The sequence below is a fragment of the Neltuma alba genome, unplaced genomic scaffold (assembly GCF_004799145.2).
Source record: "Neltuma alba isolate B1F8T4 unplaced genomic scaffold, ASM479914v2 tig00006350_pilon, whole genome shotgun sequence".
NCBI classification, from domain to species: Eukaryota; Viridiplantae; Streptophyta; class Magnoliopsida; order Fabales; family Fabaceae; genus Neltuma; species Neltuma alba.
The window spans coordinates 597-72085 of NW_021634439.1; the positions used below are offsets into that span (position 1 = coordinate 597).

Here is a 71489-nt window from a genome sequence, read left to right on the forward strand (position 1 = left end):
TATCTGGATGGATCAGATCAAAGTCAGCATAGTTCTAGCACATCAGACAATATTCTCCAACTCTTCATTTAATTTCTTTTAATTTTCTATTTTTGTAATTATTTAAAGAAGAACAAACTGAGAACATGAGCATGTGAGCAATTGAATAATTGTTGGGATTTCATTTTCTGAATTATCGGAGCGAATCATTTAATTTATCAGAATAATCTCTCTTTTTTTCCCCCTGAGATCAAATCCCTCATGATATTATAATCATAATAGAATCAATTTCGATAAGTACAGATTAATTTCACTTAAAGTATAAAACACAATTTTTTTTGTCAAAGAAAAAAAGCTTTCTGATAATAGAACATATAAAATCATTTCTGATATCCACAGTTGGCATCATTTAAAGTAGAATAAAAATGTACAGAATCGATCATTTTTTTTTTTTAAAAAAAAAAGATTTATCTGACTAAAAAATCATATTACCTCATAAAGCTGCCAAAAGCCATTAGGATCGCAGGATGATTATTAAAATGATAATTGGTTTTACATTAATTATTTATATTTTATCCACTAAATCATATCCATGTAACGACTTTGTTCGAAGTACAACTAGGAGAATATTAATTAGAGTTAGAGGCATCACAGTATGATTAGCTCAATATATAAAAACTAGTCGGCAAAATATATTTTAGTTTTCTAATTTTATACAAAATTTCAGTTTAATTTCTTAATTCGTAATTTTATAAACTATATTTTCATTCTTTAATAGTAACAAGTGATATTTTTTGCATTAATTATTATCATTTTAAAATATTAAAATTAATATATTACTATTTGTTAATATTTTGTCCATATTCAAAATTTCACTGTGGTATTTTTTTTAAAAAGGCTAACCGGCTTAGAATTTAAGAATTAAAAATAAATTAAAAACTAGGGGACTAAAATAAAATTTTGTGTAAAATTAAAGAAACAAATCTATATGTACTTTCACCAAATCAGTCATATAAATGTAATTCAGGATTATTGCTCTGTTAATTCTATTAATTTTTTTTTTATCAAAGTAATGTCAGAGTTCAACCATTGTGTTTAATTTTATCTGAAATAAAATAAAGATATATTTTAAATATAAAAATTAATTCATAAAGTCTTAGTTTAACACAAGACGTTATTAAGACTGCTGTAATAAAGGAAAAACATTATAAATTATGATAAAAATAAAAAAATACTACTCATAGTATATTAGACTCCTCCAATCTTTAGTATAGGAGTTAATTAGAGAGTTGATATTAGTTCTATATATAAGACTTATTTCATATGTTTATCAATTTTTTTCCAAATAAACCATTTTGATATTCCTCCAACAATAATCAAGTAAGAGAAGGAGCAAAATAATTAATAAAAATTTTAAGAGTATATTATTTATCTACTCAAATTAGTTAATTAGGTCTTATATTTAAAGACAAAAAGAATATCATTCATCAACCACATTTATGCAAGGCCTTGGATGAACATGATGAGATGCTTTTTTTTTTTTTGTTGAGAAAATAATGAATAAGGCACAATTTAAAAAAACTTATGTATAAGTAAAAACTCTGAATTTGTGAAAATATTTTCAACAAAAAATTTACAAAGTAAATCTTCAAGATTTTTTAAATCAAACTTCTTTTTTGGCCCACATATAAATCAAACCTCTTATAGTTACCCACAAGGTTGCTCAAGACCAGCCCGTCTCGGTCGACCCGTTTCGGTCCAGGCTTTATTGGGATAGGACAAATCCGTCTCGAAAATTTTTCGGGACGGGACAAAAAAAAGAACCAGGACGGGGTTGTCCCGTCCTAGTCCTGTCCTGGTTCCCTTTTTTAAAAAATTTGTTATCCTATTTATATAATATTATTTTTTTATATTTTTTTAAATATTTGAGACTATTATATGGAACTATAGATATATTTATTTAGAGTTTTTATATTTGTTGATGATTTGAGATTATTGATGATTAGAATTTTTAGCAAGTTTTTATTGTGTTAAGAGTTTTTGTTTAGAGTTTTTAATGGCTATTATATATAATATTTTGGGCTTTTATTGAAGAGTGTCCAAACAAATAAAAAATAAAATAAAAATATGTTTTTATAAGGCCTAAGCCCAAAAAGCTATAATTAAAAAAAATCATATTTTATTAAAAAAATTTAAAAAAATAACAAATATATATCAGGATGTCCCGGTTCCATCCCGGATCCGTCCTGTCCTAATCGAGACCAGGATAGAACGGATTGGGACACGTGACAGATTTTTTGTCCCATTACTGTTCATAGGAACAGAACCAGGACGGGCCTGTCCCAATTCCGATCTGTCCCGTGAACAGCCCTAGTTACCCAACAACATTTTACCATGAATAACTTTTTATAATATTGATGCTTTAATATTTATAAGTCAAGCTTGACAAATTGACAAATAAAAACAGTTTTGAGAATTACATGCCAAACTTATTAATTTTACAAGTAAAAATTTTTTAAAAAAATTATTATTTTACTATTCATAAATTAAGTTTTTATTTACAAGTTAATTTACATAATTTTTTTTATTGATTCTTCAAATTTTACAGATTAATTTCCAAGTCAACTTCCACCGTTTACAAATTATCTCTCAAGTTTCAAGGCAGACCTAAATGTTTTTTTAGCTTCTTGAATTATAAATTTGAAATCTTGATTTATAAATTTAAGAATTTGGCTCACAAATTAATTGTAAAATTCAAATAATGAATAAAAAAATTATAGAAACTCACTCGTAAATATACAAGGTTGACCATAAAATCTAAGAGATCGATTTGTAAATATTAAAGTACTAATTTTTAAAAATATTGACTTGTAAATTTAGAAAGTTTTACTTGTGAATCTTAAAAATGTACTTGTGAAAATATGTGAAGATTGACTCGTAAGTATTAGTACTGGAACAGGTTGATTGTAGGTTTAAGAAGTTTGACTTGTAAATCTGCTTATGTCTGATTTATTAATATTAAAGTATTAATATTTTTTGCCCTACTAAAAATATTAATATCACTAAAATATTAATATTTTAGTAGAAATGTTTTTGAAAAATTGTTTTTATTAATCACCGCTGATTGGTAATCTATTGGTGTTCACAGTCAATCCGCTAACGATAGATCAATATTAGTTAAAGGCAAGGGACGCATGTGATATTTTATAAGTTAAATTAATTGCACCAAACGGTACTTTAGCAAATTCATAGGACTTACTTGTAAGTAAATTCCTTATTTGGAACTTACATATAATTCTGCTTTTTATTTTTCTTCAAGATTATTTGATAAGGAAAAAGGTTTTTATGAAAATTGAAACATGTAATAAATATTATATTATCATTTAATACTCCTCCTTGTTTAAAATATAAGTATCAAATCTTTGAAATGGTCTGTTTTCTCATAAGCATTAATCGAATCATTTAATGCATTTTTTTCATTTTTACCCATAATTAATTATATATATTTTTCATATATTTTTTCACTCATTCTCTTTTATCTCCTTTTTCCTTTTTTTTTTGCTTGACTTTAATCTATCTTTTTTTTTTCCCTCATTCATCCTCTCTCTCACTCATTTTCTCCATAAATAAGAATGTTTTAAGAAAATAAATTATATTTTTTACATATTTATTATGTTTAATCAATTTTACTAACTGTTCAAATTGGGTAAATGAGTACTTTGATGCTTATATTTTAAACTGAAGGAGTACTAAATGATGCATTTGTATTGATTTTTAATTTAATTAAAAATATTTTACCTACAAACTTACTTTTATATTTAATCTGATCAATTTCTGAAATGTTTGTGCGTGTGTTTTTTTGGGGAAAAAAACAAAAAACAAAAAAAAGAAGTTGCCTGCACATGCTTCCAAGGTCGTTTATGATGTCTTCTTCAAAAGTCAAAAACCAACGTTTGTTTTTTGGTATCTTTTGAATTTGAACGATGCATCATGAAAGCCAACCACCCATCCATCACAATAGTCTTCAACAGTCATAATTTCCCATCATTTTTAATGATGTTAAATGTTTGTTGAAATTTCAATGTTGTCTTTGGACACCGGCCTTTTCACGGTTTAATTTAAATAAATTAAAAAAATTAGTTGAGTTAGTTATTTGTGTAAATATATGTTGGTTTTCTTAAACTACTCTCTTTAATAATGTAAATTGAAACTATCTCTTGATAGAAACTTCTTACATCAACAAAAAATTTTTCAAAATTTTTTAAATGAAGTAAATTGAAGTCTTATATTTAGAATCAAATATAATTCTACTATCAGTTCGTATATTAAAGACAAGATAGTAATAGTTTTTATTATAACAAAGAGAGGGCCTAATGATTTTTGTTGTTGAAATTTGAAGGGGTGTTTGGGATATTTTTCATAAATCGAGACAAATTCTTCTATATATTTACTTCATATACTATAAAAGCACTTTTAAAACCATTGTTTTGCTCCTACCCAAACACCTCCTGGATATTGTTTTTGGACAACTGCCTTTCCATGTTTTAATTTAAATAAATTAAAAAAATAGTTAAGTTAGTTATTTGTGTAAAACTGTCTTATTTAATCATGTGAATTGAAATTACTTCTTCATAAAAAATTCTTACATCAATATAAATATTTTAGGAAAAAATTTGAAACATAATATATCGAGATCTTATATTTAAAACCAAATATAATCCTATAACTAACTCTTATATTAAAGATGGTAGGTAGTAATAGTTTTTATTACTACCTCTGGTCCTTAATATAGAAATTTTTTTACTTTTATTTTGATTTTAAATATAAGATTTCAATATATTTTGTCTTTTCTATTTATTTATTTAAGATAATCTTTGTGATAATAATAATTTTAGTTAATACATCTGATTAGTAAAGATATTTTTAAAAAGACAATACCTACTTATTACAAATAACCAACTTAACTAATTTTTTTAATCTATTTAAATTAATCAACTAGTTTTTATTTTAAAAGTAGAGGTAGTATAATAAAAAGTGGGCCTGAGTCCGCCTTGCATTAACATCCGTAACCATCCATACTCTAGTCTTCTCTTCAGAACTCAAAGACCAAGGTTTGTTTTTTTGTTATCCTTCGAATGATGCATCATGAAAGCCAACCACCCTTACATTACTATAGTCTTCAACAGTCATAATTTCCCATCATTTTTAATGATTTTAGTTGTTGAAATTTGAATATTGTCTTTGCATGACTGGCTTTCCACGTTTTAATTTAAATAAATTAAAAAACTTTGTTAATTAGTTATCTGTGCCAATATATATTGGTTTTTCTAAACTATTATTTTTAATCATATGAATTGAAACTACCTCTTTGTAGAAACTTATTACATCAATAGAGATATTTTGAGAAAAAATTTAAAACGAAGTATATTGAGATTTTATACTTAAAATCAAACAAGTCCTACAACTAGTTCTTATATTAAAAATCAGATGTAGTAACAGTTTTTATTATAACAAAAAGAGGGCCTAATGATTTTAGTTGTTGAAATTTGAATATTGTCTTTGCACAACTGCCTCGCCACGTTTTAATTCAAATAAATTAAAACAGTTAGTTAAATTAGTTATTGGTGCAAATGTATGTTACTTTTTCTAAATTACATTCTTTAATCATATGAATTAAAACCACCTCTTGGTCGAAACTTTTTACATCAATAGAGATATTTTGAGAAAAAATTTAAAACAAAGTATATTAAGATCTTATATTTAAAATCAAATCTAGTCCTACAACTAGTTGTTACATTAGAGACAAGCTGTAGTAATAGTATTTATTATAACAAAGAGAGGGCCTAAGTCCTACAAAGACTGTGCTCTGCACTAATATCAGTAACCATACGCACTTGATGTTCTAGAAGTATACTGAGCATGAACAAACCAGTCATGTGGCATCATCTCTTTCATACAAACTCAAACTGAGGAAAACACAAACTCGGATACCGTGTCGTTATTAAGTTAATCAGCGAGCAATTTCGAATCAAATTCAGAAATAATAGCAGTACTCTTTAAGCCAAGATCTCAAGCAGTAAAGCCCATTCTCTAGTTTCTTTAGCGTCCAATCCATTCTCCACCTGCGATCCTAGGCATGTCTCCACACACACTGCAATATTTTGTCCTTCCATAACAAATCCGTCTACATTACATTTAATCCATTTATCTAGTCGTCTAAATTAAGAGGTGTTTATTTTGTCTCGTTCTGATGTTGAAACAGGATAGGACAATTTTTGCCTTGGGACCAGACGAAGTATGACATGAAATAGGGTGTCTTGATCTTGTCTCTTCTTGAGATATTATAATTTTTAACTTTATTACTTCCCCCCCTTAAATCCCTAATCCTCCTCCTAAAGATGTTTTTCTAATATAAAAAAGACAAAATGATAGGATTAAATAATAAAGGTCTTACAATGAGCAAATAATAATAGGAAACGGGGAAAGTCTAAAACTGGGGAAAAAAACTACAATCAGAGCAAATTAAAGGGGTGTTTGGATGAGGCAAAACCATGGTTTGGAGATTAGTTTCTGGAGACTAGGGGGTGTTTGGATAACCTCAAACCATGGTTTGAAGAATAGCTTCTGGAGAATAGATTCTGGAGAGAATAGATTTTGAAAGAATAGCTTTTCTGAAAAAGTGATTCTGATAAAGTAAGAGTGTTTGGATAGTTATTGTCAGAAGTGCTTTTTTATATGTAAAAATTACTAAAAAGGACATAAGCTTAAATGATAATTACATATAAGATATATTGCATAATATATGTTAATTTGAAATAAATAAAAAATATTAATAAAAAAATAATACGTATATATATTAATAAAATAAATAAATATTTTTTTGCAAAATAATTTAATAAAATAATTAAATATGTATATATATTAATAAATAATATATATTAATAAAATAATTAAAATTAAAACGTATATATATTAATAAAATAATTAAATATGTTTTTCGTAAAATAATTTATTTTGCCAACAAAAAAATATGATTATTTCTTAAAGATTTTAAAGATGAAGAAATCCCATAATTTTTTTTTGACAGAATTAAAGAACCACACACAAAAATTTCATATCAATTGTCTTCATAATAGAGGTTGCAACGAAATATATTTGTCCAAGTACTCTTTTTTTCTAACAACACATTATATTATCTGAAAAGAAAAAAGGAAATAAAAAGGACATGACTATTCTCGTATATAGTGAACAATTTGATCTCTAATTGAGTCACGAAGTCGAGCCATGTGAGATGAAGATTCTATTGATGAAGGTATATGTGAAGATCCAACTCCATCATCATCATTATTTTCTTCTGCATAAGAACCTTCTTGTTCAAATTGAGTGAAACCAGGATCAGAAATGGATGTTGATCTAATGAAGTTATGTATGGCCATCGTTGCACAAACAATTTGAACCTGTGTTGGAAAGTCATAGCTTGGCATGTTTTCTAAAATTGCAAACTTACTCTTCCAAACTCCAAAAGTTCTTTCAATAGTGCTCCGTAGACTTGAGTGCAAATAATTGAACGCCTCATTGTCATTTTCAAATGCAGATGACCTTCGAAAATCAGGGAGATGGTAGCGTTCACGTCTGTAGGGACCAAGATATCCCATGGGTGTCGGATAGCCAGCATCGACCAAATAATATTTGCCTACATGAAATATATGATTGGTGTTAATAAACTTTGTTTTCTAATAGTTAAGCATAAATAAATTAAATTGTAGCAATTTAAAATATACCTTGAGGCGGATGGGGAAAGTTCATGGAAGGAGTTGTGAGGGCGTGGTCAAATATACGAGCATCATGTGCACTACCTTCCCATCCGGCCAATACAAAAGTGAAGCACATGTCCCAATCACAAACCGCCATTACATTTTGCGTCACTCTTCCTTTTCGATTAATAAATTTTGTTTGCTCAGTTACATCAACAATGCATGAAATATGTGTTCCATCAATTGCTCCAATAGCATGTTTGAAAAAGGGCCAGTATCGACCACCGGGTCGTATTTTTGTATGCAAATGCTGAAATGTTGGATCTTTTGGTTTGATATTGGACATAGCAAGTCTACAGCATGTCAATAAGACATTATGAAAATGTCTACTAATTGTCTCCCCTGAATGTTGGAATCTCTCTTGCTGCATCCTACTACTAAGCGCATGGCCAACAGTATTTAAAAACATTGCAACCATTTCATGTATCCCAACATTTCTAGTTTCCCTTAGACCGTGTTGTTGCAATTCGGTGCAAAGACTGAAAAACACTTCCCTTTCCATCCTAAACATATTATAACAACGGGTGGAATGGCCTTGTAAAACATCCCTTACCCATGCCTTACCTGTATAAATACTTGTATGCTGGGGCTCTTTACACAAATGAAGAGAAGCATATCCACCAACCGCTACTGCAACTTGATTAACCCGTTTGTTCCGTCGTTTACGATACTTTTCCGCAATTTTAATTTCATCAGCCATTTTTTGTCTTGTCCTGTGCACATAGACATAAAATTTAGAAACCTTGATATGAAACTACTAAACATTTAACAAGAAAATAAGTTCTTTAATTCCTACAGAATTTGAAAGTCACATAATACAATAGTGCTGGTTACATAATTCCTAAAAATATACACAAATTATCACAGTCATCTTCTAAGCAACATAAAAAGTAGTCAAATACTATGATAAGCAACACAAATGAAGTCTCAATCCTTGGTTGCATGCTTCAAGAAGATCAGGAGTTTTTCCCTCTTGTTCTTCAGAGCCACATACATCTCCCTTGCAGCTGGCTTGTCCATGAGGAGTGTTGTGCACCGGCCAAACAGATCAGGATCATCAGTAACTTCATCAACTTCATTAAGGTGCTCCATGACTCCGGCAATTGACGTCTCATAAGCACGTGCTTCTTCTTCTGCCTTCCTAGCACGTGCTTCTGAAATCTCTTCATGTTCACGCTGAGAGTCATTTTCATTTGCTTGAGCTATCCTGCTTAGTGCATCTGCTATTTTCATAGTGGTAGTGGGTTTCTTCTTCATGGATTCACCTTTTTTCTAACCCCTAATGAGCTACTAGGTCGACTGCCACCTGTGCTTCTACCCCCACGAATGGTTTCCTGTCTCATCCCAGTGTTGCCTCCACTTCCTCCACTATTGTCATTGAATGTGACCGAATTAAACTCCCCGCTTATGCCAGTTGGTGCTCCTAAAAGTTCATCACTATCTCCAGACCCTTCTTCCATATCATCTTTAGGAACTCCTTCGCTTGGAAGTGTCATGGAAGAAGGTGCCCATGACTGTGGTCCAGTTGCAGCTACAGACCCAAAGAGTTGAGTCAATTCAGCCTGAAACTGAAGCCCTCTTTCTCTAAATTTCTCGTAGCCAGGAACTTCCTGCGCATTCAACACCAAAAATATAATACATTATACAAAAAATGTTAACATGTGAGAAAATATAAACTCAAATAAAGTTAAACCATTACCACTATTTTCTTCTCCCACCATTCATCAGGGGCACTAACAGTATTCCTTTCGGCATCCCATCCTAAACCGGTCTCACGGAGCAGCCTATCCCATAACTGCCACTCCTTTCGCAGGGTATCATATTTGTTTTTCAATTGGATTCTCGTATAGACTCTCCCAGTCTTTGCAGTGAAGCTGTCCACAAGACTTGTCCAAGCAGGTTTTGTCAAGCTAGTTCCTTTTCTTCCCCCTTTTCCAACTTCTTCAATGCACAGGTCAATAAAAACCTTTGTGGTTCTTATATCCCATGAAGCTTTGCCAGTTTGTTTACTCATTATACTATAGACCAATTACAACACTTTAGTCATCACAAGTTCAACCCAAAAAGCATGCCATTCAGTCCAAGAGATATGATATAACAAGTATAGTATTTAACAAGTTTGAGTATGAGGGGCATCATCAAGGCCCGTTTGACTTCAACCAAAGGATCTTACTCAACCAAAAGTGTTATACTGTTATGTAAACCATAGAAGCAGGAATCCATATGCTACAATGAAAGCAAGACCGAAAATATGACTTCATTTAGCATGTTTGCTTTTTGAGACATTGTGGGTCATTTAACATCATCAAGAAATAAACACAGTTGAAAACCAAACACTGCCACAGGATAACCATCCTAGATATTTCATTTCTTGTAGTACCAGCTTTTATTTCAGAATCAGTGAAAATAAAAAGTCCTGCTAAGTAACGAAATAGAGATAAAAATCTCAAATAATCAGGAAAATCCTAAACATATTTATAATACTAATAAGCCGCCCCCAACACCAACGCAAATGCATGAAGGAGACGGCGCGTTCATTTATCTGATCCATTCCTCGGTGGAGTCCGATTACCCATTACCGCCGGTGTCCTGTTTTATATTTTTCCGTTCGACTGTCTCCCCTGTTTTATTTTTTCCGGTGTCCAGCTCAAAGGCGTGAAGAAGATGCCTCCTCATGGAAAACACGAACAAGAAAAAGGGGACCGGACTCGCTTGGACACACTTTTATTTTATGAAGCCAAAATTGATACTTCATTGCATCAGATCACAAATGAAGGGGAGAAATTACCTGACTGGACGAAACGCACACTGCAGCTATCAGAAATGGAAGAATGGATCAGCCAACCCAGCACGAGATCTTCTGTTGCCAAACTGCTAAACACCTCACCAAGGCCGAAATTCACGAGCTCACAACCATCTCACCTGTGGCCAGAAGTTCGGTCGAAATTTCAGACACGTCGACGGCAAACGAATGGGATCCGATAGATATGCTTTTTTCTTGGGATAAAATATATTTTTCTTACCGGTAAGGATGCCTCGCTCATGGAAAACATGCCGACTGGACGAACTGAAAAACGCAGCTATCAGAATGGATGAATCGATCGGGGAACTCAGCACGGGATCTTGTGTTGCGAAGCTGGTAAACACCTCACCAGGGCCGAAAATCACGAGCTCAACACGATCTCACCTGGGGCTAGAAGTTCGGTCGAAGACAACGGGTGGAATAGGAGAAGAGGCAGAGTATTTCGGTCGGTCGGCGACGGGTGGAATGGGAGAAGAGGCAGAGTATTTCGGTGAAATGGGAGAAGAGGCAGAGTGGTCAAGGTCGCCGTTGGAGCTTCTGACTGCTCCAATTATTAGCTCCATCGATCAGTTCGCATGAGAAGCGACAATTTTTTGCTTCATCGAAAACCTTGGTTTTGCTGGCCAAAACCAAGGTTTTGGCAGAAACCAAGGTTTTAAAAAAAAAAGGGGTGTTTGGCAATCTTATTTTCTAAACCAAGGTTTGGAGCCCAGAATCACTTTTGGCCCATTTGCCAAACACCCCCTAGATTTTGAAGAGAATAGATTTTAAAAAAATAGATTTTCTAAAAAAGTGATTCTGATAAAGTGAGAGTGTTTGGATAATTGTTGTCAAAAGTGCTTTTTGATATGTAGAAATTACTAAAAAGAACATAAGTTTAAATGATAATTACATATAAGATATATTTCATAATATATGTTTATTTGAAGTAATAAATTTGTTAATAATATATATTTTGACAACATAATAAATAAGGCATATATAATATAAATAATAAAAAATTAATGTGTATATATTTTAATAAAATAATTAAATATGTTTTTAGGAAAATGATTTATTTTGTAAAAAAAATATTATTATTTCTTAAAAATTTTAAAAATGAAATCCCATAATTTTTTTTCACAAAATTAAATAACCACAAAAAAAATTTTCATATTAATTGTCTTAATAATAGAGGTTGCAACGAAATATATTTGTCCAAGTAGTTTTTTTAACAACACATTACATTATCTGAAAAGAAAAAAGAAAATAAAAAGGACATGACTATTCTTGTATATAGTAAACAATTTGATCTCTTATGGAGTCACGAAACCGAGCCATGTGAGATGAAGATTCTATTGATGAAGGTATTAAGACCTTGTCTACATATTAACTCTCCAATTAGGTTTTACATTAATGATCGGAATAATAATCTTACATTTAAGACCAATATTAACTCTCCAATTAGGTTCTACATTAAAGATTGGAATAATAAATTTATTAATTTTTTTTGCCAACATAATAAACAATGTATAAAAACATATATTAATTACTATATCCAGTTCTAAATGTAAGAGTTAGTTGACTAATTTGAGTAGATTAAAAAAATAAGTTAAGTTAGTTATTTGTAATAAACAGGTGTTGCTTTTCCTACAATATCCCTATTAATCAAGTTTATTGGTTATAACTTGAAAAAAGATAGACAAATATGAGAAATAAAGTAGATTGAGGTTTTATATTTAGGACCAAATAAAAGTCAAATGATGTCTTATATTAAAGACATGATGTAGTAATTGTTAATATGTGTATATATAATTATAAAATATAAGATTATGTTTTTAGAAAAATAAATAATTGTTTTCAACCAAAAAAAAATACTGTAGGGGGTAGGGGGAGAACTGTTCAAAAAGCAAATTTTTTTTGCTTATTACAAAACCTTGGTTTTGATAAGTAAACCATGGTTTCAAAAAATTGATGGGTGTTTGGGTAATTTTTTCCCAAACCATGATTTGGGCAATCACCCAAACACCCCCAAAACAGAAACACTGGGGAAAATACCTGGAATTCCTTGATCTCATTACCTAACGCGCTTTCTGCACTCCCTTGAATTCATCTTAGATCCACAAACCACTCATCTGGTCTTAAATGTACTTACACTACAAAATAAATCTTACATTTAAGATATTAGAAGTACATCTTACAGCAGCAAATCAATTGTAAGTGAGGTGTAGCTTCTTGTACCTATTTGCTATTGCTCACAATCCAGATGAGAACATTCCTTACGCATTACGGCCCGTTGAAGCTCTGCGGATCAGCAAATTTTCATTTACAATTGAACTCCTGGACTGGCTTTCCCTGATGTAAGACAGTGACAAGCATTGTCACCTCCTTCTTAATTTTCTTCTTTTGCAATAAAACAGACCAACCTTTCACAGCAATAGAAATATCATTACCAAGATTATAATTCTCTTCAGAAGAAAATCAAAGTTATCTTGTGATAACTGCATTAATGTAGATTTTAACCTGACTAGGATGCAAAGTTCTGAGTAGAGGTAAGTTCCAACGGTAAGGATTCTAATTGAAAGAATTATGCATTATGAAATCTTTGACCTTTAGTAAATTAAATACTAAAGTGGAACTTGAATGCATAGGCCACCAAAGGTAATGATTTAAAGGAATATGAGGCTAGAGTTTTCCAGAAGCCCATTCCAGATCCAAGATGCATTTTAAGGTTTCAATGGCAAATTCTTTTGATAAAAATCAACATATTTGACCTCCAAAGTTGGAGCAAACCAATTTGGTGGCTCAAGAGTAAGTATTTGCAACACATTTTTAGCTAAAAGAGACTGGTTAATGCGTTTGTTTGGTCTTAACCCGAAGCCACCATGGTCAACTGGTTGAAAGAGAGAGTTTTTATTCTTTAGGTGAATATGATTCTTGTTCCCATTGGATCCCTAGAAAAAATCAAGACATAGGCTATCCGCTTTATCATGGACTTTTTGTGGTAGCTTGATACATGATAAGACAGGAAGGTTAGCTGCTGAAAGCATGGATTTGATCAGTGTGAGCCTTGAAGCTTGAGAGAGGAGTTTGATTTTCCTTTCTGTTCAAGTCAATCCAATTCAGTGCAATCCATAGGTCTTGGTCACACACACACTCACGCGCGCGCGCACACACACAGATATATATGCTTGTTACGGATTCTGAATTCATTTTCATTCCTTTCTCTTTCATTAATCTATGATTTGAAGATTTCTTACTGATCATGTATGAATTATCGTGATGATTATTACATCTTGTGATTTAAATATATTTAGGTCCGCTTTGATATTGATATTTTTGTTCATCAGTTCATGTAATTCATAAGTTGAATTAGTGTTGCTTGTTAATTGCACTTAAATTTTTGCCGTGAGCATTTAATCAGTGTTTAGTTTATGGATAATGCTATTTCTTGGGACCTCATGAATAATGGTAAAATCGAATTTATATGTTACTGACTAATTGGATGCGTTCTGTTGCTGGGGTATAACCTTTTTATCTTTGAGTTCAGACCCAAAAAAGAAAAAACCTGTCTTTGATTAAAGGGAGAATCGCAATGACATTTTAAAGTAGAAATATATTTACAAAAAAGTCCCATATAACTGGCAGCTTATATTGACAAGTTCCTAAATAGGGAATAAGAACTTACCTGCTAGAAAGACTAATCCAATCCATAATGATGTATCAGAAAATACAAACATTTTTGTTACTAAACCAACCATTAAAATTTATTGGTGCAAATATATGTTACTTTTTTTCAAACTACATTCGTTAATCATGTGAATTAAAACCACTTCTTGGTCGAAACTTTTTATATCAATAGAGATATTTTGAGAAAAAAATTTAAAACAAAAGTCTTATATTTAGGTCCGCTTTGATATTGATATTTTTGTTCATCAGTTCATGTAATTCATAAGTTGAATTAGTGTTGCTTGTTAATTGCACTTAAATTTTTGCCGTGAGCATTTAATCAGTGTTTAGTTTATGGATAATGCTATTTCTTAGGACCTCATGAATAATGGTAAAATCGAATTTATATGTTACTGACTAATTGGATGCGTTCTGTTGCTGGGGTATAACCTTTTTATCTTTGAGTTCAGACCCAAAAAAAAAAAAAAACCTGTCTTTGATTAAAGGGAGAATCGCAATGACATTTTAAAGAAGAAATATATTTACAAAAAAGTCCCATATAACTGGCAGCTTATATTGACAAGTTCCTAAATAGGAAATAAGAACTTACCTGCTAGAAAGCCTAACCCAATCCATAATGATGTATCAGAAAATATAAACATTTTTGTTACTAAACCAACCATTAAGAAAGGCAAATACAACAAGTACACCAATCAGTAAAATTGATAAAACAACAATTAATGCAAAAATAGCCAATTGAAAAGCACTCCTCTAGTCTTATTTATAGGATAAAGAGAGAAGATTTTTTTTGTCCTATTTATAAGTTACTTCATTAAATTTTTACGATGAATGTACCATATTGCCCTTCATTTATTATAATGTAGATAATTATTTTTTTTTGAAAGGTGTATATATTAAATAGAGGTAAAGTTGAAAAGTTGCTATATTTTAATGAAGAATTAATACAGTTTAAGGTTTTTCTTAGTCTGTGTAAAACATGTTAAAAATACCTTATAAATAGGATTAGAAGAGTAATAGTCATGTGTCTATTCCTCCAATTTATTAACAAAAGAACTATACCATTTGATGCCTTATCAAACCATTTGATCCCTTTGTTGACAGCAAATTTGTAATAAAAAAATGTATCACAGGGGGTTTTACCATGAATGTCCAATTACCACCCCTTTTTGGGCATGGATCAAGGGTATTTTTCTTTTTCACTTGATAAAAGGGCATGCTGAATCCTGCACACACGCATATGTAGATAAAAAATAGCCTCATAGGGAATATCTTTCCCATCTATACGAAGGATATCAACTCATATGGTCATGTTCTATTCGGTGGAATATGATAAAATAGAAATAATCTTTCAGAGAGATGACTGAGGAGTTGATAGCTTTGGTCTTAAAAACCAGTATAATTCAAAACAAAGAACTATCAAGAATTCAAATCCTTCTTTCTCTTTTTGCTCGGTGAATGGATTTTTTTTTTGTTTTATTAGTTTTGATTGGCTCAGTTGATTTTCTAAAAGGAATGGCTTAACTATGTAGTGGTATAGTCGAGCCCAAAAACAAAAAGATTACACATAAATGAGTTGAAAAGAGAAGAAAATGGAGTACTTTTTTAATATGACATGCTCCACTCAACTCAACATATATGGTGAAATAAAAATTATTCCTATTTCAAACATTAGATCTCATGTCTCAATTAAGAGGAGTCATGGAAAGAACATGTTCAAAATCCCTATCAATGCCTTTTTCAAATCATGTTGCAGCTGCGCGAGCTCTTCCTATGTGCTGTAAATGACCTACAAAAAAGAAAAATCCTAGAATAAAATAGGAGGCAGCTAACCAACTTCTAAAAGATACATAAGTAGCAGCATTGATTTCTATAGCTACGTCATATACAAAATTTAAAGAACCTAAAGTACCATATTTGCCAAGACTGTATCTCCTTTTTCAATCTACTCAAATCCAACTGCTCACTTGTTATTAAGATTTTTTAATAATTATCTTCGTTTTTTTAGATCTCACGTTAATTCTCCCTTGACTAAACCTCAATTGTAATTAAGTAAATTTTATTATTTTATTTTTGTTTCTTTGAAAATATATGGTTTGCCGGCCGTCTGAGCCCGTGAGCTTAAGCTCGCGCGCCTTAATTGGTCTTGTCTCCCGAAGTCGGAAGAGTCTCATTAGTTTCATATGGGCATAGCAAGCACCTTTTCTTGCTCTTAAGGCGGCTTCTAACAGAACCTGCGCCATTAGGCTGAAACAGAAAAACGGAACTTGTATTTTCAAGTAACATTATTGGGCTTTACTGGGTCCCGGCTATTCGTCTTCGGTATTGGGCTTTCGGCTACGGCGGGGAATAGTGGAGAGAAAGTGTTGAAGCGGCGGCCGAAAAACACCAATCAATGGATGGTGGAGACGCTTCTTCATTCTTGTAGCTTTGTGTTGCACTGGGAACTACTTTGCTTCCGGTTCAGAGAACACAATTGTCCCTCCTCCTCATCTCAATAAGACTAACGCTGTAACAGGTTAACTTGAATCTCTAGCAAAACTATATTGCTGGTTCGTTTCACGTATCTAAATATTCTTTTTGGGAAGTGATGCTGGCTGTATAGTTGATTGCTTCCCAATCAGCTTTTGTGTTTCTGTCTCTTGCTGATCAATTTTAACTTCAGCAATTGATAATGCTCAAAACCCGAGCTCACTCGCACTTGTTTTCCCGCCATCTCAGTTTGGAAATCACCCCTGTACTACCAGGTCACTCAGAATTCCTTCCTGAAAAGCTGCTATCTCTTTTGAAAAAATGTTCATTCACTAAACCCTTTCGACAAATTCATGCCCAAATGATTGTGAATTCAATTCACAAACCCAACCATTTACTTTCGAAAAGCATTGACCTCAAAGACTTCACCTACGCCTCTATTCTTTTCTCTCAAATCTCTGAACCCAATGACTACGCCTTTAATGTCATGATTCGTGGGTTAGCCACCACATGGCATGAGTACCCTCTTGTTCTGCACTTCTATTACCAGATGAGGTTCTTGGGCATAAAGCCCAACAATTTCACGTTCCCGTTTTTTTTCATTGCTTGTGCTAACCTTTTGGAGATTAATCATGGCCGTGCCGCCCAATCATCTGTGATTAAATTTGGGTTAAACATTGATAGTTACATAAGTCATTCATTGATAACCATGTATGCCAGGTGTAATGAACTGGGTTATGCACGAAAGGTGTTTGATGAAATTAGTGAGAAAGATTTGGTTTCATGGAACTCCTTGATTTCAGGATACTCAAAACTGGGTTATGCAAAGGAAGCAGTGGAGTTATTTGGGGAATTGAGGGATGCTGGGTTTGAACCTGATGAAATGACTCTAGTCTCCGTTCTTGGCGCCTGTGGAGAGCTAGGAAATTTAGATTTGGGGAGGTTGGTAGAAGAGTTTGTCGTGAGACACAAAATGACTGTGAACTCTTATATAGGTTCTGCTTTAGTTAGTATGTATGCAAAGTGTGGTGATTTGGCATCTGCTAGAAGGACATTTGACAGTATGGCTAAGAAAGATATCATCACATGGAATGCCATGATAACAGGGTAAGTATTGTCATTAAACTTGTTCATTAATTAGTTCTATCATTTGGTTGGGTTTGATTATTCTCTACTTCTATCTTATTTCTAACAAACAATTTGGTCATTCACATTTTCATATCAGACTTCATGTGATTTATTCTCATCAAATGACTTGCTAGTACTTTGGCAACATTGTCTGAACAAGTAAACCAAAATCATTGCATGAGCATCAGCTTACACAGTGGTGTATGGATATGCATCTTGGACTAAATGGAGATAACATTTTATTCTTATTAATATCGTGAATTTTTATCTCAATTTTTCTATCTAATTTTTCTGCTAATTGATTGTGACAGATATGCTCAAAGTGGAATGGCAGATGAAGCGATTATGCTATTTCATGGCATGAGAGAGGAACATATTGATCCAAATAAAATCACACTATCAGCGGTGCTGTCAGCGTGTGCCTCCATTGGGGCTTTGGATTTGGGGAAAAATATTGATGAATATGCTTCACAAAAGGGATGGCAATATGATATTTTTGTAGCCACTGCATTGATTGATATGTATGCTAAGTGTGGGAGTTTAGAGGATGCACTGAAAGTTTTTAATGAAATGCCCAGAAAAAATGAGGCTTCTTGGAATGCAATGATATCTGCTCTTGCGTCTCATGGTAAAGCCAAGGAAGCCCTGTCGATGTTTGAACTCATGGCAGGAGAAGGTGGCTCTGTGCAGCCTAATGATATAACATTTGTTGGGTTGCTTTCTGCATGTGTGCATGCAGGCCTTGTCCACGAAGGCTATAGACTGTTTGATATGATGAGCACATTGTTTGGATTGATTCCAAAAATTGAGCACTACTCTTGCATGGTGGATCTTCTGGCACGTGCTGGCCATCTATATGAAGCCTGGGATCTCATCGAGAAAATGCCTGAAAAGCCAGACAAGGTTGTGTTGGGTTCTGTACTTAGTGCCTGCAGAAAGCTCAAAAATGTAGAAATAGGCGAACAGGTTATGCAGCTGCTTCTGAAGTTGGATCCTCAGAATTCTGGGAACTATATTATTTCATCAAAAATATATGAAAATTCGAATAGGCGGGATGATTCTGCAAGGATGAGAATGTTGATGAGACAGAAGGGCATCTTTAAAACTCCTGGTTGTAGCTGGATTGAGATCAAGAATCAACTTCATGAGTTTCTCGCAGGTGATGGTTTGCATCAAGATTCTAATGATATTTATGAAATTCTTTATTTGCTCTATGATGATCTGAAACAAGAAGGATATGTTCCAAAGATTAGTGAATAGCTGCATGAGGAGCTAGGAATGTGGCTTTTGTTTATCTTGAAGACCAAGAGGTTAGATAATATGATTTACAGGGGTGTTTAAATTAGCTTTTTAGAAGTGATTTTACGATATATAAGGTAAGTATGACGGCTTGCATAAAAACACTTTTTGTAAGTGATTGTAGAGGGTTTTCAAACTTGTTTTATCCATGGTGCTCTCGACCAAAAAATTACGGTGGACTTGTTTTATCCAGTTAGTGTGATCTGAAAACGCATGCTACAATTAATGGTAAGCCACATATTGGATTTTGTTATGATTTTCAATTTCCTTTGACCTCAACCTGGGCTTAAAATGAGATATTTAAAGATCTAAATATCCGCCTCAGACGCCTGTTTCTCTCCCATCTTATTCAGGATCAAATGAATGTGATGGCAACAACGCGCTTTGTGAAACTGCACTAGAATCAACAATTCTATGCGAAGCTGGATTGAACAACCTCGAGATATCAGGCCCAGCTGAGGAACTTGAGGTATAAGAGCAGTAACCATTGTCATGGATATTGATTTTACTTCTGGAACAGAAGACGAAAAGCAGGGCAAGTAGCGGTTGCAAACCAAAATTGTATCTTTTGAAGAGTGAAGATTTGGTAACCTGCTTTGCCGCTTTGTTCCATTACGAAAGAGAGAAAAAGGTTGAGAGGTTGGAAGGGGAAGATCATTTACAAAACAGCAATATTTTCATCTTGATGTATTTGAACGACATCGTTTATGCATGTGAAAAGGGCAAGATTTCTTGGGGAATCCTTGAAGATGCTAATGGAATTCACAGAGCTAGGCAAAAGCAAGACTGAAAGGAGATTATATTACTCGCAGCGGTACATCAGCTGATATGAACAAACAATAATGGAGTAACGTTGGTTATATTTATGCTTCAAGTGGGCAGGTATGCAATGCAGCTGTGGAGCCTAGGTTAACCCGGCATTTCAGCTTCATAAAAGCCAATTAGATGATGCTATATGTGATCATTTGTAAAGAGTTTTGCTAGGAAAGGGACGTGGTTCAATAAACAATAGTTTAGCATGTAATGTCTTCATGTACAAGACCAGGCCAGACCACATGATATCGTCAAGCTGAAACTGGATTGAATGCTAGTACTAAGGGGAACATGTGGCAGTACGTTCTTCTCATATTAATCTGCATTATCACCATCGTTTTCTTGTGCGGCCCTGTATATATGGTAATAACATCATTTTTTTTTCCTTCCTGCATCCTGAGCTTTAGTGGATTGTCAGGACTGAGAACCGGTTGTATGCTATTTTATACCATGATAATGGTCAAGGTTTTGTGCTGTCGAAAATGTGTACCTTACAATAACATTTGTAGTTACCGACTCTAGAGAAAAAGACATGTTCCATGACATCCCTTTGATGTATTCATTCCAGTCATTGATATGAAGTTTTCATTACTTTCTGATCACAATTTGTCTCCTCGTTGAATTATGCTATAGGGTAACCAAAGAGGGTAGCTATTTTCTCAGCATAAATCGGCCAAGCTCTAGGGTGAATTATGCTGTAATCTTCTTGCGTTGGCAATTAGCAAGATTTTATTTCTCTTATCTCTTGCTTCCACGCACATCTGATGGCTGTTCGGTTAGTTATATCATTATTGGTCATCCAATTCTCCTTTTAAACTTAGAAAAGGTAGCGATGGAAGACCCTTGTAATAATGATATTCCCAACTATATTAACACCATTGACGACATTCTATACTTAATATGCATTTATTTAATTAAATTAAAATATGTATTAAATTAATAATATTAATTTAAAACTCTGCCATATAATGTGATTAATGATGTTAATAAAGTTGTGAATATTTTTATAAAAGTTGGCAATCATATTACAAGTGTTGAAAAAATCTCCATTTAGGAACTTAAAAAATATGTGATAAATGTGGTTAATGGAGTTGTAAGTACCTTTAAAAAAATTGTCATTCACGCCACGAATATTGAAAAAATCCCAAAAGGTTATATGCTTACTAATATTTGTTAATGACTTTACTGGAATTATAGATATCATTATAAAAAGTTGTAAATTATTACCTCCAGACTTTAATATAAAAACTCATTTGATTTTTATTTTGATTTTAAATATAAAATTCTGATCTATTTTGTCTTTCATATTTATCTCGACGTGAAGGATTGATTCGAAACCGAGATGGAGAATTTCTTCAGGGCTTCATTTATAGACTTGATGAAGGGGACGCACTGACAGCAGAGCTGTGGGCCGATGGCCACCGTCAAGTAATTCTGGAATCTGATGCGACAAACGCCATTGAGTTACTTAACTTGGAATTGGATGAGAGCCATGCTGACTTCAATGTTCTTAAAGAAGTTAGAGTTCTTCTTAACAGGGGCTGGAGTGTTAGAATTGAGTACGTGAATCGAGAGGCCAACAAAGCTGCGGATTATTTAGCAAAAGCAGGACTGGATGCTCTGCGTGGTTTTCATTTTATTTCTATAGCTCCCCTTGGGTTGGTTCCCATCCTGGATTCGGATCGTAATATTACCATAAGCGGTCATGCAGAATGTTGATGAGGAGTCTTTTATTATATATATATATAAAAAAAATATTTCTAGCCAATACACTTAATTAATAAGGATATTTTAGGAAAGATAACACCTATTTATTACAAATAATTAAGTTACCAAATTTCCTTAATTTACTCAAATTAGTCAACTAACTTTTATATTAAAGACATGAGATAGTATATTACAAATATTTAAATAGAAAGGATGAATTACATAAAATGAGAAAATTATATTAGTATAATAGAACCTAGAGGAATGAAGAATTAATAAAACATTAGTTTTATAGAGAGAATCACTGGGTAAAAAATTGAAACAATGAATAAATATCCTTTTGCAGGGTACCACTAATTAGAATTGAACGAGAATACCCTTCAACAAATTTGTGTATGATAACATTGATGTGTTTTAAAGATGCAAAATTGTTGAGGTAAATTTCATTGATGTGTTTTAAAGATGCAAAAATGCTGAGGTAACTTTCATTTGCAAAAGAGACAAGGATAAGAAGATTTCAATTTCACCTACATGAAAATTTGGATTTTATCACGGAAAAAAATAATAACAACTTTTACAAAAAAAGGTTATATGTCTTCGAGTATTAACCTTTCTCACATTTATTAGGGGAATATAAGCACTTTTTTTTAAAATAAAAAGTAAAAAGGCCAAATAACACTAAAACCCAAAGATAAAGTACATCGTAAAGAAAATGTCAAAAGAAACAAGGAAAATAAATTAGCAGCTTCAATGAGGAGGAAATAACCACTACTGTATCGAAACTAGTAAATAAAGGGAGAAAGGCCAAAGTATCTTCCAAGACAGCATTTCCTATGCCTATCCTTTGATTAGCCACTTGAGCAAATTGCTCAAGTGACACCAAGAGTTGTAGTGATAGGGATTCACTAGAAAATAAGAGGGGTTTAATGATTCATGAAAGAGTGGAACGAAAATACTTACAATTGAATAGATTATCATTTTTTCTGTCTTCAGGTCCATAAAAAATATTAGAGAGATTGATCTTGAAAACACACCCAAGAATAACAAAGAAGAACACACTTCTTGCTTTTGGCTATATGTAGCAGTATGATCCAATCATTAGTATCAATGACTAGGTTCGGATGCAGTACATAGTAGGGGTGTTCAAGGCCGGTCCATCCCGGTCGGCCTGTTCCGGTCCCAGTCTTATTGGGACGGGACGACCCGTCCCAAAATTTTTTGGGACAGGACGAAAAAGAGACGAGACGAGACAGGACATGGGATGGGGTCATCCCGTCCTGGTTCTTTTTTTTAAAATTTTTTTAAATTTTTTATTCTATTTATATAATATCATTTTTCATATTTTTTTAAGATTTGAGACTATTATATGGAACTATGGTAGTGTGGATTTGATAACTGACACTTGAGAAGGCCGGGGGAGCCGTAAATAAATTTAATTATGTACATACAGGATAAGGAATTTAAAATAAAACAGGTTATCGCCTAGATTTTAATTTGATTTGCATGAATGATAGATTTAGAGTAAAAATAATTATTATTCGTATTTTCATCATGTACAGAAGTTAAAAAATTCAAGATTCAAACTCATGTTCATTTTTGTGTCAGGAATGAGACGGCTTGCCATCTGAATCAATAACTTTTTGATAATGTTGTTTATATATTTAATGACAGGAGTATTGCAGTTTTTCTAATAAAATTAACAGCAGCATTATATATATATACATGCTCTTTCGATTTTTAATATAAAACCTAATTGTTAAATTAATTTTGGTCTTAAATATATGACTTATTTTTTATATTTATTAATTTTTTCTAAATTACTGTTATAGATGTCTCTTGAACTGTAATTAAATAGAAGAGGAAGAAAGGATATTAGGAAAAATAGTTATGATGTTTTAAAAAAAATATGTCATATTTCTTATAATTAATTAACTTACCAATTTTCTTAATCCAATCAAATTAGTTAAATAAGTTTTATATTAAAAAAATTAGTTAAATAAATTTTATATTAAAAACAGAATTTTTTTTTTTTGGAGCTGAAAAACATTATATTTACTTGTTATCTAGTAAATAGTTTAATTAGAGTTTTTATATTTGTTGATGATTAGAATTTTTAGCAAGTTTTTATTGTGTTAAAAGCTTTTGTTTAGAGTTTTTAATGACTATTATATGTAATATCTTGGGCTTTTGTTTAAGAGTGCCCAAACAAATAAAAAAAAATAAAAAGATGTTTTTATAAGGTCTAAGCCCAAAAAAAATAATTAAAAAAAATCAGATTTTATTAAAAAAAATTAACAAAAAAAAACTTCTGGACGTCCCGGTCCCATCCCGACCGGGACCGAGACAATACCGGGACGGGCCGGGACACGGAACAGATTTTCTGTCTCATTACTGTTCATCAGGACAGAACCGAGATAGGTCTGTCCCGGTCCCGATCTATCCCGTGAACAGTCCTAGCACATAGTTACTAGAAGCCAGATGTGAATTAATCTAATCATGACTAAAAGCTAAATCAGAGAAGGATAATAAATTCTTTATCTCTTGTGCAGCATTGAGAGGATTTGAGACACTTCTAGTGTAAGGCAATATTTTTCTTCCTCCATGTAAGATTAATGAGAAGAATGGTACCCTTCCATAGAGATAAGTGATTATTGTGATACAGGGTAACAAAAAGAAAAAATGACAATGGAGTTCGTCCCACTTGCTTTGATAAAAAATAATAAAATTATTTTGAGGACCCAATAGGTTGATGTTTACAGAGATGCATTAAGAAGGAAAAAAAATTAACTAATAAAATTTAACTATAAGAGTCCCTTCCAAGCCGAATTGCTCTCTATTATTACTTTTCAGCTAAGCTCTAAAGATCTGCCCGGGAAAAAAAAAAACTCAATAGCCGTGTATGCAAAAATGACATTAAATATATCTAATTAATTGTTTGTTAGTATTTAACAATTTTCCAATAGTACATGAACTCTTTTCATTTTATAATTGGAATTTTAATATTTTTAAAAGCTATCAAATTACAATTATAATATATATATATAGACACCCCAAGATAAATTCAGTCAAATACTACATCCGGCCCTATTTATAAGATCCCATTTGTAGATGACAAATAAGGTCTAATAATTAGGACTAAAAGTAGTATTAAATATATTTATATATTTTTTTGAGCAAAAATATATTTATATATTGTATTTAATAAACTCATATTTTTTAATCATTTTGTATATAAGTTTACTTTTAATTTTTATCATCCAAAGAAAGTTTGAAGTCGCAATGTTGACCTCGGGCTGCCTCATGGACCGTGCAATTCATAACCCAAAGCCAACGCTATCATCTTATGGCCTCCTTGGCACATGGTAGTGTGGATTTGATAACTGACACTTGAGAAGGCCGGGGGAGCCGTAAATAAATTTAATTATGTACATACAGGATAAGGAATTTAAAATAAAACAGGTTATCGCCTAGATTTTAATTTGATTTGCATGAATGATAGATTTAGAGTAAAAATAATTATTATTCGTATTTTCATCATGTACAGAAGTTAAAAAATTCAAGATTCAAACTCATGTTCATTTTTGTGTCAGGAATGAGACGGCTTGCCATCTGAATCAATAACTTTTTGATAATGTTGTTTATATATTTAATGACAGGAGTATTGCAGTTTTTCTAATAAAATTAACAGCAGCATTATATATATATACATGCTCTTTCGATTTTTAATATAAAACCTAATTGTTAAATTAATTTTAGTCTTAAATATATGACTTATTTTTTATATTTATTAATTTTTTCTAAATTACTGTTATAGATGTCTCTTGAACTGTAATTAAATAGAAGAGGAAGAAAGGATATTAGGAAAAATAGTTATGATGTTTTAAAAAAATATGTCATATTTCTTATAATTAATTAACTTACCAATTTTCTTAATCCAATCAAATTAGTTAAATAAGTTTTATATTAAAAAATTAGTTAAATAAATTTATATTAAAAACAGAATTTTTTTTTTGGAGCTGAAAAACATTATATTTACTTGTTATCTAGTAAATAGTTTAAGGGAAAAACATCTTTAATCTCCAGAAAATAATCACAAATTACAGTAACGGGGTAGTCTTTATTTCATCATTTGCACCAGCCTTCTTCCTCCTTGCAACCGCAAATCACTGCAGTGAGACTCAGACTGGGACTCCCAAGGTTGTGAACAATTTTCCTGCTCGCCTGTTTGAAAGTCCACTTCATCCTGTCATTACATCGCTTCCGTATTATCTTAATCTCCCATTCCCTTCAAGCTCTCGCCTTTCTTTCTTCTTTTTCTCCAATTTGGTTGCTTTCGCCTCTAGAGCTCCGAAACACCACTTCTGATTTTCGTTGGCAAAGAGAAACCCTATTTTATCGTTGTATGCTTGGTTTGGTTTGCTGAGAAAACTTAGATGCTTTTTCTTATTTTTGGGCCTGGGTTTTTAGCATATTTGATTTGCTTGTGATAGCTCCCGCCCTCTCTCTGAATTAGAATTTGGGAGCTCTGCTCCTGGGAAGTGAGAAGCTTTTGAGCATATCGTTGGTTCTTCTCTGCTGAAGAGAATTGACTTTGAATCTCTAGTATGGTAAGTTTTTCTTTCTTTTTCTTCTATTTCTCTCGGTAGAAAATAATGCCTGTGTATTCGATTTCGCCTATTGAGTGATACATTGTGGTCAAATTAAATATATGCACTTCGCAGGGCCAAATTTGTGTGGAACCTTCCTATCATTTATTCTGTTTTCAATATAGTGCAATTATGCCTTCTCATTTTGTTACTTTCAGGACGTCTTTAAAAGGGCCATACTGCAGCCTGGCCCACCTGAAAGTTTTGCTTTGCAGACTGTTCAGGAAGTGATTAAGCCTCAGGTATTTCTTCTCATCCAATCTTTCGAGTTTCCAGTTCCTCTTCTGTTAATGGAAAATAGGATTATTTTACTAACTAGACTATAGATGCCCGCCCGATGTACTTGTGATTTCAACCGGCTTTTTTATGAAAGATGCTGTTTTGTAGTTTCTATAATTAGTTATGGATTTCTTCTGGTAACTTGAATCTTTGAGGTGTGTAGCCATGCGTTGTGTTTAAAAAGATTAAATCACATCATTTAATATGCCATAAGTAAGATATTTTTTTTTTGGGGGGGGGGTGTGAGTTTGTGGAACAAACGATAATCTTGAGAGAAAAATATCTTCATTAGTTTATGAAATAGTGATTATTTATTTGCTGTTTACAGCACAAGTTTAAAACTCCTTTTGTTTGACAGAGGCAAACAAAATTGGCTCAAGATGAGAATCAATTCCTGGAAAATATTCTACGGATGCTGCTCCAAGAACTAGTGGTATGCCTTTCTACTGCCTTTGTTCATATATTAGTCTTTTTAGTTTCTTGTACTGATTGAATTGATAATATCCATTTGTTTTATCATTAAAAAAAAAATCAAATCAGCATTATACCTATTGTTTATTTTTGAGCGATATCCTAATTTTAGTATGTCATGTCAAATATATATAATAACTACCATTGCCAGCGTTGTGGAAATTCCCTCTTTTTTTCATGTATGCTTCCAATGAATTGAAGTCTGAAGAAACTGTAGAGGTTTTCCTGTGAGAGATTCGATCATTATTTCAGTAGGGAATGAATCAAAATGGGAGTTAGTCAAATTTGAAGGACCTTGTAAACATCATTCCTTCTATGAAGTCCATTCAACTATATGTTGTTTGCCCTTGATCTAATTCTTCTTTATTTTTATTTTTTTTGGGGGGGGGTATATTGACCTTCAATTTATATTTCCTTTTTCAGTAATATCATACGTAGTCACTTATAATCCTTCGCTTTGCTGAGACTTATCTAGTGATGACAGATTCTTTTATCAACCTGATATTAGTCACTTAGACTTGCCTCCTAGGAATTGTCTTTATTTTCTCTATTCAAGTATTAAAGTAGTCTTAGATTGTTAAATGGTTCTTTATAGCGTGCCAATGCAGAATATTTTATGCCATTGCGACACTTTGTCTACTTTAAAGTGAAGCATAAACAAAAAAAGGTTATCTTCTGCCCAAAAAAAAAAAATTCATGGACCTCAAGTTGTGTTGCAGATATCATTCTTCCATTTATTTGTTTACTTTTTCTTCTGCCAATATTCTTTATCATCTGATTTATGTCTATGATCTGCATTGTTCATTTGCTCTTTTTTACAGTCGTCTGCAGTGCAGTCAGGAGAGGAAATAATGCAGTATGGACAATCCATGGATGAAAGGGAGACACCTCAGGGTCACATTCCTCGTCTTCTTGGTTAGAACATGATTCAACTTTCCAAACTATTCTGTCTTATGTTTGACAACCCCCCTGTTTGTGGGCAATTTTTTTTTTTAAATTTTGAATGGTGTAGTGTATATTTCTAAGAATTGTTTTAATTAGAACTCTAATGAGTGAATTGTAATTGAACTATGTAGTTTATCCCAAAAATGTAAATAAATAATAGAAATATGAGAAAACTGGCAAATAAACTGGAGAAATTTGAAATAAATAGATGCTAAATCCCAAAAAAAACTAAAAAGCCAAGGGCTAAGCATCCTAGATTGTTTTACATATACTACATGCATGTTGAAGGATATATGATGGATTCTGCTAGTAACTAGTGTTGACAGAAAATTAAAATACTGTTGAGGACTCTAGTTAAAGTCAAAAGTTTAAATTTTTTTGTGAAGGCCCATGACTTGCTTTGTCAAATGCTAGCTTGCTCACATGAAAGCCTTTTGGGCATGTAGTGTGTGGGAAAGCCCTGGCTTATCAAAATTTATGCTGATTGAGGGAGTCAAGGATCAAAATTCTTGACCCTGTGGTTATGAAGGCTGTGATATCGTGGCAAGGACTGATTCAATGCAAAAGCTTAAGCTATCAAGTGAAGGCCTCAAAATAGTCTTTATTATAATATCTAGCAATCACGTTCTATTCTATGAGCTATTTTGGTGGTTTATAAGTAGCTTATCTCTCTAATGTATCACTATTTGGAACTTTGCATTAAATGTTTCGCATGGCAAAGCCTTGTCTAATTGGCGTCCTTCACCTTGATAAACATTTCCAATTAAAAGGCATCTAGCAATGGTTATATTATTGTTTTCTTGAATGGGAGATGGATTTTCATTCACTAGAGTGCTAAACAGGATTACTAGCTTTCAAGGTTTTGAGTTGTGACCTTATATGGTAATTCGTTATCAAATATTAGTATTAGCTTCATTGCAAGGACAGTTTTTGGTCCCTGTCTTGTCCATTCCGTGATGTTGGGATGGTTGGAATAGAAAGAAGGGAAGGGGTCTAGAATAAAAAGTTTGCAGCACATTTAGTACATGATCAGACATCTGGTTACAGTTTTTTTTCGGGATGACTCAACTTGATGGTTCATGCTTGCTTAGCTTTTGAAAATTCCATGCATTAATCGTTCCTTGTTCCAATTTTGTTCGACTTATTTTAATGCCATACTCTTGTATTAATTGTAAAAATCTATCTTTTTGTCATGAATGTTTCTCTGTCATTTTCAGATATAGTGCTATATCTTTGTGAGAAAGAACATGTTGAAGGTGGCATGATTTTTCAGTTGCTGGAAGACTTAACAGAAATGTCTACAATGAAAAACTGCAAAGACATTTTTGGGTATATTGAGAGTAAACAAGATATTTTAGGAAAGGTGAGTGTTGCTTATATATTATATAGTTTCTTTCTTGCTTGTGACTAACTCTTTTACTTTTATAACATTTGTTTTATAGCTACCATGTATGACCTGTATCTGTTTGGATTTTTTTATGGTTGCATCACATACAGCAAGAGCTTTTTGCTCGGGGAAAGCTTGTGATGCTGAGGACCTGCAATCAGCTTCTTCGCAGGTTGTCAAAGGTAGATTGAATAATCCTAGTAATAGTCGTAGCATGCTTAGGATTTAAAACAAGAGAGTTATTTTACTGTCTTTCAACACTATTTTCCAGTTTCCAGTTCAATGTCTTTGTCAAAGTTTACCATACAGTTATTCCTGTAATCACTCCACTATACATTACCGACCCACATGATTAGCAAGTGAAAAATTGAGTCTAAAGTCCATTTTCCCAACCAAACAAGGTGGCCCATTCCCCTCCCCTAAGAAACTCTGAACCAAAAACTGGGTTATTTTATGATACTTTTTTAAATTTATGTGAAAACCAATATGATACAAGGCTTTGTGGAGCAAATTTCTGCATGAAAGCTCAATTTGACATTATTAATTTTGATGTTGATAGGCAAATGATGTGGTCTTTTGTGGACGAATTCTCACATTTCTGGCGCATTTCTTCCCACTATCTGAGCGTTCAGGTACATATCTGTAAATCTATCTTCAGTTGAGGTTTTGTTTACTTTCCTGAGTGCTCTGTCATTTGATTTGCTCGATAAATTTTTGCAGCCTTAAATATTAAAGGAGTTTTTAACACATCAAATGAAACAAAATATGAGAAAGAACCTCCTGAAGGTGCATCCTCAACACACAATCCTAGTTTCTGGTTTTCTGATTTCTTCTTAACATCAGTGACTCAGTAAAGATTGCTCACTTGATTCCAGCTTCTTATTTCTGTTTTTTCTCTTCCCCTTTATTCCAGGTATATCTATAGATTTCAATTTTTATAAGACTTTCTGGAGCTTACAGGTAGGCCATTTCCCTGAAATATGGGTCTTGAAAGATGTGTCTTTTACTCTCCCAAATGGATAGTTTTCTTACAAACAGTATTTAACTTACGTGAATTGCAATCTAAATTGTGAAATCTGGTTTTCTCTTATAATTGCTGAATGAAAATTGTTGGCTTAGCATCCTATGTGAGTTGAGTCAGTAAAAGGTGTTTATGGCACTTCCCTTTTCCCAATATTTCAGTGTTGATGTTGATGGGTCTGAATAACTCAGTCTGACTAAGCTTGAAAACAAAAAGACGGAAGGGGTGATGAGCTGGCAGTGAGAGTGGGGGGGGGGGACTTAATGAAGTCTGACAAATATAGTGGGGACAGAGGAGAAGGCAAGGAATGGGTAATGGAGAGTGCTAGCCTCTTGAATGCTAGTGTGAGGAAGCGTGTCTGATTTCTTTTCTGGTTTTCCTTGTCCTTTTGATTTCACTTGCAGTGACTCTAGTGCGCTGTACTGTTGTGATCAACTAAGCTAAATCATTCATTCTTACACTGATTGGAGGTTTTCTTAGTAATATTGTTAATAATGAATTCTTTCACCCTATTTGTAGCCCTAACATGAGCTGATCATGGATGAAGAGAAACTCAAACTTTGGGGCATTACATTATTCCTTCCCCATCTGCAGTATTGTACGAATTGCGTGTCCTGTCTTGTGTTAGTGTCCATGGTTCTTAGATTTACATTTAGAAGTTGACGTTCAAGTCATTAATTGAGTGGGTACAAGCATTGTTCTTTTGGTGTCCTGGCATAGAATAATTTCTTGTGAGGGTTCTTAGTTTATAGATTTAGATTCTTTAACCTTTTGCTGTAGGAAGAAATCGTTGGAGTTATTTTATGTGTTTTTAATTTCTTGTGTGCAGGAATATTTTTCTAACCCTGCTTCCTTAAGTCTTGCTCCAACAAAGTGGCAGAAATTCACATCTAGCTTGATGGTAGTCCTTTATTTATTTATTTTTAATGTTTGTTTTATATTGACTCTCTCTTTATAACATTCTCTCTGTTTTTGATGTCTGACGTTATATATTTTCCTGATATAAAGGTTGTGCTGAATACTTTTGAAGCGCAACCTTTAAGTGATGAAGTAGGGGGTGCTAATAATTTGGAGGAAGAGTCAGCTAATTTTAGCATAAAATATCTCACTAGCAGTAAGCTAATGGGTCTAGAGGTATGAAATTTGATGTGGAGTCAATGCTTCATGAAAAATATGTATGTTTTGATTCTTTCGGATGATGTTTTTGCTATGATTCTAAATCTTCTCTCTGTTATGTTTTCCCCCATGTTTCCTGGTGGTGGTGCCAAATAGTTGAAAGACCCAAGTTTTCGACGCCATATTCTTGTCCAATGTCTCATATTGTTTGACTATTTGAAGGTAATAATTTTCTGAAGACTACACAGTCTAAATATATTTTACTATGTGTCAAGCATAATTTTCTCCTCAAGTCTTAAGTGAAGGCCTTCTAACTGCTCTTCACATAAAGCCCTTTCTTCTCTTGAAGAGTGGGCAAACCACTGGCACAGATCTTGTGCTGGAATTTAATTTCAAATTAGGAGATGAGTGGCTGCAAGTATCGAACTTGAGTCCTGAATACTTAGCCATAGAAGTTCAAGGGCCATTTCATTAATGCTTAAGCTATTAAGTGAAGCCTAGAATGTTCTAATTATAGTCTCTTACTGTATGTAATCCATATTATTAGTTTCTGATTTCTATTTTACTTGCTTTTAGGCCCCTGGAAAAGGTGACAAAGATTTGCCATCTGAAAGCATGGTTAGTACAGTTTATCTGACGGAGGAGCAAAACTGTATTTCTTTAGTTCACCACTTTTTCCTTTGTTGTCTTTGCCACCTTGTGTACTGTCAAGCCTTACTAAATGAATTGGTAGCACTTGTTTACTTGGTGCAATATATTTCCTGATTTATTTCAGAAAGAAGAGATAAAATCATGTGAGGAGCGTGTTAGAAAGCTTCTTGAACTAACGCCTCCCAAAGGGAGAGCATTTCTTCATAAAATTGAGCATATACTGGAACGAGAAAAGAATTGGGTAAGCTTGCTTGTAATTCTCCTTCTCCCCGTGTCTTTTGCAGAATGACAGAAGCACTGCATTGCAATTTATGACCTAGAGTAGTTAATATTTATATTGACTATTTAATGAAATATATGATGTTTATGTTTTAGGTATGGTGGAAACGTGATGGATGCCCACCATATGAAAAACAACCAATGGAGAAGAAAGCAGTACAAGATGGGGCCAAAAAGCGGTATGCTTATTATTTGAAAAGTTAGTTTTTATCGTAAAGTGATAAAAACTTTATGATTGAAGGTATTTTAGAACTTCAAGTAGGATAAGAAAAATAACATATGTTATCAATATAAATTATAGAGACTATGAGGAGCCACACTGTTTATAAGTTTGAATAGCTGTAGCTAAATAAATGCATGGAACCTACTCTTATTCTGACAAAAGTACACATGTATTTTATATTATAAAATACAATAAATTCAAATAAATAGAAAATAAAAATACATAATACAAATATATTGTTACATTGAATTAGTAGCCAGTTAGGTGTGTTTTGTTTAGCGGAGCCCTGCACTCCCATTTGTATAAGTAGGGAGGTGAATAGATGTAGAAGGTGTGACATGGTTTAAGCATGATTCTAAATACAATAGATATTTTACCATATGTCATTTGGTATTAGAGTCGATACTTGCCACTTGGTGTTGTTGGAAAACCGGTCCAAAGTGCAATGTGAAAGACTAATTGAACATTGCCCCCCCCCCCAAAAAAAAAAAAAAAAAAAGAAAAGAAAAGAAAGAAGAAAGAAAGAAAGAAAGAAACACTTAATTGAACAATCACCTTGGAGATCTTGTGCAGAGCTCCATGCAGTGATGATAATTGAGGTTGATTGTACACGATGGCTGCGATGGGCATGAATCATGCACTAGTGATTCAATCTGGTACGTCTACTGGCTGAATCAGAAGCCAAAAAGCAAAGAGATGAAAAAGAGAAGGAAAAATCACATACAAGTCCCAAATAAGGGGCCTTATTTTATAAATAAGTCCCGCAAATTGCTAAAGTACTATCAAATACCTTTGGACTTGATTGTAATTAATTTCTCTTCTAAAATGTCACATATGCCCCTTGCCTTTGACTATTTTGACCTGCATTGGCTGTTGACGGGTCACTAAGTGACTTTTGACCGGTCAAAAAATAATTTTTAAGAAATTAAAACAAGCCAAACATCGTTAATTGACAAGTTAAACTTCTAAATTTACAAGTCAACCTCTTGCGAGGTTAATACTTTAATATGCACAAATCAAACTTCGTAGATTTGCAAGTAAATCATTAAAATTCACTAATCAACATATTAAACATACTGTTAGAAGAGGCTACTACTGAACTTGGGATTAATAATCAAAATAAGCTCCTTTGTGATGAAAAGAGAAGCGATACAGCAAGGTTCGATCACACAAAGCAGCAACAAGTTCCTGTCTTTAAAGAGGCTAGTCCTCTCTGTTAAACTCTCAATACAAAATGATCCATGACCCTCCCTGGAGACACTGATGTCTCTAATATTACAAAAATCGCATAACACAGTCCCCCACATACCCCTAAAGTAACGGCTAACAGCAATCCTAGTCTTTTATTCCTTTCTCCAAACTGGTAGGAGCTTTGAAGTGAAACACTCTGACCCACACAAGGAATCTTACCCTTTTCATGTATCTTTCTAGGGTTTCTTTTATATGTTTGGGCAGCAAAAGTGATCTTATCAATGTGTATATGACTTTGGTTAGTCTTTCCATGCTTGGATGATGCTTAGTTTCTTTTTATACTGGCATGATGCTTAGTCTTTGGGAGTTCGTGATTTTCACATTCAAAGCATATCATCATTGATGTCATTGTCATCATTTTTTCCTTGTTATTTTGATTTTCTTTTTTTGAGTGCTTGAGTGCTGGCTGATAAATATAGAGTGCTTTTGATATGATGTGCTTAGTCTGCTTACAAATTTGTTCTTTATTTGAATTCCAGTAGGCCAAGATATAGATTGGGCAACAAAGAACTTTCTCAGTTGTGGAGGTGGGCAGATCAAAATCCTGTATGTGAATCATTCCGTTTCTTTATTTCTTTCTTCTTCCTTTGTAGAGGCCAGCTTTGTGGAATCTCCACCCTAAGTATGGCTTGATAGCTGGTTATGAAGTGTGTACTTATATCCCGACTCCTGCTACGTTTTACGTAGATCCATAGTTATCAAAATTGTGGGATTTGTAATATGAATAGAAGACACTGCAGTACACAAAGCCATCAATGTCAATCAGTAGATGAGTAGGAAGAGTACAGAAATGGAAGTATCGTATGAGTTGGTGTAACCTATGGCTTTATTCAAAATGCACTGCATGGCATATGTCATGCGGTTGCCCCTTTCTCAGTAGTTCATACTTTTGTTGTTTTGTTTCACCTTATGAAAATATTACCGAGCTGGCCCATTTTCCAGGTGCGTCAATTCCCTTTGATGTGCCTTTTGCACTCTATGCATAGGTTGAATCTCAAAACCACAAGTGTATATTGTACACTTGGACTGAAATTTATTTTGACCGATTGACAAGAAAGTTGTTTCTTTGAATTAATTCCTTGCTTTTAGTCATAGCATGGGTGGACTGCTGCCAATTCAACCGATCACTTACATTATTTCATGAACTGTCAGAATGCTTTAACTGATCCTCAGCGTGTTCAAACTCCTTCCATTACGGACTACTGGAAGCCTTTGGCTGAAGATGTAAGCTGCTCATCTCCTTATGGAGTCTTAATGCGCGCATTGAGTTTTCTCTTCCAACCTTTTCCCCTTCCTTTTAACGTCAAGGAATTGGTTATAATGATTTTTCCTCTTCATATTGGGATTATATTTTTCTTTCTTTTGCACCTGAACATCAATCTTGAATCCTTTGCATTTTAAAATTACAGATGGATCCATTAGCAGGAATTGAAGCTGAATATCACCACAAGAATAACCGGGTTGGTCCCTGATTAAAACTGCATTAGTTATTTTAAGCAGTATTAGATTTGACATGCTTGTCCTGATTATTTTTTCCTTTTTTTCTGTAAATTACTCAGATTTTCCTTGAGTTTTGTTCAAAATATGCAAAACTCCCTTCTATTTTTCAAATACCATACAATTCCTATTTTGCGCAACTCCTATTCAGCAAGATGGAATTTCCAAGATTCCAATAAGATGTCATTCTTGGCTGGTTTCTCAAGTGTGAACGTTATTTTCAGCTTGATGAGAACCCTGAAAGCTGGAAGGTGACAATGGCTAGTATACCCTTGGACGCGAAGGCTTTCCAATGGCACCCTTCCTTTGTTATTGCAGACCTTTAAAGTCAAGGGTCCTTTGGAGGGCCCCCCCCCCCTTTTTTCTTTTTTTTCTTTTTAGTTGGGGGCGGGGGCAGGGTTGTTTACTGATATGTGATTTATAAATAAATTAATAGATAGGATAATTAGTTCATGACTGGTATATCTGGAAGGATGATTAGTAGATTTGTGAAAACTCAGTGACTTATGCTTAATCTGAATGAGCATCTCAGTTTTCATACCTCTGTCTTATCTCTCTGACCTCTTCTCGCTCTCCCCCCCCCCACATCTCTCTGACTACCACCACACAACAGTAAAAGGTTGCACACATGTTTCTGCCATTTCAAGCTGAATAGTTGTGCCCAATACTTGAATGTGCATGAGTGACTCAGATGTGGCGCTCTACCAAAGTACACAACGAACTAATTGCTTATGAGTGACTCAGATGTGCCCAATCCTTTTCCTCCTTCTTGTTGCTGAATATCTCGTTCGTACACATCTTCTCTTTGTTTCTCAAGCCTATAGTGAGTTACAGACAGGCTTAGAGCTAGGGTACCTCAGTGATTTGGTTTGGAGATCCTAAGTTCATATTTCATCTGGAACAACAGGTGGATAAAGTTTACGGAAGGGTCATAAGCTATGCCCATTATTTAGCCTCCAATGGCCCAAAAAGGACAGTTTCTCTCGATGTTGAAATCACATTAGTCTTCATATGATCAGCAGTAAAGCAACTAAGTTGAAAACCCTTCAGATCAATCACCAATTAAAAAAAAAAAAAAAATCATTTTACTAGTTTAGTTGTTAACTTCTTACGCCTAGATTTCTGTATCTGTTGAGATAGGAATGCCTCTTCGAAATTTCATAGAACTCATTTGTTATGCCATTTTTTTTTTTTCAGTGATATCATTTTGGTATGTTTTTGTGGCTGTGTTATTTCATATGTGGGTTTGCCGTCTTGATTTTATCATATTAGCTGTCATAAGGAGTTATGTAGATGATATAGCTATATATGATAAAATTGTTAACTATGAATTTAAAATGGTCTACTTAAATTATCATGCACTGTTAAGCATGTTAAGGATTTTTTTTTGTTATTTTAAATGCAGGTTTATTGTTGGAAAGGCCTTCGTTTTTCAGCTCGACAAGACTTGGAGGGATTTTCTAGGGTAAGATAAATTACTTAACCTCCAATGTCTTAATCTGCCTAAACTTTTTAGGTTCAATGAACTAGGTTGATTTTGGTTGCAGTTTACAGACCATGGCATTGAAGGGGTCGTGCCGCTGGAACTTTTGCCACCTGATGTTCGATCTAAATATCAGGCGAAACCAAATGACAGAGCAAAACGGGCTAAAAAGGAAGAAACAAAAGGCACTGTTCATCAAGTTGAGGAAAATCAGGTTTCTTAATCCCCATCCAGCTTCCCAGTGTTGTTTTGAAACATCTTTAGTCTAGCATATCAGACCAATAGAAAAGAGAATTTTTATCACTGTCCGTTTTACGATGAGCATGGTTCCAATTTGCAACCTGGTTACCCTTCTTGTAGTTGTTGGGGCTCCAACTGTTTAAGCAAAAGAATTTGATTCTTTCCTTTAACATTTTGCAATGCTTAATATGTCTTCGCAATCATTACTGAGCAGTTCCCCTGTCTTATATCATCCTTTTAGTAGTTGAAGTACAAGAGTTACTTTTTATCTTCAATTCCTTTTTTCTTTTTATTTTTTATTTCATTCAATTCAGCACTTCAAGTGGGCCATGAGAGATAACCACCTGCCAATCGCTTCTTCTCAACTCTTCAAGTCTCTCCAGCCTTTTACTTAAGAGAGCATGAATAACCTTGTCATTCAGATCCAACACCCTGCAACTTGCAAATCAGCCTCTGAAGGAACTTAGATGAATCTCATTCATTCTGGAGACGAAAAAGGGTTACAGTATAAGAAGACTGGTCAGCGATAATCATGCCACCCAATCCTCAAGATATAATGACTTGAAAATAAAAGATGCTAAAGAGATTTTATTTGATCATATAACAGGAGGGATATAATAACACACAGACTGACTAGGGTTGGGTTAAGATGAGGAGAGGTAATGGGCCCATAGTTTGGGCCAGGTGCTCTGTTCAATAGTCTCGACCCAGACCTCCATAGTACTCTCTTGTTTACCATCTTGCTATATGCGGTGATGCTATTCTGTATTTTATGTGCGGTAATGGTTTTATTTTAATATTTTATTGAACAGGACTTTTTGGTTAATGATTTATCTCAAGATTTGGTCATTAATAATTACAGTGGAGCCATGTGATTCATTTAGCTAACCCGGATAAAGTTTGTTGTTGTTGTTACATTTAGCTGTAACAGAGTTCAATCTCTGAATGATTCCCCGCAGTTACTTGAGTTCCTTAGTGTCAGTTTTGCCTTTCGGAATAGGTTGCTGCACCTGCAGCTGAGGCTGATGGTGAAGCTATGAGGACTGACGCATCAACAACTCCAATGGAATTTGATGCTGTTGCTGTCCCAGCTGCTCAAGGTGGAACCCCGACACCAGATGAACTCCAGAAGCAGAGCTCTGACACTGATGTTGGTCCGGAAGCAGGGCAATTGGAAGCAGATGCTGAGGGTGAGGTAGAGGCTGGCATGATAGATGGAGAGACAGACGCAGATGTTGATTTAGAAGCAGTTGGCTGAAATTTTCCAGATCGTCTTATCACCACAAAATAGGGTCAATGCCAGGACGCTATCTTGTGGTGATAAGAACGGCAACCATTGAAGCTCACGGACGGGAAGAAAGTTTTGAGTTTCTTGTGATTATCACTAAGGACATTTGTACTGTTGAATGAGATGGAAAATATGTACTTTTAAGAATAGGAGTGTAATTGAAACCTGAGTTTTCTAGCAAGCTCTTGATGGAATAGACATTGACAATTTTACATCTGTCAGGGATTATCGCAAACCATATCAATTCAATTGATCTCTTGTGAGAATGCAAGAATTAATCCCCATTTTCATGAGCAAGTTGTGAATGCATCAAATATTGGGAATCAAATTGCTTTCCGTTCTTCTTGTTCTTACAATAACTTTTCACTTTCGCATCAGACTTGAGTTGTTAGTTGTTACTGACATTGACGTTCCGAGGAAGAGGTCACACACGCACGTTTAAATTAGAAGGGCAACCATGTTGTGTCTGTGTGTGTGTAAAGTCTGATATATATATAAATATATATTTATATATTTATATAAACCTCTAAATCAAGAAACAAAAGAAGTTACGTCCTTTAAAAAGTCTTATACATGTATCAAAAATTACATGTTTCTAATAAGTAAATTAATTATTAATAGATCTTTTGAATTTGTAAAAATGTTCTTATTCCTTTTTGGTGCAATGGAAAATATTCCTATTATTCACCACTTTGACTAATGTCGACCAGCAACCGTGGACTGACGGTGACCATCATGTTGATCCGTGTTGGTCCGTTAAAAAGTTAAAGTTTATCCCCAAAAAAAAGATTAGTTATCCCAAAAAAAAAATATTAGAGCTAATATAATCTTTGATCTTTTAAATTTGTTTTCATCTTAGTTTTAATTCTTCCAGTTTTAAACCATAGATTTTGGTCCAGGAACAAAATTATCCAAGTTTTTATTAAATTATAGAGACCATTGTTTTAAATAAAAAAAAACCTAAATAACTAAAATTTATAATTTGAAATTCAATGGACTAAAAGGAAAATAAAGACAAACCTAATAGACCAAAAATTGTGTTAACTGAAATGATTGTTTTGAAAACATTGATATTAGATAATAATACATTCATATTTACATGTTTTTCTTCTTTTTGCTAGAGTCATATTTACAAGTTAATGCCACATATTTATAAGTTAAATTTAAAATATTTACGTGTCAGGCACTCAGGCATCCTAAATTTATAAGTGGACGTAGGTAATTTTTTGCCCTTGTTAATTTGTAAATTTCGAAGTTTTCCTTTTAAATTTTAGAGGAGGATTTGTAAATTAAAATGTTGCATTTTCCTACGAAAATTCACTTATAAATATTAAAAGTTTGACAGGGAATTAAATGTGGTTGACTTGTAAATAAACAAAGCCTGACTTCAACCTCTTAGAAATTAAAAAGCCAAACTTTGAAAATTCACATGTTAAAATATTAATATTTTTATATTTACAAGTTAACTTATTAGATTTACAACTCAAATCTCATAAATTTGTGAGTGAATCAGCCTAACTTTTAGCACCGTGTTTGGATTGATGTTGAGGAGAACAAGTGTGGATTAGAATCTGGGAGACGTGTATTAATGGCTAGTATGAGCTTGGACAAATGTTTGTATTAGTTTTTTCCCATACGAACTTTTAGGCAAAAAGCTCATTTAAAGTAGAAGTTAATCCGTGATGCTTTTGGTGGGGAAAATGTTGGGAGAGAAAGAAATGGTAATGAAAATAGACAAAATTATTCTAACAAATCCACTAATTTGATATGTATAAAAGTATTTAAAGGAGAAAAAAATTTAAATAATAAAATTCGTGATAAATTTTTATACACATGGAATATTGGTACTCTGCAAATTTTCCGCACATAAAGTACGAGTATGATATATTATATTTGTTTCTTAATATAAGATCCCGATAGACTAATTTGAACATATTAATAAAGCTAAATAAATTAATTATATTATATATTACATTCTTTCTCTAAAATGCTTATATATATCCTTAATCTTTTGAAATTAGTTAACTTGGTCTTATATAAAAACCAAGGAACAAAAAACCGAACTGAACACTAAACCTGTTAAGGTAGTAGTTCAAGGGTTAATTGGTCAGATCGGGATCAACTCGGGATCAAACCAGTCATATTAAAATAATATAATTTAATTAAAAATGACAAAATATAATAATACTAATAACTACTAATAACAAAATATAAAGAAATACAATAAGAATTTGATTGTAATAATAATAAAGTACAACAATATTTAGAATTTTGATCTTTATAATTTTTCAACAACTAAAATTAATAGTTATTAATACCAAACTCATCATCAAAATTCATTTAAATCTATAATAATTGAGATATTAGGAGCTAAATGAGAAAAAATAGGATGAATATCAATATATTTATTTAAACCGGTTTATTACCAGTTCATACCGGTTTTTACCGGTTTTCACCGGTTCACACCGGTTTGACCGGTTTAATCAGGTTTGAACCGGTCCTCGGTTTAGCCTATGAACTAGACCGGACCACTGACCGGTTCACCGGTTGGTCCGGTCCGGTTTTTTTTACACTGATAAAAATTCATACTCTTTTAGTTATTTCATATTTAAACTTACTTTTTCATTGTCTATCCAAACAAGATTCAACTTTTCAAATTGACTTTTCATAAACATCAATCCAAATATAAATCACATTATACTAACTGAGTTTTACTTTAACTCATGTTTGTAAAAATCAGATAGAATAAAAGTTAGTTTTGCTACCGTTAATCTAAATACACCCTACATTAATTATTCAAATTTTACGTATAAATTTGAGTCAATAAGGATAAGGTATTAAAATATCCTGAAATCTAATACATGAAAGTGTTTTTTTTATTCTAAAATACCTCGAAAGTGTAATTCCGAAACAAATCTGTCCCAAGTTTAACAGCCACTGACGTTGACCAGCACCCTAGATGGCATCCAATGTACTAACTCAGCTGCCTAGTCATCTCGCTTCCTTTTCCCTCTCTTCTCCACTCTGTCTCAGCCTTCGGCAAGGCGAAGCATTTACAGGTTTCTGAAAAAGCCATGTGACTCTCTAGCCGTTATGAACTTCAAGGTGGGAAGAAAGGAAGGAACAAGCCATAACTTGAAGAACCAAAAGATTGCTTAAAGCCTGTTCCTGTTTTATATGCCAGATGCAGTTAACTATACTACCTAAATTAAAGTTCAATTCTTAAGAAACCTCCATCAACTATCTTTTACACTTCGCTACTAGTCAGGAAGACGCAAAGGAACAACAATTCAGGGGGAAAAAAAGACCATAAAGAAAGGAGCAAAAGTACAGAGCAAGAAAGAGCACATGGTCACAGAAGAGAAAGAGTAATGCAAAACGAGCAATGCTTAATGGCAGAGCAAGTGGTGTGCACTGAGAAGATGAAGGCTGAGACAAATGGAGGAGAGAGAGGGGAAAGGAGGGGAGATGACTAGGCAGGTGCGTTGGAATATTAGATGCCGTTTGAAGTGTCACATCAGCATAACTAGTCACCGTCAGTGACGGTTAAATTTGGGGCAAATTTAACTGCAAAATTATATTTCCAGGAGGTATAAAAACCAAAAAAAACTTTCAAATATTAAGGGGGTGTTCCATAATTACTTTTCAAAAGTATATTTTCACAAATGAAGACAAACTTCTCTACATATTTACTTCGTATACTGTAAAAGCACTTTTGAAATTATAGCTTTGTTCTTATCCAAACACCCCATAAGTTCTTCTTGATACATATTTTCAGAGTATTTTCGCACCTTATCTCTAAGCCAATAGCTAAACTACACGAGTAAACCTCTTACATTTACAGTTAAACTAAAGTAATTTTTTTCAAGGAACAAAAAATCGGACTGGACACTAAACCGGTTGAGATAGTGGTTCAAGGGTTAATGGGTCAGATCAGGGTCAACTCGAGATCAAACCAGTCATATTAAAATAATATAATTTAATTAAAAATGACAAAATATAACAATACTAATAATTACTAATAACAAAATATAAAAAAATACAATAAGAATTTGATTGTAATAATAAAAAGTACAAATATTGAGAATTTTGATCTTTATAATTTTTCAATAACTAAAATTAATAGTTATTGATACCAAACTCATCATTAAAATTCATTTAAATCTATAATAATTGAGCTATTAGGAGCTAAATGAGAAAAAATAGGATAAATATCAATCTATTTATTTAAACTGGTTTATTACCAGTTCATACCGATTCACACTGGTTTGACCGGTTTAATCCAGTTTGAACCGGTCCCCGATTTAGCCTATAAACCAGACCGGACCACTGACCGGTTCACCGGTTTACCGATTGAACCGACCGGTCCGGTCCGGTTTTTTTTACACTGCTTTTTTTCTTGTTAAGTTATAAATGTTGAAAGTGTAGAATAGGACTTGTAAATCTAAAGAGTTGATTTGTAAATTAATTTTTTAAAATATGAATAAGTGATGCAAAAATTGTGAAAATTCAATTATAAATAGAAGAAGTTGATTTATAAATATAAAAGCATTAAAATTTTAAGAAAAACTTTTTTTAAAAAAGTGTAATATCGACTTCGCATTGGACACCTTATCAATTGCTAGCGGTTGACGAAAGACTTGTCAAGAGACAATTTAATCCTTTAGCAAGTAGAAAAATTACATTTAAAAACCTTTGAACTTAGTTTATTTTCACAAATACATGGTACTTATGTATAAATAAATCTCCTATTTGATCTAGCAAGGAAAAAAAAATCTCTTATTTGAGATTAATGCGTAATTTTTTTTACATCATACTTAGGTTAATCCAATCTAATTTTTCAAACGAAATAATGTCATTTGATCTTTTCCTTCTCCGGAATAGGCTTATGTGATAGAAAATTTGTTTTCAATCTTGATATCTTAATTTTTATCAAAAATTTTCAGAAAATAAGTTTGTCCCAACAAAAATATCTAAATCCTTAAATGTAATGTTAACATACGACACAAATTGACCAATCAACAAGAGAAAGAGACACCATTCTTTTACCCCTCTTTACTGCATAATCATACTATTGCAAAGATGCAGTTTTAGTGGTTTTCAACTTAAAACCAAATACATATTAGATTAACCGAATATATTACTACTCTCTCCACCTCTTTCTTTCTTACATAGCCCCGTGGTTTTAAAGTGTCTAATTCCTTAAATATATGACGACATGGTACTTAAATTGGCCAAGTGTTGAGTTTATAAATAGGAGATATGAAGTTGAATTCCTTAATTGTACTACCTCCGATTCTTATTATAAGAGCTTGTTTGATTTTTAATTTAGTTCTAAATATAAGACTCCAATCCATTTTGTCTTTCATATTTATTTATTTATTTCAAAGTAATCTTTACAATAGTTGTACATGTTAAAGGTTTCATCAAATAGTAATTTTAGCTAATATATATTATTAGCAAGAATATTCTAGGAAAGACAATATCTATTTATAACAAATAACTAACTTAACTGATTTCTTTAATCGCGTCAAATTAATCAACTAGGTCGTATATTAAAGATCGGAGATAGTCATAGATAATTTGTTTTTGGTCTTGATATCCCAATTCCTTAAGGGTGTGATTCCTTTTTATGTATGCTAATATGCTACTCAAGTTAAATAATGATCATGACACAGAGCTGGTAACCACATTTAATTTCTGTATGCCTCTCCTAATCACATGGTCCTGTTATTGCAAAAGATTGGATTCCCCAATTTCTGCTGACATGCTGCTTAGGTTAACCAAGTGCCCTACTACTTTCTCTTTTTCCCCTCTTTTCTACACAATCCCGTTGTTGCAGAAGATCTAGTTGTTAAATGTCTGCTAAAATGTTGCCTAGGCTGACTAAACCTTAAAGTTTCTACTCACATGATGCTACACTTAATCATTGGTCTCCTAGTCTCTCTCTATCCCCTCTCTTTAGAGCACAATCTCATTGGTGCAAAAGATCCAGTAGTATATATTGAGATATTGACCAAAGCTTGAATTTATTGGTAAGAGACATTAAAAATGGAGGGTCTAACCACTCTCTCTATTCTCTTTTTAGTGCATAATTATATTATACTATTAAAAAGAATAAGATTGGTTAAATTTTTACGTATAAGTGTGGTTTCACGTTGGAAACTATGAAAACCATCATTTTGATAGTTTGTAACAGAAAACCAAAACATGTATTTAGATTGATTGGAGTGTGGCTTCTCTCCTTTGTCTTTCTTTCCGCTGCCCTTCCCTCTTCCTATTTCAAAGTTCTATCTATACTTTAGGAAAATAAAATAAAACAAAACAAAAGAACAGCATAATTGATTTTATTATCTTTTTTTTAAAATAATTTTCTAATTCTTATCAGTTTTCTTCAATTATAACTATTGATTCCTATGCTCAAAATTTGTCACTCATAGGTAATGTGAATGGCAGGATGTGGTGGGCTATTAAGAGATGAGAAGGGCTGAGTGGCTAGGGGGCTTTGTGAATAATTTGGGAACTTGTACAGCCATGGCAGCAGAGTTATGGGGTTTGTTATCAGGTTTCCACTTACTTCCCAAAAAAGGATTTCAGGGAGATTATTGTTGAATCCAATTCACTTCTTCTTGTGTCTATATTGAATAATTTTATTCATAACAATAGTTTATTGGTCAGATGCAAAGATTATTGTAACTGTTATGAGTCAAGCATATGTATAGGGAAGTACTGGAGTTTAACTAGAGACACGGTCTTGCGATTGTCATGGGAGCCTGTTGCAATTTCATAATTTACTGTGTACAGATGTGATGGGTTTTACTAGCCCAAGATTGATTGTTGTAAGAAAAGATAGAGAGGGTAAATTGTCCCATTTTATACCAGAGTAAAAAACAAAGAAAAACCAATAGAATTGAATTTAGTAGAAGAAGCTAGTCTCTTATAACACAATGAACCAAGTTTTGAATCTTTATTGGAAGATATGTCCAAATTTAATCCCAAGAATTTCTCGAACAGAATTACCCCTAATAAAAAAAATACATATACTCTTCTAGTTCTATTTATAAGTCATTTCCAACATGTTTTACATATATCAAAGAAAACTTTAAACTTCATTAATTCTCATTGAAAATTCAATAAGTTTTCAACTTTATTCCTATTCAATATATATCATACTTCATATAAACAAAATCAACACAACAATAAATAGAGGGCAAAATTATATATCCATACAAAAAAAATTCTCTCAATACCTTGTAAATAGGATAAAAAAATATCTTCTTTGTCTATCCTATGAATAGGATTAGGAGTAGGGGAGTACTTGGGAAAAAAAGAGACCAGAGAAAGCGAGCGGGAGTAGCGGCAGGCAATGAAGAGTGAAGGTAGAAAAGAGAAGATGTGCCCCTTAGATTGATCATGACTCACTATTCTCTCTATGCATCTCTCCTAATTGCTGAATTCTATCTTTATTTAGACGATTTTAAGGGATGTTTGGATGGAAACCAAACCATGGTTTCAAAAATGCTTTTATGGTTTACGATATAAATATGTGGAGGAGTTTGCCTTGTTTTATGGAAAAGTGTTTCTGAAAAGTACTTTTGAGATTACCAAACACCCCCTTAATCTTCAAACTTCAAACTTATGACAAAATCTTGACTCTTTAAACAAGGCAATCTATCCATTGAAGTTTTTCCCTTAATTAAAGTTTTAATATATGATATAAAATTCATTTTTGATACCCATCTCCCACATTTTCCACATAAAGTGGGGGGGGGGGGGAATGAAAGTTTGCCATATAATTTTTTTCCCCGCTTTTAACGTAAACAGACTTCAACTAGCTAGCATAAAATCTATTTTTATTTTCATCTCACAAGAAGTGGGAGAAACAACTTTTGGAAACTGAATAAAGCTTTCCATAAAAATAAGTAATTTACTTTAAACTATATCAAGTGTATTGAAAGTGTTTTCTTGAAATCTGTGTGTTAACAACTAATTAATGTGCATGTCAAATTTCAATCCAAAATATTCTTTCCAATTGGAAACTCATTGGAATAGAACTTTTTGGAAGAATTTTTCTATTATTAATGTAATTAAGTAATAATTCCTTTAAATGGAATAGAACTTTTTTCTCTTATGTAAGACTCAAATAAAAATTATCTTTGCTTCTGTTAATACTAAGTAAATTAAAAAAATAATTAAACTAGAAACTAACAGCCTCTTAAATATATTTGGACTTTTTAGCGATTCGATTAATTAATTACTGTTTCTGGTTCTAATTATAAAAGTCAGTTGACTAATTTGAGGAGTTTAAGGAAATAAGTTGAGTTAGTTATTTGTCCTAAATAAGTGTTGTCTTTCCTAAAATATCATTGCCAATCACATGTATTGACTAAAACTATCATTGTTAGAAGGGTTATTTTAAAAAAATATATATAAATATAAGAGACAAAGTGGGTTGGGGTTTTATATTTAGGACTAAAATAAAAGTGAAACAAAGCCTTATATTAAAAATAAGAGGTACTCCTCCGGTCCTTATTATAAGACCCAATTTGACTTTTTATTTGGTCCTAATTATAAGACCCAATCCATTTTCTCTCTTATATTTATGTATTTTTTTCCAAGATAATCCTTCTAATAATGATAGTTTTAGCCAATATACTTAATTAGCAAGGATATTTTAGGAATCACAACACTTATTTATTATAAATAACCAACTTAACTTACTTCCTTAATCTCCTCAAATAAGTCAATTGGGTCTTATAATTAGGACCGGAGGAGTAGTATTAATTATTATCCCTACGAACTGATTTACAGCGATGAGACTGCCCGTACAGTAATTTTACCGCCAGCATGAGAATGAATTGCTCAAATAGGAAAGGCCAGATGTGGGGCCCAGCCGATCTCGCAGGAGTCACGTGGGCCCCACTTTGCCGTTACCGAGATAAGAGCCGTAACCATGGATTTTAGGATCTCCGTCATAACGCCGTAACGGCGACCTCCCATTCAAGGGAATCTCGTAACGGCGGGAATTTTGGCGGTAAAAACACCTGCTTGCATGACGTGTCGGATTACCATTGGCTCTTGATGCATGCATGTATGCCGGGCATGGTACTCATACCATCATGATCCATGTTATTTTTCCCGCGCGACAACACGGAGGGTTTCACAAAGAGGGCCAAATTTAGAGAGAGAAACAGAAGGTGAGAGGAAAAAGTGAAGCAAAGATAGGGCTCAGAGCTGCTTCAAAAACCCTTGTTTGGCCGATTCGATCCAAGATTACGTCGTTGTTTTCTTGGTTTCTGTACTGGATCTGCTTGGAGGTGAGAGTTAAGGGATCGGAGTGTAATTGTTGTTGGTAAACTGCTACAAGTCTTCTTTTTTTATGTTTAAGTTTTCTTTCTTCTTTCCAGTCTTTGTGAAATCTTGTTCCGGCAAATTATATTTTTGAAATGGGGTTGATTCAGACAATTTTTCATATTTGTAAAGTTGCAAACCTACGGCTTAATTCACTTTTGAAAAAAAAAAAAATGAAAACTTTGCCTCGAGTGTGTACACTGGGCGGTGAATTTACTGGCCTTCTATTTATTTGAACTATGTTCACAATATTTTGCATTTTGGGTTTCTGGGTCAATGTCGCTTGAATTTGGGTTTGCACTTGCGGGTATAACGGTACTGAGAATTTTTTTCCCTTATAATTGGTGAAGAAAATCCAATTCCTGGGACTCGGAAAGGTTTTGATTTCGGGACTTGAATTCTGTGCCGTACAGGTGTGATCTGCGTCGACAGTGGCTTAACTAGGGTTTCCATGAGTCCACCTGCTGAGGAGAAGATGGAAGATGTTAAGCCATTAGCCGCCTCAGCCAACAGCTCACAGGGCGAACATGGTGACCCTGCTGACTCTCGATTCACTGAATTCTGCAAGGTTCCTGTCATCTGACTCTGAAGGCAGCTCGTATCTGCGTCATAGCTGTGTTTGTTTATTTTTTCCTTTTGAAATATTTTGTAATCAGTTTCTTGGTTTTTCTGGCTTGTAATTTTTGTTTTCCACTATGTTATCAAGAATACGGGTGTCCTTTTGTATTTTTAATTATTTCCTATGTTTTGTCATAACCGAGGGAGAAAAAGAGCGCAGCAAGGGGAAGGGAAGGAGAAAACAGTAGCTGTAGTAGAGTTTTTCTTTTTTTGTTTTTAACCTGGGGGAGTGGTGCAATAGATGAAGATGTTAACTGAGCCCTCCAGGCAATGCTGAAACGGAAAAAAGAGAATGTTACACATACAATGGCTTTTGAAATTCTTTTGTGATTAATGTTAGAATTAGCTATAAATAGCATATGCTACCCACACATATCACTCTTGCCACATTACACGCCACATCACGCACGCACACGCACGCCCACACACAGGGGTCATCAAACACATACAGGAGTCATGTGGGGCCCAATTTAATTGAGATTTTGTAGCCATTTCCTTGCACATTTATGTGGCTTTCGCCCCTTTTTGAGAAGACACATTGATGGTGTGGTTTTTGACGGCAGAACGGGTTGTCATTGGATGATGAAAGTTGCAGACAAGCAACGAAGCTGTTCAGCGAAACCAAACACCTTCTACAGACCAATGTATCATCTCTCGGGAATGGAACGGTACAAAATAATTCTTCTTTAATAAAATTGAACTTGTCATGAAGTCTTTCTGTTTATTTTTTTATATTTCATATTTCTGTTTCAGTATGAAGAAGCAGAACGGTATTGGTTTTCCTTTGTCTTGTACTGTGTCAAGAGATTGGCTGATAAGCATACGGAAAGTGAGAAGGAAGTGACTGATAGCAATGGACTTACCTTGTGCCAGATATTGAGAAGGGCAAAGTTAAAGTATACTACTGGTCCTCCCTAGTTCATGTGTTTGTAATTGGTTCTTTTATGCTATGTTGTCATGTATCTTGTATTCTACAGCATTGTGGACTTTTTCAAAGAACTTCCTCAGTTTCTTGTTAAGGGTGGTCCGATTTTAAGTAACTTATATGGCACAGATTGGGAAAACAGGCTTGAGGTATTGACTAAGCAGATATTCATGCTTTCTATTTTGCTTTTTTTTTTTGGTTCAATTTTGTTCATGTGTCCCTTTTTATTTATTACTTAGTAACATTTCTCCTTTGGGCTTTTCCTTTCATATTTCTCTACAAGGCAAAGGAGTTGCATGCAAACTTTCTTCACTTAAGCATTCTTAGCAAGTGAGTGGTTTCTCTTTCAGCTGTTGTCTTAAATGCGTGCTGCCAAGTTGACTTGACATGTAATAATAATTTCTCTTGTTCACTATTTTACTTCATCCTATCTATTGAAGTGAGGTCCCTATTATTTTTTTATAACTTCTACAATCCTGACAATTTTTAATTACTAACGTTATTGAATCTGCCTATATAATCTAGAATTCCGGAAGAAGTCTTCTTGATTTTTTTAATTTCAAGGCCATGTTTGGTAGTGGGAAAGCTTTTCTAGGGGAAGGGAGAGGAGGGGAGAGAAGTTGACAGAGGAGTGGTGGGAAGAAAGAGGGAGAGAAAGAAGGCTTATTGTCTTGCACTTGTGTGTCAAATGTAATTACTTCTGAAGAAAAGGCTGTGTGTTTTAGTTGGTTTATTGAAAATTAAACATTTAGTTTGGCAAATTAAATGTTTCTCTTTGTGTACTTATAATTTATACTACTGTTCAGCATTCAAGGAAAGCACATGCGCAATGGTTTCATTTATTTGGTCATCTTATAACTTTAAGATGTTTCTTTGCTGTATAATTGTGAGCAATAACATTATTCTCTGAGCATCCCGTACAGCATGCAATTTGACATTGCATCTTTTAAATTTGATGTTGCTAGGTATTACAAACGTGCATTCGGGGAGTTCTTCTTGGTAAATGATGCTACTGAAAAAAATTCAGCTGCTTCCAGGGCTGGTGATTATGCATCTCAATATCATCGATTTGGATGGTTGGTTTTTTTGGCTCTTCGAGTCCATGCTTTCAGCCGATTTAAAGACTTGGTGACTTGCACCAATGGTTTAGTTTCTATACTGGTTAGTCACATTCGTGCACTATTCTTTTTCTATAATTTGGGTCTCCCTGAATATATTGCAAATCCTTTTCCTGTAATTCTTTTTTACACTTCAGAATATTCATCATAACAGCCATATAATACGAGTTCTATTTTTTTTGGCCAAGTCTATAATACAAATTCAATTATTTGGATAACATTCATATGATATAGTTTTTAATGTTTGCTTAGTAATCATCATGTCAAAAGGAAGGGTGTAGTTTCTTATTTGCTTGGTTTATCTTTGGCAGGCTATCTTGATTATTCATATTCCTGCTCGCTTCAGAAATTTTGACATTCATGATGCGTCACGCTTTGGTAATACTCTTTCTTCTATACCACTTTTGTTTTGAATAATCTGTTCTCAAGTAATCTTGCTTCTTCACATCAATGCAAGCTAATGCTTGTGCAGACACAAATGGATATTCCTTTTTGGGTTATTTCGGACTTGAACTTAAATTTTGGTACTTGTATCTGCCCTAATTCAATGTAATGTGAATTTTAGTTAAGAAGAGTAGCAAAGGTGTGGACATCATAGCATCACTTTGCAACATGTATGACACTTCAGAAGATGATGTGAGAAAAACTATGGAGAAAGCCAATAATTTAATTGCAGATATATTGAAGAAGAAGCCTTGTCTAGCATCTGAATGCGAAACTGCAACACTTGAGAGTATTGACAAAGGTTCTTTTTAAACTGCTGTGTCTGTTATTCATACCTATCAATGTTGTTATCCTTTATTGATGATCCTTTCATTTGCAGATGGTTTGTTCTACTTTAATGATCTTATGGAAGAATCATCTCTACCATCTTGTTTAAATATCTTAGAAAAGGATTATGATGATGCCATTCGTAACAAAGGTGAGCTGGATGAGAGGTTATTTATCAATGAGGAGGACAGCTTATTAGCTTCAGGAAGCTTGTCTGGAGGTTCAATGTCAGCAAGTGGTGTCAAGGTATGATTGAATTTGAAGTTTCTTCTCAAGTCTACCATCTTGTGTAAGAGAATACTGATAAACATCTTTTATCCTTCTCTATAGAGGAAATTTGATTCATTGGCGTCACCTACAAAGACGATTACAAGCCCACTCTCTCCCCAATGCTCTCCTGCATCTCATCATGCAAATGGCATTCCAATTAGCACAACTTCAAAGATGGCTGCCACTCCTGTAACCACTGCTATGACTACTGCTAAGTGGCTTCGTACTGTCATATGTCCACTTCCATCAAAGCCTTCTCCTGAGCTGGAGAAATTTCTGGCATCATGTGATAGGGATGTCTCAAGTGACGTAGTGCGCAGGGCACAGATTATATTGCAGGCTATATTTCCTAGTAGTCCTTTGGGAGAGCGATGTTTAACTGGAAGCCTTCAAAGTGCAAACCTCATGGACAATGTTTGGGCAGAACAACGGAGACTGGAAGCCCTGAAGTTATATTATAGGGTCCTGGAGGCAATGTGCAGAGCAGAGTCCCAAATACTGCATGCAACCAATTTAACGTCATTATTAACTAATGAGAGGTTCCATAGATGCATGCTTGCATGTTCTGCAGAATTAGTGCTGGCAACACATAAGACCGTAACAATGTTGTTTCCTGCAGTGCTAGAAAGGACTGGAATTACAGCTTTTGACCTTAGCAAGGTGATAGAAAGCTTCATAAGACATGAAGATTCTCTCCCAAGAGAATTGAGGCGACATCTGAATTCATTGGAAGAACGGCTTTTAGAGAGTATGGTATGGGAAAAGGGTTCCTCGATGTATAATTCTTTGACAGTTGCCAGACCTTCCCTCTCTTCTGAAATAACTCGTCTCGGATTGTTAGCTGAACCAATGCCATCATTAGATGCAATTGCAACACATATTAATTTCTCTTGTGGGGGGCTACCTCCTGGGCCTTCCTTGCAGAAGCCTGAGACTTTGCCAAGTAATAATTCTTTCTGTTCGAGCTTTTTAGCAGTGTTTGCTTACTTCCAGTATAAGTCATTGTCTATCATATCGTAGTCTGTAAATTTTGTTGTTCATAATGAACCAAAATTTTTAAAGCCGCCTTACTCCTCCCAAAGGAAAACTTACATTGTGTAGACATGTTTTTCAGCTTAGCTGACATTTCTGTTAATGCATTTCAGGTCAAAATGGGGATATTAGGTCTCCTAAACGACTCTGCACAGAATATCGGAGTGTACTAGCAGAACGAAATTCCTTTACCTCACCAGTGAAGGATCGACTTCTTCCCTTCAGTAACCTTAAGTCAAAGCTACCTCCTCCTTTGCAGTCAGCTTTTGCAAGGTATAGAATTTCTGGGCTTAGAGCGCCAATCATATTTATTTGGTACCCTGCATTGAATAACCTTTTTCTTCTTCTTTGCAGTCCAACAAGACCAAATCCAGGGGGTGGGGGGGAGACTTGTGCAGAAACAGGGATCAATATCTTTTTTGGAAAGGTATTGCCTCATAATAATATGGTGAAGCTGTTGTCTGAATTTCTTGTGTTTGGTCAAGATTTGTATTATTTATTTTTCAGCTTCATTTTGTCCTTGTATTTCTTTATTAAGCTGACATCTTGTGTGAACTTGTGTCTCCCAGATTGTTAAGTTGGCAGCAGTCAGAATAAGTGGCATGGTTGAAAGGCTCCAATTGTCTCAACAGATAAGAGAGAATGTGTACCGTCTTTTCCAACAAATACTTAATCAAAGGACGTCACTTTTCTTCAACCGCCATATTGATCAAATCATTCTATGTTGTTTCTATGGAATTGCAAAGGTGATTTCGAAAAAATGTTGGGTTTTATAGCCTGTTCTTCAGTTATTTATTACTTTGTCCTTATTCAATTGCTTTTGCAGATTTCTCAACTGAACTTAACTTTTAGGGAGATCATTTACAATTATAGGAAGCAACCACAATGCAAACCACAAGTTTTTCGCGGTGTATTTATTGACTGGTCATCAACACGCCGCAATGGGGTATGTAATCTGATTGGACTCCCCCTTTGCTTTATGAAAAGTCTGACCTTATATATGATTTTGGAACAGAGAACCGGACAGGAGCATGTTGATATCATTACATTTTACAATGAAATATTCATTCCCTCTGTAAAAGCTCTGCTGGTTGAGCTTGGTCCTGGGGGAACAACTACAAAAGCCAACCGGATACCTGAAGCCAACAATAACAATGATGGTATAATTTTGGCTTAACAGTTCTTTTGAGTTTTATGCCTGGCTTTATCTGCCGTGTTTCAGGCAAACCACTGACCAGTATACCTCTTCTTCAGACCATTTAGCTCAGTGTCCTGGATCTCCTAAAATTTCACCTTTTCCTAGCCTTCCTGATATGTCCCCGAAGAAAGTATCTGCAACACACAACGTATATGTCTCACCATTGCGATCAGCCAAGGTAGTTGTTTCTCTTTTTGTTTCTGTAAAATTTTTGTCTCCATTTACTCATGTTAGTTCGCTGCAATCAAATGACAACAGGACTTGCTTTGTTTGACTTCTAAGGGCTGTTTCACCCCTTCGCTTGGTCTAAGCTATTGCACTTGTCTTTTTCCCTCCTCTTGTATAGTAATAGACAGCAAATGTTACCCCATAACGTGATCTCAATGCATGAATTCACACCTTGGACTGAAACACATTCTATTTTCACTGAATGTGAGCTTTGTCCTTTTTTATCTTCTCAGATGGATGCCCTAATATCACATAGCTCAAAAAGCTACTATGCCTGCGTTGGGGAGAGCACTCATGCATATCAGAGCCCTTCAAAAGACCTGACGGCCATCAATAACCGTTTGAATGGGTATGCTTTTTCCAATCTTAAAATTTTCAAGGTTGAAATGTCTTCTAAGAAATATTCCAAGGGAGACCTGCTCAAGCAGAAAATAATGCAGTTGGTCATGGGTCATAAAAATGTGTGTATGTGGATGCATGTTATGCCCAAAATTTCAATATAGCTTATCTCTAGCATACTTATGGCCACATATATAAACTTGATTCAACTACTAGACTTTTTAAACAAATCTACTAAAACATCCTGCTCACATATCATCTGCTTGCATTCTATGTTTAGCAAAAATAAGTTTCTAAATCATGAATGGACATGTCAGATTTACTGTTTTGTAGGATTTATATTCGCTGTACTGGCATGTTTTGTATATGCTCGTTCTTGATTTGTTTTTCTCAAGATAGCAAAGCTGATGTTACTATCTGCTCTCATTCTCTATGTTCAGCACCCGGAAGGTTAGGGGACCTCTCAACTTTGATGATGTTGATGTTGGCTTGGTCAGTGACTCCATGGTTGCAAACAGTCTCTATCTGCAGAATGGAAGCTGTGCATCCTCATCTGGGGCACCAGTGAAGTCTGAGCAGCCGGACAGTTGAATGTTAACGTAGAGTAGTTATTCCATGTGTATATTCTTATTAGTCCTTATTCTTCATACACTGTTGTTCATAGCAGTGAGTTCATGACACGGGTGGGTATAGAATGAGCGGTGAGATTGTAGAATGCCGCCACTTCCCACCTTGTGCTTTGTATGTTAGGTATTGGAGTGGAAAATGTAGGCCTTTTTGTTAATTTTATCAAATAAAAGTTTCTTCCTCTTGTGCAATTTGGTTTTTCTTTATTTGTCCGCCTTTTTTGGGTTCAAAATTTTGGAAGCTAATCCTCCTCTTACCTGGATCCTGTGATAGCCATTTACATCTTAGACACTAACAACCAGAATCACCAGAAACAATCGTGCCCCTTTTTTTACCGAAATTATGATATTTGCTAATTCTAATTAAAACGGTTTGCTTTTCCAGGAGATGCATGACCATACGCCTTCGATTTACTTTGCGAGGATTTATTATTTTTTATTTGGCTCGCCCAAAGTCAAAACCAAGAACTATATGACCAAATATCAGTTTTCTGAATCTCAGACGCAGGTGTCACTAGTTCTTAAATACTCCCTCCAATTCTACATGGGGGATCTTTTTAATCACTTCACAATAATTAAGAAATACTCGCTCCAATAAATGGATCCCTGCTCTACCCCAAAGGAATTTTCGCTGCTCATGTATAGCTCATAATATTTGTCATGATTACCCTACATTAAATAACAATAAAAAAAGAAAACACAACACTCTTTTTACGTCTCAGATTATAACATGACTTCAAATTTGAAGTCTATTAATATATTAGAAAACGTCTATAATTGGCATTTTCCCTAGATAAATGAGATGTAAATCGTTTAACGGTGCAGCAATGAACAACAAAAGTTAGCATGAACACTTGAATGCAGGAAACGAGCTACAGGCAGAATATAGATATAGCCTTTAGAGCAAGCAAGGAAACAAATAGTCCTACCTCACAAATTATTCAAGATAACTTAACATGCCTGAGCATTCATTCGAAAGCATCACCCTAACTACCCATTCCCGATATGTTCTCCAGTCAACAAGTCAGCTTTACAGGTTGAGCCTCTCTCTCTCCCCTCCCTCTTCACAACACTACTTCAATGTTTGAGCATACACTATTAAGCATAATATTACGAGCCAACTACTGTTCTGTCTATTACTCATGAAGCAGAAACCTCACCAAGCAACCAGGCATACATGCTTCCATTAGATTCTCCTACTTTCATCATCCACTTTCCCTTTTTTTTCCTTTCTTTCTTTTCTTGGTTTTTTTGTCTTTTGTCTTTTTTCACATAAAACATATAAGCAAACTTAGGATTTGACTATAATGGATCAGATTCAGTTAGGCAGCAGAAGCCCATTCGAAGTACTGGCATCGAGCACCTCGAGTAGCAGTCCAATTTCCACAGCCAAAGAAATGGCTCCCTTGCTTGGGTCCTGGTTTTCTAACCATTCCCTTACTGCTTTTCACTCCACAATAACAGTGAGGATGATACTGGAACATTGGAGTGTTCATATGCGTATCCTTTGTTTTCTGGGGGTACTGAGGAGAAAAGTTGAGTTGCTCTGGTGACAGCTTCAAGATATATGATTGATCAGCAGCCTCCCACATTATAGAATTTGTGATGGAAAATTTGAAACCCCGGCGCATGAGGAGTGCCAACAGGCGAGCAGTATTCTTGGCATCATCCAAACCACAGTGAGCACGGCCCTGCCAGGCCAAACCTGCCATCTCAACAGCCTCCTTTAGGTTGCACCTTGCAGGACCAAATACCTCACGGAAGGGAATCCTCAAGTTGATCCATCTGGTTAAGCGATAAAAATGACAAAGTAAGTTGAAAATGAAACGTAGAAAAATATGAAAGACGTCAAAGAATTTTATACTGCAGACTATACCGATTAAAATAAGGAGGCTTCCGTATTTTCTTGAAGCGGCATTCAGATTCTAGCATCACCCGACAGTCCCAGTTAGACCATGTAACCACAGCAAAGTTAGTGTTCTTTATTCCTTTCTTCTCAAGCCATTTATCGTGCCTAAGGAGGGCCTCACTCAATGTAACACCTCTGTCCACCTGAACCACATAGTAAGAGTATTAACAGTCTACACTCCACAGACCAGAATAAACAACCAAAACGTGAGAAAAAGATAGATGAGATTCAACAAGGGTCAACTTATGGTCGTTGCAGATGGGATTTACCCAAAAAACCAGTCTTCCCAAGACAAAATTATTCATATTCAGCTATAGCATCAATCCTCATTGTTTAATCTCGTGTTGGGCAGGTCATTTTAGCTTTCATTAAACCATTAATTCACAGTATAGATTGTTGAGAACAGAGCAAATTCGTATTTAACAACAGGAAAACTAAGAAACACCCAACAGAAATTATTTTTCCCAATCATCTCTTCAAGGTATTCAATCTTTAGCCCAAGAATCCAAGATAAATTACATCAAGTCGTCAGCACAAAATTAAACCATGAGAAAGCCAAAAAACAAAAATCCATCTTCCATTAAATTTCTTCATGGATGAATCATTCTGTTCCATAAAAGAATGCATATGGAAGTTTTGTTAGGAAAGCAATACATAGAGGGCACACAAAAATGAGATATTGTCAGTTCAATGGCCACATGTAAATAATTCTCATGATATATGTACTGTGACCACCGATCTAGTTTAAAAACATTGGCACACTTATTTCTCATCTATCCAGCTTAAAGTCAATGAGTTATCTTTAGAACAATCTTTTCAGAATTCTATGTGAGAATTGAGCATGCCTCAGTATTTTGAAATAGTTTCTCCTCCTACAGTCCAACAGGTTCGGTAACAAGAAAACTTCATGGCAATGAGTGACTTGGGCATTCCCTGATTTGTAAGGTTGGAAAAGAATGCCTACATCTTCTAGGTCATTTATGTTCCTCTACACATGTAATGAGAAAGAATCACGTATACAGCTTTACTTAGGAGCTCTGCATTTTGGATATCATTGTTTTGCTTTTTATTTTTTCCAAGTTTTGAGTTAGTCTCCATCGTTAAAATCAAAAGGGCTCCAAGTCTTCTACAATTTTGTTACTATTTCTGTTTTCATTTTATCTTTTTCTCTTTTGATGATATCCTCTAACAAGTATTTTCTACTCTGTCTAATAAAACTACTCATAACGTAGATACATGCAACAAAGGTGCAACGCATTATGCTATCTCTTGAGAATAAGCTCTGATTTATTATTTATTGTACATGATTAGGGCTAACTAGACTCTTGAGTTGGTAGAGATAATATTTGTATTTATTAGCCATTAATTCCCTGTCTTGTACATATGACTATAAAAATACAGCATGGTATATCAGCTCACATTGACTACTTTTCCCAAATCTCTCTGTTTCCTTTCGATTTATCATGGTATCAAAGCCTGATTGTCTTGCTACCAAGTTTGCCGGCTCAAATGATCAACAAGCAGACGTACTCACTAAAGCTCTTCCAAGGTCCTCAAAGAATCTACACTTGTGAAAAGCTAGTTTCATATGATCTTTATGCACCGGCTTGAGGGGTTGTTGAAAATAAGTTTTGATTTATTATTTATATGACTAGGGCTGATTAGACTCGGAGTAGGTACATAAGATTTGTATTTCTTAGTCTTTGATTACTTGTCTTTTACGTATGACTAAAAATATGACCGCCTGGTAAACCAGCCTACACTGTCTACTTTTCCTAAATCTCTCTCTTCTCTTTATCATTATCCAATCATTCTTTATCCAAGTAAAACAACTTTATTCACTGCATATCAGACAGCTTTAAAATGCATGCTAAATTTCCCAAAGGACTTCTAGTAAAAACCTGAGCATCTATGTAAGAAAGTTAGAGGTCCTCAGTTCCACAAAAAGATGATCCATTAAAAACAATAGATAAAACCATGCGCAATGGCAAGTCAGGTAGTAAGTTAATGTCCAATAAGGTACTGGACTCTCAACCTCCTAATGCTCCTCTCCAACCCATCACCCAATAAAAAGTTAACAGATGCCATGAAGAACAAGAGACCTTGGACACGTAACAGATCTTGAAGTACTATTTCCCTATCCCCCTGGCCAAATCCACCCCATAGAAAAGGTTGACTACACGTATATAGAAAGTTGAAATGAAAGATGCCGCATGCGCAAGTGAGGCAACCACAGCAATATCCCAACCCAAAAAAAAAAAAAAAGTATATTAAAATTTAAGATTAGAAAATGCTAGGCATAAAGCATACCGTAATATTGCAGAAATTCCATCATCTAAATTAAAAGAGAAGGGAAAGCATGTCAAGGCACCCACTAAGTGGTGAATTTACAACTGATTTGCCATCATATACGAACTATTGTCAAATACATCTTTTTCTAGACAATTCTTTCCACTTTTACATAACTTCACTCTTCTAGCTAAAAAGTACCAACTGCCAACCAATAACCGGGTAAAACTTCAGTTTTCGATTGACCAAAGACATGACAAAGACATAAAAATAGAATATTAATCCAACTAGACTACAGCATAACAAAAGAAGCCACTCTGACAAAATCCTTAATGCACAACACATCATATTGTATATCTGTATCCCAGACCACCTACAGCCTAGTTTTGACTTATTTGAGAGAATTTACCAATACTATAACACTGCCATGTCAAAAGAGGAATATCCAAAACCACAATAATCGGTTAATTTCTTCCCAATTAAATGTTTCTCTCAAGATTTTGTCATTGTTTTACAGTATGACCACCTACAGCCTAGTTTTAACTTATTTGAGAGAATTTACCAATACTATAGCACTGCCATGTCAAAAGTAAAATATCTGAAACGCCAATAATCGGTTAATTTCTTCCCCAATATAATGTTTCCCTTGAGATTTTGTCATTGTTTTCCAGTATGAGGCAGATGCTCCCAGTTCATCAGATAGGGATGATTCGTGATAGAAATTTGCATTTCTAGTATTGGAAATTATTCTTGGTTAAATAATGGGGGTCAAAATCAAAGAGTCAAAATAAACAACTGAAATAGTGGCATATGATGGGCTGCTAAGATCTTATGTACCATTTTCCTTCTCGTAACACACCTGGATTTGCTGGATGCCAGTCAGATCCTTGCAGAAATCACTCAGAAGCTGATTGCAGGTGGGCCTCACATATGTCTGAAAGCATGCTTCCAGCTGGCCAGTCACACTACTCACTATAACAGATGGAAACTCGATAATTTCTTGAGGGTGGGGATTTTTATCCTTGTCACAGGTAGCCTCAAAGTCTATGACCACAAAATACTGAAATTCTTGATATTGAAATTCAGGGGGGTGGCCTGCAGCGTACAAGTTGATTGGAACATACTGAAACTGGCTCTCAACAGGGAATGGGTAAAAATGGCCATCAAAAGCATTTATGTGGCACTGCTGCACCTTTTGCGAGTTAAAATGATAGTTTGACCAGGCACTGTAATCATGGTGATAATTATGTTTGTTGTGAAATTCATTGGAAGGCTCCAGAAGCTCACTACTAATAGGGCAGTCAGGTTCAGCCACATTCGCAGCCTGATGGGTAAGAGACTCGTTTTTAAGCCCCATAAAGCCATCCTTAGAACTTCCATTATATTGTAAATTGCAAGGGAATCCCTTGCTCTGGAGGCATTTTAAAGGTGCCTCGCAGATCTTTTGTATATTTTCTGCAAGCAAGAAAAGCAGATGACAGAATGATTTGGTGAGAACAAGCCATAACAAGTCATTTAACAAAAAATTATGTCTCATGTTCAGAATTTGACTCACAAAAACAGTTCGCACTAAGGAAAACCTGTATTTTTCAAGGCTGCATCAACATATAAAACCAGTTTTTCTTAGTGTTCTCTTGTACTGAAATATGCGGCAACAAATTTGTGATCGCATAATGCATAAATATTGAAATGACTTCAATCTTTAACAATTTCTAAAGTTCCACGATTGCATCCATTAGATAGTAGGTACCAGACTACAACACAATAGAAAAAGGGAATCAAAGATAACCAAGTCAGAATCACACGAGGTAAAGCAGATATTTTATCAAAAAAAGAAAATGGTAATGAAAACCAAAAATCAACTATGACTTCCAGAGGTGGAGGTCTATTCACAAGAAGTTGATTGAAGATAGTTATAATAATCCATAATTGAGATATAGGTACACTAAGTTTAGAAATTGAATGGAGTCAAGTTACAACAAAAAATGATATTTATGAAAGAGATGATGGTATGGCTACAAGAGACAGTAGTACGGAGCATATAGCTCTAAAGAGAATCAAGCAACTGCAATCTGCAAATCTAATGTTCCCAGTTCCCACTTTGGTATATCCCGTATAATCTATGAACAATTCCTATTGCTGGACACAGTCAACCAGTTTGAATAAACATGACGAATTATTTACATGTATATGTAATTGCGTACGTACATGTGTGTGTTTGTTTGTGCACGTATCAGAGTGTCTTTCTAAAGAACATTAAGATACAAGTAGTCATAAACCTCTTTTATATGCCAGTAAGAACACATTAGTTCGGAGGTCACTGATCGGACTAAACAACCATATTCTATCATAACCTCTCAAAATGAACTTGCAGGCAGTGGCCAATTTCAAGAACCAAAGTTGATTCCTAAGATTCCATCTGTCAGACTTTCCCAACTAAATCAAAACTAACTAGAAGCTGAGGAAATTTATTCTCCCTTCACCTTTAAATTCCCCTGGGAACAACCATCCCCGGTTCTGCATCACATATTCACTCCAAAAATGTTTTCATCTCCTAATTCTTATCATGCTCTTACTTGTAAAATTTCCCACATCATCCACTCCGATGATCCTACCATCTTAAGTCCGAGCATCACAGCAAGGGTCCAAAAAACCCTCTACTCCTTATTATTCCCCGACTGAAACATCACTGAATACAGAAATTAAAGCCAAACCCGGTAAAAATCACTCATTTAAACCCAACGTTCATAAAACCCTCTTTCACATTGCACCAAAACTAAAGGCAAACCCGTGATCAAATGGAATTGAACCACCGCTCAGCCAACAGACAATCACCAAGAAGTTAAAACAGCAAAAGGGGAAAAAGCGAGTCGAAGACAGAATGAATAAGCCGAAAATTCAGAAGCCCAGCAAATAAATAACGGCAATTAAACTGAAGCGAAAATACAACTGCATTAGATCAATAAGACCGATGAAAACGAGATTAGAAGCATCAAGCACCCACCTTTAGTTTCAAGGGCCATCATGATCTTCAATATAGTTGTGATCCACAAGCGAGTACATCAGATCCCCCTACAAAATTCTCACCTGCACAAAAATAAATCCAAGTTCAACAAAAATTTTCCAGAATAACACTAAACCGTCACAAAATCAAAGCGCAGGGAGGGAAACCTGGTGTGGGTAGAGAGAGGGAGGGAGAGAGAGGCAGTTTAAGAAATTACCTACAGGATATATATATACAGGAAGAATACTTGCAGTTGTTTCACAGAATTTTAGAATGGAAGGAAGGCGTGGGGAAAGATTGGGCCCCACGAAATAGAAAAAAAATAAAAATAATGACAACTATTAAAAAGGGGCACTCCCTGATCGAGAAGTACACGTGTTCAAAGCAGAATGGGACGTTATGAGTAACTGAGAGCTAGATTTTAAGATATTTTTGTGCGCACCGTAATTCAGTCCAACGGTCCAAGATATGCTAAAAAGTATGAAAAGAAATTATTGAATTAAAAATAATGAAATTAATCATGCATAATTAATAATTAAAAATTATTATTTTAAATAAACTGACATAACTCCCCCGTGATGGCATGTACGCCTTTTTTTTCATAATAAAAAAGTAAACTGACAAAACATATTACTTATTGCATAAGTAAATGTATTAATAACTTAACTTTGAATTAAGTACTTTTTTTAAAAATAGTTAAATAATTTAAGCTATAACGTTAAATGTTTAGAAAGATAAGTATTAATAAATAGTTTATATTTTTTTAATTTTACAATTATTTCACATATTAAGATGCATTCGAAAATATTTAACGCTTTGTAAGTTTTAATAAGTAACTTATACGGATCACTTAACATTCTAAATTAATTTGTAATTCATCCAATACTTTAAAATATTTTTAATAACATCTAATATGTTAAAGTAATTTTTTTTGCAGTCTTGCTTTGAAGTATTTTTCTTTACAACGATAAACACCCTAAATTTAAGATGCTAGTTGAATGCTACTAAAAAGATGCTTTGGAATGTTGAATGTAGTTTAAGTCTTTTTTAAAATTATAATAGGTTTAAAATAATAAATTATTGTTTATCAGTATGGGATGCATGTGTAAACAGAATTTTAGAAATAAATGTGGTTACTCATAACTTATAAATATTAAGGTGACTTGATATATTGTCTAAATATAGATATATAAATGTTAATTATCAAATATAAAATAATTATATTGCTTTGGAAGAAATATATGTTATTTGTTGTGATGATTGTATTTTGATTAATATATTTTAAATTTTTGTTGTTTATTCCATCTATAAAGCTGCTAATATTTGTACCATTGAATCATAAACTTGTAATTTTTTATGTTCAATGACAATTTTTTTTTATTAACAAGTTTTTTTAAGATGATAAGTAGTCTCACTCTTATGAGAAAGAAAACATTACTATTCTTCTCAAATTTCAAATTTCAAATTCGGAAAAAAAGCAAAGGAGAAAGAAATATAAAATATAAGATGTAAAAAGAAAAAGGAGTTTTATTTTTATTTTTTTTATTTTGTGAATTGATTCTAGCGTTTTAGGCTAGAGAAAAAAAAGATATACTCCTTTTTTTTTTAATGAAAACTAGATAACATTACTCAAAACAAAAGATTACATCTGAACTCCTTCATCACTTTTTGCCTCTACGCAAAGAGATGAAGGTTAATCAAGGATACAAACGTTACTAATAATAATGTGAGATAATTTAGCTAGAAAATCAACAATACAGTTTTCTTCTCCATGAACATGATGAACCTGAACTGCCCAATTCCTATGAATCAAAAACCTAGCATCATTACCAATATCAAAAAAAAGTGATCACTTTTGCAACCCCAAGTTAGCAAAGTAATAGCTTCTGTCCAATTACTAACAAGATTAATTTTCCTAAAACTTTGTTCCAATGGTTAGACCGTGAATGATATCAATCAACTCCACAATAGTCGATGGAACATTTGTAAGTTTACAGCAGAAGCTACTAATCCAACTATTGGAAGCCTCCTTTATGACCCCTCAGCAGCCACTCCGTCCATCTTGGAGAATTGAACCACGTACCTCCAGCTTAACAAAGTCATCATCTATAGGAGCTCGTTGTACTTCATGGTGTGGTTGGAGATTATAGAACTTGCTGTTTTGGAGCAATTCTTGATCCAGATAAGCTCCCAAAAAACTGTTATGTGTGTCGTGGTTAGTATCCACATCACTGGTACCAAAGAGCTTGTTATCTCTATTAACCCATATGTCCCAACACATGTAACCAAACAAGACTGGCTAAAGAATTTTCTTCATGAAGTTGAGTTCCGGTTCATGAGCGAGATTCCGCTTAATCCAATCTATGCCTTGTAAAGAAGGAAAAAGAGTTCCAAGACGAGGGCTTGATGATTGCTTTCCATCTTTCCTTGGCCTTAATGCAGTCCCCCGACAAATGCATAGATTTCCCCTTCTGATCACATCCAAACAGACGGTCATCTATTGCTTGAAGTCCTTTACTGTTTCTGAGATTCACAGTGTGTGCTTTTCCATATGCAAAAAGCTACATGAACGATTTGGTGTTTTCATGTACCTACCATCTCTAAATTTATTTCCACACACTATCTCAGTAAAAAAAAAAAAAAAATTAATAGGCAGATTTGACAGTAAAATGACTATCAGTCTATAGTCTCCAATGAATTCGATCCTTTCCTCTGTCTTTAGTGGCGGCTGTCTGATCAATGGTATTATCACCAAACCACCATCCCAATTTCCACCCGTGACCTATCCCATTCCCCTCTAGGCTCCATGTAGCCCACGATCTTCTCGTCTAAGATCCCCCTATTTCAAATCACATCAAATCTTCCCCCTACAGAATTAAAAAATCACATCAAAGGATGACGTTAATTGCTCGAGTGATCATCATCCAGCTCCCTTGCGCTGACATTGACGTTTTAGGGGGGAAAAATTAGAGGAACCATGTAAGATTACTATTACCTTCTATTCTATTTATAAAATGTTGTTTATGTATAGATTATAAGCGAGGCTTTATAAATAAGATCGGAGGTAATATTTTACTAGTAGGAGTTAACCAAAAAAAACGTTGTGATTTCTTATTTAAAAAAACAAAAATTTACCAAAAAAGGGGGGGGAAGTAATCATGAGATTTAAGGGAATAACGAAAGTATTTATTACAAAAGGGTAAGCACTAAATAGGTCGACAACATAATAAAATAATAAATTCTTACTGCTCGCTTCTTATAGGTCTTTTTTTTCTGGCTAGATATTGCAAAACATTTTATGATAACAGCTTTTTAAAGAAAATTACTACAAAATCTTAATAAAAAATGTAGTATTCATTAAAAAGTCTCATAATAATTGAGTAATTTGTAATGATAAGTTTCAAGTGCTTCTTTTGAATCTCATATTAATCCCATGCGTGCTTTCAATCAACTTCTATTTTGTGGATAATGCTTGTCAATTACTACTTTTCCGCACCTTAAAACTGATGCATTTTTAAGTATTTAACTAGTATGCTTGGATATTATATAAAATTTGAGAAAACATTATTTATGTCTAATAAAAAGTATAATTTTAAATTTTATACCATACTCCGCATAGATTCAGTTGCTAATTTAAAGAAAAAAATTCCTATTAAATTTTCCGACAATAGTATTTAGCTTTTCTAAAAATTATAGGTTAAATTGTAAAACATTATCCTAAATTTTCGGATTTTACATGACTCCCTTAACTTTTAAAAGTCAAACGAATGAATGATGAAGTCCTCAAAATTACAAATTTATGAAAAAAGAAGAGAAAAAACCCAATATTGATTAGTATAAAATGATAGCACATTTTTTCAAACTTTTTTTTTTCCAACAGATAGTCCCTTTTAAAATTTGGAATAGGTGTGTTAATAAAAAATAGAATTAGGTGGTTTTAAGAAAGTTAAATTTATTTAATGAAATACACAGTCACACGCGTGCAGATTTGGAAGGGATGACTATGCATATTTACCAAAAAGTTCTTACCCAAGAATATTAGGAACCCGACAGTTTTTTTGTGCAAATTTGCTTCTAAGCTTAAAGTCATAGTAACATTGGGAAAAATTCCAAAGAAATGATACTTGAATTTCAATAATCCTATAAGATCACCTGAATTTTACAAGTTCCAGATCAGAAATAATAACTAAATTGAAATTTTGAAATATTGTTAAATTTATAATTTTGCCCATTAATTTTTTTAAAAAAATCCTCAAGTCCTCACCAATCACCCAGCCACCTGCGACCCTTGCGGAAGTTTCGGTGAGTAGTGAGCCAACAGTTATTAGAGCTCCAACGATTGCCAACTATTTTTTGATATTTTTTCAATATTTATAATATGATTAACAAATCTTACAATGGTATTCATGATTTCGTTAATGTCATTAATTGGTTGTTTTCTAGATTTTTAATTCAGATTCTTTCCAACATTTATAACATAATTATTAACTCTTATAACGATATTCATAACTTCATTAATGCTATTAATATAGGCTTTTCATTAATGTTATGAATTTAATACATATTTTTACTTAATAAAATAAATGCATATTAACTATATAAGAGTTTAACATGGCTCCAATTCCCTTAATTTCTCCAAGTTTTAAAATCTATCATATAAAGTGTTTAAAAGCAATAAAAAAATTATGAATATCGTTATAAGAGTTGTTAAACATATTATGAATATTTGAAAAATCTCAATTTAAAAACTTAAAAAACACCTGGTTAAGGTTGTTAATTACATTAAAAATGTTGAGAAAATCCATTTTAAAACATGAAAAATACCTGGTTAATGTTGTTAGTGTAGTTCTGAATATCATTATAAGAGTTGTCAATCCTATTACAAATATTGAAAAAAATCTCAATTTAAAAATTTGGAAAACATGAGATTAATAATGTTAATAGAGTCGTTAATATCATTATAAGAATTATTAGTTATGTTATGAATGTTAAAAAAATAGTCACCAATTATCAAAGCTCTAGGACCAGTCATCAGCTCCCAGAGCTCTGGCACAGGTCACTGCAACTCTAGTGCGTTAGTCGGTGAGTATGACTTAAGGCTTTTTTAAAAAAATAATAATAAAGGGCAACGTTCTAAATTTACTAACATTTTAAAATTCCAATTTAGTCCTTACGATTAATTTAAAATTTGTAAAATTCATGTGACTCTTTGGGGTTTTTGAAATTCAAATATCATTTTTTAGAATTTTCCTGCAATGTTGCCCCATACTATTAAAAATGTTAACGATCAATGTTAGTTTTTTAACGTTATCAAGTAATATTACTTTGATTTTAAAAATTTGAGACAAATTTACATCAAAAAATTTTTCAAGTACCCAGTGCTTCTGAGTAAAAAATTGTTAAATGAATTTGCACCTTAACTTTATTTGGAAGTAAATCTTATAAATTTGACCTGAGTCTTTCTAGTATTAATCTTATCTAAAATCATTTGAATCTTATGAAGTACTCCAAGGGGTTTTTTCTTGATATATAACTGAAATAGCATGTGAATTAATTAAAAATGAGCATTTATCTTGGAGTGACTAGTCTAAACTTGAGATTAACAAGGCCTTTTTCTTCTGTTATATAACGTGAAATAACATATGAGTTGTAATATCCTAAATTAATTATAGGATTTATGTACAAAAAAATTTTAAAAAAATAATAGAGTCAACTTTCCACTGTCAGTGGAAGGTTGAACGTTGAACGTTGAAAGTGGAGATGTGGAAAGTGAGCATGGAAAATTGAGGCATTTGGATTAGAAAGGAAGACTTTGGGGGAGGAGGAGTTAATGCAAGCAAAAAATCGTGATGGGTGGTTGGAAGATGGGAGATAAAAGAGAGAGAGCGGAGCCAAAAGATGAAGGTGCGGGAAAGAAAGAGCGAGCAAGGGAGAAAGAGAGAAAGAGTATGGGAGAGAGCAAGAAGCCGATCAGCAATCATTGTGAGGGAGAAGGAAAACTTTGAAAATAATTTAGATACGTAAAATTATTTCTTTTTATCAAACTTTCTTCATAAATATTCCCTATATATTTTAAGCATGCTAGTAATTGTATCCTTATAGTGATTAGAGAAAATTTTAAGACTTATATATGATATAAGTATTGAGTTTTGATAATAGATAACTATAGGAATTTAGAAGTAAATGAGTATTTAATTTTAATCAGTTTATATTTGCCTATTTATTAGTTTTTAGTATTTAGTTTATTTTGTTTAGTTGAAAAACATGTTATATATGATTTATATCATATTTTTACCGATCAAATTTAAGTCAAATAATTCATTTGGGTTGTTGACATATTATTAATATTTTAATTGGTTTACTTTCATTTATTGGGTGATTGGAGGTTTTAAAATAATTATTTTAGCTAAAAAATTTATTATTTATGAAAATATATATAATAGTTATACCATTAACGTTTTAATTAGACTATTTATTTATAAATATTTCAAGTATTATTAAATTTTTGATGGTTTGATTTTTAGATTTAAACTTGAAATGAGATTTTTAGAATTTAGAACATAATAATTTTATATTTGAAAATTTTGAAAAATTCTTTTTTATTAAGGTAAATAATTTGGAGGTTATAAATAAATAATTTAGCTTGTTAGAAAATTTTAAGTTATTTCTAAAATACTTAATTTTAGGTTATGAGAATTGCGGAAATTTAGAATAAAAATTAAATTAAATTAGAAATTTAACTAATATATATAAGCTTAATTAATTAATTAATTAGCTTATATTAATATGTGGTTATATTATTTGTATAGATTAATTATTGGTTGAGCCAATGATTGACCTTGTGGTAATCCTTTCTATTACTTTGGTGAGAGGTAATCACTTTCCACTTGTTATATGTGCTAATATGTTGTTTGTGAGTATTTTGTTATTTTAGAATAATGATTTGTTATTTAGAATATGAGCAGATATGTTATATCTTTTGAGCTATAAAAATTGTCTTGTAAGATTTTTGGAATTGTGATTGAGAAGTTTGAAAAAATATCTGACCTATATCTTATGGATATATGTTGAGAAAAGATTGAAATATTTCTTAATATATTGTGAATAATTGGTTGTTATTTGAATTTTAAGCGGAGTCTTATTCTACCACGTGGTAAGGCCACCATTAGTACACATGGGTTAGCTTTCCTTCGTCCCTCATAGTAAGGGATAAGCTTTTGTAGCTTCTTATTCGTCCCCCAGAGTGACGGATAGGTCTATATGTCTGATTGATCCCCTATAGTGAGCAATAGACTTATGTGGCTTGTGTGTTAGCCCCCGTAGTCAGGGTTTGGATGATTGAAATTATATTTCTATGGATATATCCATATTTCTTGAGAATTAATAATTGTCCCACTTGATACCTCACGAGCATGTGTTGGTATATATGATGAATTGGAAAGTTGGTTATTGAAGTGTTTGTCTCATCTCGTGATTTCTACTATCTTTAGGTGATAGTTTAGGTGGTGGCCTATCAGGAAAGGCTTTGGAGGCATAGTGTGCTGTTATCGCTTGTATAGCCTCTTGACCTTTGTTTTATGGGTTGATTTGTTATATATTGCCACATAGGACTCATATATGCTGATGTTGTAAATTAACACTACTAATTATTACTACATCATATGAGAGGGTCGTGAAAAGGCCAGATACTACCAAAACTCTCCATGTGACACTCTTATAAAGTGTTAACTTTTGACTAATGGACTCTATAGCTTATATTAAAATAATCTATTAATTCGTATGTTTGAAAGTATCAGTTTGGTTTGAGCTAATAGTTGAATGATATTTCTGGACTTTAGAGGTCTAAGACCCAAGTTAACGATCAATGTTGCTTGTAATATAAGTTTATTTCTTTTAAACATGATAGTGATTTTAAAATTTTAAGATTTCTTCTTTTCTATCATGGTTAATCTTTCGAATAAATTGTTGGATTTAATTAAAATAGTTTTGAAAGACAAAATTCAAATTAGGTGGGGAGAGTTATCATATCCTAAATTTTATTTTAGGATTTAGTAAAAAAATAAAAATAGAAATAAAATAATAATATTTTAATTTTTTTTTAAAGGTAGCTTTCCACTAAATTCCGTGAAAAGTGAGACATGGAAAATTGAAGCATTTGGATTAGGAAGGAAGACTTTGGGAGAGGAGGAGTTAATACAAGAAGAAAAATTGGTGATGGCTAGTTGGAAAGACGGAGATAAAAGAGAGAGCATAGGTAGAAGATGACGGTGCGTGAAAGAAAGAGGAAAGGAGAGAAAGAGTGCGGGAAAGAGAGCAAAGAGTTTATCGACGGTCATTGTGAAGGAGAGGGCAAGTTTTGGAGATATTTTAGGTACATAAAATTTTTCTTTTCATCAAACTCTCTTTATGAATATTTCATATATATTCTTATAGTGATTAGAGAAAATTTTAAGACTTGTATATAATATGAGTATTGAGTTTTGATAATAGATGACTAGAAGAATTTAAAAGTAAATGAATAGTTGATTTTAATCGGTTTACATTTGCCCATTTATTAGTTTTTAGTATTTAAATTATTTTGCTTAGTTGAAAAACATGTTATATATAATTTATATCATATTTTTACCTATCAAATTTAAGTCAAATAATTTATTTGGGTTGTTTGACATATTATTAATATTTTAATCGGTTTACTTTCATTTATTGGGTAGCGGGAAGTTTTAAAATAATTGTTTATCTAAAAAATTTATTATTTATGAAAATATATATGATAGTTATACCATTAAAGTTTTTATTAGATTATTTATTTATAAATATTTGAAGTATTGTTGAATTTTTGATGGTTTGATTTTGAGGTTTAAACTCAAAATGAGATTTTTAGAATTTAGAACATAATAATTTTATATTTGAAAATTTTAGAAAATCCTTTTTATTAAACTAAATAATTTGGAGGTTGTAAATAAATAATTTAGCTTGTTAGAAAATTTTAAGTTATTTCTAAAATACTTAATTTTGGGTTATGAAAGTTGTAGGAATTTAGAATAAAATTAAATTAAATTAGAAATTTAACTAGTATATATAAGCGCAATTAATTAATTAATTAATTAGCTTATATTAATAAGTGGTTATACTAATTATGTAGATTAATTATTAGTTGAGTAAAGGATTGACCTCGTGGTAATCCTTTCTATTGTTTCAACATGAGGTAACTACTTTCCACTTGTTATATATGCTAACATGTTTTTGTGAATATTTTATTATTTTGGAATAACAATGTGCTATTTAAAAGTCAAGGAGATATGTTATACTTTTGCGCTATGAAAATTGTCTTGTGGGATTTTTGGAATTGTGAT

General features: G+C 33.4%; 6 protein-coding genes across 9 annotated transcripts; 4 read left to right on the forward strand and 2 right to left on the reverse strand.

The window, feature by feature from the left end:
* Positions 1 to 9046: 9046 nt before the first annotated feature.
* LOC114750197 (L10-interacting MYB domain-containing protein-like) lies at positions 9047 to 9807 on the reverse strand. The gene is made up of 2 exons (XM_028938745.1): positions 9493 to 9807; positions 9047 to 9403 (listed from the first exon to the last, which is right to left on the reverse strand). Exons 1-2 carry the CDS (start codon positions 9805 to 9807, stop codon positions 9047 to 9049), a joined length of 672 nt encoding a protein of 223 aa, XP_028794578.1.
* Positions 9808 to 16715: 6908 nt separating this feature from the next.
* Positions 16716 to 20092, forward strand: LOC114750195 (pentatricopeptide repeat-containing protein At2g34400-like). Its single transcript, XM_028938743.1, has 3 exons — positions 16716 to 17841; positions 18174 to 19021; positions 19515 to 20092. The coding sequence occupies exons 1-3, from the start codon at positions 16937 to 16939 to the stop codon at positions 19634 to 19636; spliced, it is 1875 nt and encodes a 624-aa protein (XP_028794576.1). The 5' UTR covers positions 16716 to 16936; the 3' UTR covers positions 19637 to 20092.
* LOC114750199 (uncharacterized) lies at positions 19654 to 21693 on the forward strand. Its single transcript, XM_028938746.1, has 2 exons — positions 19654 to 19696; positions 21299 to 21693. Exons 1-2 carry the CDS (start codon positions 19654 to 19656, stop codon positions 21691 to 21693), a joined length of 438 nt encoding a protein of 145 aa, XP_028794579.1.
* A 4237-nt stretch (positions 21694 to 25930) lies between these two features.
* Positions 25931 to 38438, forward strand: LOC114750200 (THO complex subunit 1-like). Of its 3 annotated transcripts, none has more exons than XM_028938750.1 (21): positions 25931 to 26288; positions 26486 to 26569; positions 26965 to 27039; positions 27899 to 27992; positions 29240 to 29385; positions 29520 to 29591; positions 29969 to 30041; positions 30130 to 30195; positions 30323 to 30369; positions 31260 to 31331; positions 31439 to 31564; positions 31703 to 31768; positions 32123 to 32164; positions 32322 to 32438; positions 32573 to 32655; positions 34430 to 34496; positions 35103 to 35174; positions 35360 to 35410; positions 36853 to 36912; positions 37002 to 37144; positions 38171 to 38345. In XM_028938750.1, the coding sequence occupies exons 1-21, from the start codon at positions 26286 to 26288 to the stop codon at positions 38208 to 38210; spliced, it is 1599 nt and encodes a 532-aa protein (XP_028794583.1). In that variant the 5' UTR covers positions 25931 to 26285; the 3' UTR covers positions 38211 to 38345. The 3 variants fall into 3 exon arrangements, with proteins under 3 accessions (XP_028794583.1, XP_028794580.1, XP_028794581.1); XM_028938747.1 differs by having other exon boundaries at positions 25932 to 26288; positions 36995 to 37144; positions 38171 to 38438; XM_028938748.1 differs by lacking the exons at positions 35103 to 35174; positions 35360 to 35410 and having other exon boundaries at positions 25932 to 26288; positions 36995 to 37144; positions 38171 to 38438.
* A 9182-nt stretch (positions 38439 to 47620) lies between these two features.
* LOC114750201 (retinoblastoma-related protein) lies at positions 47621 to 55126 on the forward strand. Of its 2 annotated transcripts, XM_028938752.1 has the most exons (19): positions 47621 to 47775; positions 48223 to 48377; positions 48991 to 49095; positions 49181 to 49323; positions 49405 to 49501; positions 49636 to 49682; positions 50318 to 50513; positions 50782 to 50848; positions 51036 to 51215; positions 51294 to 51487; positions 51572 to 52454; positions 52657 to 52816; positions 52898 to 52970; positions 53113 to 53289; positions 53370 to 53489; positions 53559 to 53703; positions 53798 to 53919; positions 54203 to 54318; positions 54749 to 55126. In XM_028938752.1, the coding sequence occupies exons 2-19, from the start codon at positions 48261 to 48263 to the stop codon at positions 54897 to 54899; spliced, it is 3093 nt and encodes a 1030-aa protein (XP_028794585.1). In that variant the 5' UTR covers positions 47621 to 47775; positions 48223 to 48260; the 3' UTR covers positions 54900 to 55126. The 2 variants fall into 2 exon arrangements, with proteins under 2 accessions (XP_028794585.1, XP_028794584.1); XM_028938751.1 differs by having other exon boundaries at positions 53370 to 53703.
* Positions 55127 to 55807: 681 nt separating this feature from the next.
* Positions 55808 to 62219, reverse strand: LOC114750196 (uncharacterized). Its single transcript, XM_028938744.1, has 4 exons — positions 62137 to 62219; positions 59992 to 60587; positions 56811 to 56986; positions 55808 to 56719 (listed from the first exon to the last, which is right to left on the reverse strand). Exons 1-4 carry the CDS (start codon positions 62156 to 62158, stop codon positions 56257 to 56259), a joined length of 1257 nt encoding a protein of 418 aa, XP_028794577.1. The 5' UTR covers positions 62159 to 62219; the 3' UTR covers positions 55808 to 56256.
* Between the last annotated feature and the right edge of the window lie 9270 nt (positions 62220 to 71489).

Bases quoted from the DNA above. Each gene is read 5' to 3' on its own strand.
- LOC114750197 (XM_028938745.1), bottom strand. From the start codon at position 9,807: ATGAGTAAACAAACTGGCAAAGCTTCATGGGATATAAGAACCACAAAG. The intron at 9,404-9,492 runs GTAATGGTTTAA...TTGAATGCGCAG, and splicing joins GGTGGGAGAAGAAAATAGTG to GAAGTTCCTGGCTACGAGAA.
- LOC114750195 (XM_028938743.1), top strand. From the start codon at position 16,937: ATGCTCAAAACCCGAGCTCACTCGCACTTGTTTTCCCGCCATCTCAGT. The intron at 17,842-18,173 runs GTAAGTATTGTC...TGATTGTGACAG, and splicing joins TGGAATGCCATGATAACAGG to ATATGCTCAAAGTGGAATGG. The intron at 19,022-19,514 runs GTGATGGTTTGC...CATCTTATTCAG, and splicing joins ACTTCATGAGTTTCTCGCAG to GATCAAATGAATGTGATGGC.
- LOC114750200 (XM_028938747.1), top strand. The intron at 26,570-26,964 runs GTATTTCTTCTC...TTTGTTTGACAG, and splicing joins AGGAAGTGATTAAGCCTCAG to AGGCAAACAAAATTGGCTCA. The intron at 35,411-36,852 runs GTTGGTCCCTGA...TTTTAAATGCAG, and splicing joins ATCACCACAAGAATAACCGG to GTTTATTGTTGGAAAGGCCT.
- LOC114750199 (XM_028938746.1), top strand. From the start codon at position 19,654: ATGGATATTGATTTTACTTCTGGAACAGAAGACGAAAAGCAGG. The intron at 19,697-21,298 runs GCAAGTAGCGGT...CTCGACGTGAAG, and splicing joins AACAGAAGACGAAAAGCAGG to GATTGATTCGAAACCGAGAT.
- LOC114750196 (XM_028938744.1), bottom strand. From the start codon at position 62,158: ATGATGGCCCTTGAAACTAAAG. The intron at 60,588-62,136 runs GTGGGTGCTTGA...TCTTGCTTGCAG, and splicing joins GATGGCCCTTGAAACTAAAG to AAAATATACAAAAGATCTGC. The intron at 56,720-56,810 runs GTATAGTCTGCA...TCGCTTAACCAG, and splicing joins AAGCCTCCTTATTTTAATCG to ATGGATCAACTTGAGGATTC.
- LOC114750201 (XM_028938751.1), top strand. From the start codon at position 48,261: ATGAGTCCACCTGCTGAGGAGAAGATGGAAGATGTTAAGCCATTAGCC. The intron at 49,502-49,635 runs GTATTGACTAAG...TTTCTCTACAAG, and splicing joins ATTGGGAAAACAGGCTTGAG to GCAAAGGAGTTGCATGCAAA. The intron at 52,455-52,656 runs GTAATAATTCTT...AATGCATTTCAG, and splicing joins GAAGCCTGAGACTTTGCCAA to GTCAAAATGGGGATATTAGG.